The sequence below is a fragment of the Oncorhynchus masou genome, chromosome 28, assembly GCF_036934945.1.
Source record: "Oncorhynchus masou masou isolate Uvic2021 chromosome 28, UVic_Omas_1.1, whole genome shotgun sequence".
In the NCBI taxonomy this organism is placed as follows: Eukaryota; Metazoa; Chordata; class Actinopteri; order Salmoniformes; family Salmonidae; genus Oncorhynchus; species Oncorhynchus masou.
The window spans coordinates 48,408,201-48,480,289 of NC_088239.1; the positions used below are offsets into that span (position 1 = coordinate 48,408,201).

General features: G+C 40.7%; 2 protein-coding genes across 4 annotated transcripts in view; one reads left to right on the top strand and one right to left on the bottom strand.

The window, feature by feature from the left end:
• Positions 1-20,475: 20,475 nt before the first annotated feature.
• On the top strand, positions 20,476-31,938 carry LOC135518601 (5-hydroxytryptamine receptor 4-like). The gene is made up of 5 exons (XM_064943756.1): positions 20,476-20,504; positions 20,791-20,937; positions 22,063-22,263; positions 29,741-29,894; positions 31,348-31,938. Exons 1-5 carry the CDS (start codon positions 20,476-20,478, stop codon positions 31,936-31,938), a joined length of 1,122 nt encoding a protein of 373 aa, XP_064799828.1.
• A 35,893-nt stretch (positions 31,939-67,831) lies between these two features.
• LOC135517762 (protein regulator of cytokinesis 1-like) overlaps positions 67,832-72,089 on the bottom strand; it is a 12,692-nt gene continuing 8,434 nt past the window's right edge. The window contains exons 11-14 of one of the 3 annotated variants that reach the window (XM_064942349.1): positions 71,574-71,675; positions 71,129-71,218; positions 70,671-70,775; positions 67,832-68,620 (exon numbers count right to left, since the gene is read on the bottom strand). In XM_064942349.1, coding sequence (XP_064798421.1) covers positions 68,555-68,620; positions 70,671-70,775; positions 71,129-71,218; positions 71,574-71,675 — 363 coding nt within the window. In that variant the 3' untranslated portion in view covers positions 67,832-68,554. Of the gene's footprint in view, positions 68,621-70,670; positions 70,776-71,128; positions 71,222-71,573; positions 71,676-72,089 lie in introns of all 3 variants that reach the window. The other 2 variants (XM_064942348.1, XM_064942350.1) reach the window with 2 other exon arrangements.

Consider the following 72,089-nt stretch of genomic DNA (forward strand, 5'->3'; position numbering starts at 1 on the left):
CATTTGTGTTTTGTGAAAAATCCATGTATTGTCGAATAAAATGGTCACAGCCAATACCGGTATATGGTTCCTTACAAAATATCTCTGTTGATAAAAGTTTATTTAATGAAACATATTTGTTTAAAATAAGAAATGCCAAAAGTGTCCATAGTTGCAAAATCACTCTAATGCTGTTTGAACATGACTTTGTTTTATTTGAAGGTGCAGACCTACGCACATTCTGAGCCAAGTAATGTCAGTGCATTGAGGGAAAGAGTTAATCAAAGTCTCCAGCATTTGACACAATAATGTGGCTCACAGGGGGAAAGTTGTGGTCTCCTAGTGTCTCCTTATTGGAACCACATGGGGACGGTCTAGTCAACCTTTTCTCTCATTCGAGAGAAACTGGCGTTAAAAGCGGGTTTCCCATCTACCGCCAAGCTGTAGAAATGAAATGTAGTTCATTTGCAAACTGTGACCCACTCATCTGTTCTCCTGCACATCGGCTCGCGCACCATGGCATGTAACTTTCCCGCTCCTATGGCACTCAGTGGTCATTGCCTGGTGTGTTTAATTATTCCGTGACACCTATGGAATATGAGAGTCCATAGCAACCCAGGGAGCTGTTCAAACCCGAAAACCGAGCGCCCGACCCCTAAAAGGTGAGGAAAACTTTGACATCAAATTTGGAAAACCTCAGAAGCATTGGGGGTTTATGTAGCTATTTAGACACTGAAAATGAATTGGTTACATTGAAAATAATATAACCTAATTGAAGAGTTTGTAGTAGTACAGCCTGAGGATATTCTGCTTGGGCAAATGTCGTTGTACATAACACAATTACGCACGAGACTTTCAGCAAATGTACTCTTATACCCGACTATGATTGAAGTAGGCATTATTATGGTTGTTAACGTACACAAACCCCATACGAACCCTGAATTGTATAGGCTGTTTATTCTATTTATTAACTAATTAATGCATGTTATAATCGAGATAATTATCTCGCCATTATTATTATGTGTCCGTGATTAGGCATAGGCTACCTTTAGTTTGTTATTTGTGACCTGGGTAGCTAATTTGATAGTGAACAGAGCAGTAACATATTTCACTTGCTCTTTTTGTGCATAGCATTGTCAATTAAAGTGCACTCTTTTTCTTAACCCAGTTTTCTTACAAAATGGCATAGAACAGTTTAGCCTACTGTCCATAACTTAACATTGCATTTCATTGCTTGATGGCAATTAAAGGGCAAATCCAAGTGTTTTATTGTTTAGGGGGTAGATCAGCTTTAATATTGAATATAGATTGTGGCTTTTATCAATGTAATTGTCTGCATCATTTCCAATCCCCCATATTTTTTTATGTATGTATGTATGTATGTATGTATGTATGTATGTATGTATGTATGTATGTATGTATGTGTGTATGTTTAAATATATTTAAATGTTTTATTTTCCCCTAACCCTACCACCCCTCTCCTAATTGGACTAAACTAATGTACATACTATATACATTTTACGGACACAGTATATTTTACAATAGTTATCTTTTGTTTGTTTTTAGTCCCATCCAGCTACCCTCAACCCCTCCCATCTATCTCTAAATTTACCATCCAGTTTTGATTTCTATTTGCCATATATTTTTCAACTGTACTATTTCACAAAACTTCTGAACCTACTGTATATGCCATGATCATATGCCATTAACATGCCATGATCATCAGATATTAAAATGAGGCTCAAGGTCCCTGTTCATGCCTCTCAGGACTGTTCATGTCTCCACTTGCTCATAGACTGCAAGCTCATTTCATCAACGCGTTAAATTTAATTTTTTCTTCAATCCCTTGTTACTTTATCACCCTTTAGTAAACAGTAGCCTACCACTTACTGGGTTGGTATATATATAACACCTTGTTGGGTTTTATACTGTTACACCTTGTGGATTTCATTAGAGCAGAGATCAGGCTAGCTGGTCCGCAGCTAAACCAACACCCCGGATCTAAATGGAGGTTAAAAGAGACTAGAAAGTACTGAACCGTTAATGGCAAACATTCACATCCATTTCACAGCACAGAGTAAACACACTTTCTCTCTCTCTTCCTTTTGCTTTCTCTCTCTCTCACACACACGCTGCGCACGTGCACGCGCGCGCACACACACACACACGCACACACACGCTGCGCGCGCGCACACACACACTGCTCGCGTGCACACACACACACACACACACACACACACACACACACACACACACACACACACACACACACACACACACACACACACACACACACACACACACACATTAGTTGCTACCAGGTCTGCAGTGTTTAGGAGAGCTCCAGTGATGATGTAACGTTAACCCCAAGGAGTAATGCTTATGCTGTGACCAATCGTGTTTCATTTCATTCATATCCAAAGCATCATGTATAGCCCTGCTAAAATACTCTCAAGAGGATGTTTGCATGTATAGGTATAGTAGGATTAGAAACTTTGCACTGTCTTTTAAGGCACCAGCAGACATGATTGGGAAGATAGTATCTAGGCTTTGTCTCTACTAGTCTTTGACTCCACTAGTGCTTCAGTGTACCATGCCCATAAGATTCTGCTACTACTTTCCCTTAGTTTCTTTCTGTTTCAGGTTGTTCCCACTTCCAAGCTCCACTTCGGTTCCATTTTAAAAGTATCCACATCCTGATAAGTAGGATGTTGTCTATTAGAGGCTATTAGCAGAAGTGTGATCCAACAACATATCATACTCTCAATAGCTTCAGTTACAGTGCCGAGCCCAAGCATCTAGTTATCGTTGATCTTGACAGTGCTGCCATGTGGTGCCATGAGAGAATGGAGATTTAGTCCGTTTCCACCGAATAGAGGGAAAACCACATCCACAGCTGCCTGATGGTAGCGAATAGCTGTTTTATTCCATGGTGCCTGGTGTGTCTGTATTCATTCTCCGTTAACCCCCCCCCCCCCCCCCCACCCCATCACAGGCGTCACAACGACTCCTGAGTGGCCCTGCATAGTCACTTACTCCTTCACAAATCATTACAGTCATCTAAGGAGCTCAATTCATAAAACATGTTTCTTTGCACGGAATGAGAGTTTGGGTTTGCATCCTGTCCCTGTCGTTGGTTTGAATAGCGTGTGAAATTGTCTCCCTAAGCACATGGAAAAAGTCTTCTTTATGGTGTTATTTATGGAGAAAATGAGAGGCTTTGAAATACTTGTTGTGAATTAGAATAGATGATACGATTGGATTACGGTGGAGAAGCCCAATTTGTCAGCCATTAGAGTAAATGTCAGAGAACACATAGAACATACGGTACATAGAACACACTGTCCAAACTACTGGTACAGATGTAAGATCTTAATTTGATCACCCTGCAATAAAGGAAATGTTTTAATTGTAGTGTATTAGAGATTTTTTTAAAGCTTCTGAAGTTTGTAATTTCCACTTAAAAATGTCAGACTTGGTTTCCCCTTATGAAAAATGTGTCAACCCCTACAAAAAGGTCCATAAATTATAGTCAAGTTTGTGGTCATACGTACAACCTTAAAAACATAGGTGCTGGGATAAATTAGAGTACTAGCATAGACAAAGAAGGCCCGCACACTGTTAAAGCTCTCAATTCACCGCTTTATTGACAACGTTTCAATCGAAACGTTGTCAATAAAGTGGTGAATTGGGAGCTTTAACATGAATTATAATCCACATAATAATTTACATATCCTGTTGCTGCACGATTATTTTCATGCTGTACCAAACTGGCTCAAATGAAGATCCTACATATGCACAGTTACTGTCAACCTACTGTTACAGTTACTTACTCTTACTGTATTAAACTACTATGGCTGAGATTATAGCATGGCTAGATTATATATTCCGTACTCTAAAATTCACTAAACTAAACAAATTGTGGCAAGTGGTCAGTGGAGGTGTATAGAATATTCACCTGTTTGCCTGTCCAACAGCCACACAGTAAAGACAGCCAGTGTGGGAAGGTGTCAGATCGTTGTCGTAACTTTTTTCTTATTCCTCCACTAATGTTATGTATTGTAATGTATTGTAATTCAATGAATCTGTTTTGGTCTTTCTCAATAACTTCGGACTGTGATGGTGGCAGGGGTTTAAACATATCAGGATCTCTGATTTACTTATTTTTATTCTCTCACTTTGTAACAAATGAATGTGGGACAGAAGTTTGACAAGGAGCCCATGTATATTGGTTCTTAAACAAACTTTACAAGTATGCTATTTCTCAAATTCCCTTCAATTTCCCTTCCCGCAAGTCTGTTTGGGTTAAACTCGGCTCCTTGCCTGAATGTGTTGGGACAGAAGTATGCCTGAACACACTGGAAAGTGAAATGCCCAGATTTTACATCATGGGACTATGGATGAAAATGAATGAAGGCGACAAGTGTTATTTTCCTAGATTTTAGTAGTAAAAAATAGGATTTTATTTATCCAGTTCTAGTTTAACTATATGACTATTTTAGGATGTAAAGACATGCAGTTCTAAGATTTTCAATAAAATGTCTATCAGTGTATTCAAATCCATAGGTTGTGGATATGATAGCAGGACCATCACTCATTGAGCAATGAGAGCACTACAGGGGTATCATATTTTAACATGGAGACGTCCAAGCGGCCAGTGGCCAGATTTGACACTCCTCCTCCTCACATGTAAATCCACAGCATGCCAGACCTCTTAAAGCATGATGTGTGAAATTGTTTTGGAATATTTACTTGTAAATTATTTATATGGAGGCGCTGGTAAATGGTTTGGGATTCATTCAAGGCTTTTACAGTAAGTTTAATTTGCGTTCATGGCATGATCATCTGTAACGCTTGTCGTCTGGGGAAGGAGAGGAGGACCAAGGTGCAGCATGGTAAGTGTTCATATTTTAAATATTTTAATGAACACTGAAAACAAAACAATAAACAACCAACAAACAGTCCTGTAAGGTGCAACACAACACAAAACAGAAAATAACCAGCCACAAAACACAATGGAAAACAGGCTATGTAAATATGGTTCTCAATCAGGGACAACGATTGACAGCTGCCTCTGATTGAGAACCATACCAGGCCAAACACAGAAATAGAAAATCATAGACAAATTAACATAGACAACCCACCCAACTCACGCCCTGACCATACTAAAACAACAGACAAAACAAAGGAACTAAGGTCAGAACGTGACATCATCTGCAAGATCAATTCAATTCAGACTTTTTAGGAAATATTAAAGCTATCTTGAGTCTTGTAATTGATAATGACAATGCTCATCTTCCTTTGTCTTGGGAATTTGAAACACATGGTAGAAATTTGTATGCTTTTTCTTTTCAATTGGATTAGTAATTTCTATTAGAATATCCAGGGGACAGTTTTACAGATTCAGGGGAGAGAAAATGAGCACCATCTGTCCCCAGATTCTTGTCACTTTGGCTCCTTCAATGGAGTCTAGAGGTCGACCGATTATGATTTTTCAACGCCGATACTGATACCGAATATTGGAGAGCCAAAAAAAAGCAGATACCGATTAATCGGCCGATATTTATATAAACACTGCTCAAAAAATAAAGGGAACACTAAAATAACACATCCTAGATCTGAATGAATGAAATATTTTTTTACATACTTTTTTCTTTACATAGTTGAATGTGCTGACAAAATCAAACAAATTATCAATGGAAATCAAATTTATCAACCCATGGAGGTCTGGATTTGGAGTCACACTCAAAATTAAAGTGGAAAACCACACTACAGGCTGATCCAACTTTGATGTAATGTCCTTAAAACAAGTCAAAATGAGGCTCAGTAGTATGTGTGGACTCCACGTGCCTGTATGACCTCCCTACAATGCCTGGGCATGCTCCTGATGAGGTGGCGGATGGTCTCCTGAGGGATCTCCTCCCAGACCTGGACTAAAGCATCCGCCAACTCCTGGACAGTCTGTGGTGCAATGTGGCGTTGGTGGATGGAGCGAGACATGATGTCCCAGATGTGCTCCATTGGATTCAGATCTGGGGAACGGGCGGGCCAGTCCATAGCATCAATGCCTTCCTCTTGCAGGAACTGCTGACACACTCCAGCCACATGAGGTCTAGCATTGTCTTGGGTGGAACCCAGGGCCAACCGCACCAGCATATGGTCTCACAAGGGGTCTGAGGATCTCATCTCGGTACCTAATGGCAGTCAGGCTACCTCTGGCGAGCACATGGAGGGCTGTGCGGCCCCCCAAAGAAATGCCACCCCACACCTTGACTGACCCACCTTCAAACCTGTCATGCTGGAGGATGTTGGCGGCAGCAGTACGTTCTCCACGGCGTCTCCAGACTGTCACATATGCTCAGTGTGAACCTGCTTTCATCTGTGAAGGGCACAGGGCGCCAGTGGCGAATTTGCCAATCTTGGTGTTCTCTGGCAAATGCCAAACGTCCTGCATGGTATTGGGCTGTAAGCACAACCCCCACCTGTGGACGTTGGGCCCTCATACCACCCTCATGGAGTCTGTTTCTGACCGTTTGAGCAGACACATGCACATTTGTGGCCTGCTGGAGGTCATTTTGCAGGGCTCTGGCAGTGCTCCTCCTGCTTCTCCTTGCACAAAGGCGGAGGTAGCGGTCCTGCTGCTGGGTTGTTGCCCTCCTACGGCCTCCTCCACATCTCCTGATGTACTGGCCTGTCTCCTGGTAGCGCCTCCATGCTCTGGACACTACACTGACAGACACAGCAAACCTTCTTGCCACAGCTCGCATTGAAGTGCCATCCTGGATGAACTGCACTACCTGAGCCACTTGTGTGTTGTAGACTCCGTCTCATGCTACCACTAGAGTGAAAGCACCGCCAGCATTCAAAAGTGACCAAAACATCAGCCAGGAAGCATAGGAACTAAGAAGTGGTCTGTAGTCACCACCTGCAGAACCACTCCTTTATTGGGGGTGTCTTGCTAATTGCCTATAATTTCCACCTGTTGTCTATTCCATTTGCACAGCATGTGAAATGTATTGTCAATTAGTGTTTCTTCATAAGTGGACAGTTTGATTTCACAGAAGTGTGATTGACTTGGAGTTACATTGTGTTGTTTCAGTGTTCCCTTTATTTTTTTGAGCATGTATATATTTGTAATAATGACAATTACAACAATACTGAATGAACAATGAACACTTATTTTAACTTAAAATAATACATAAATACAATTTATTTAGTCTCAAATAAATAATGAAACATGCTCAATTTGGTTTAAATAATTCAAAAACATAGTGTTGGAGAAGAAAGTAAAAGTGCAATATGTGCCATTTAAAAAAAAATGTTAAGTTCCTTGCTCAGAACATACGAAAGCTGGTTGTTCAATATTCCCAGTTAAGAAATTTTAGGTTGTAGTTATTATAGGAATTATGACGTGTCGACTATTTCTCTCTATACCATTTGTATTTCATTTACCTTTAACTATTGGATGTTATAATAGGCACTTTAGCATTGCCAGCCTAATCTCAGGAGTTGATAGGCTTGAAGAAGTCATAAACAGCGCTGTGAATCAAGCAAGAGCTGCTGGCAAACGCAATAAAGTTTGAATGAATGCTTACGAGCCTGCTGCTGCCTACCACCGCTCAGTCAGACTGCTCTATCAAATATTAAATCATAGACTTAATTATAATTTTATAAACACAGAAATACGAGCCTTTGGTCATTAATATGGTCCCTCATTAATATGGAAACTATAATTTCGAAAACAAAACATTTATTCTTTCAGTGAAATACGGAACCGTTACATATTTTATCGAACGGGTGGCAACCCTAAGCCTAAATATTGCTGTTACATTGCACAACCTTCAATGTTATGTCATAATTATGTAAAAATCTGGCAAATTAGTTCGCAACAAGCCAGGCGGCCCAAACTGTTGCATATACCCTGACTCTGCCTGCAATAAACACACGAGAAGTGACAAAATTTCCCTAGTTAATATTGCCTGTTAACATGAATTTCTTTGAACTAAATATGCAGGTTTCAATTTTTTTTAAGAAAGGCATTGATGTTTATGGTTAGGTACATTCGTGCAACGATTGTGCTTTTTTCCCCAATGCGCTTCTGTTAAAACATCACCTGTTTGGCGAAGTAGGCTGTGATTCGATGATAAATTAACAGGCACCGCATTGATTATATGCAACGCAGGACAAGCTAGTTAACCTAGTAATATCATCAACCATGTGTAGTTAACTAGTGATTTTGTGAATATTGATTGTTTTTTATAAGGTAAGTTTAATGCTAGCTAGCAACTTACCTTGGCTCCTTGCTGCACTCGCGTAACAGGTGGTCAGCGTGCCACGCAGTTTCCCCGAAGGAATGCAATGTAAATCGGCCATATTCGGCACCCAAAAATGGCAATTACCGATGGTTATGAAAACTTGAAATCGGCCCTAATTAATCAGCCATGCAGATTACTCTGTCAACCTCTAATGGAGTCGGGTACACAAAGTTTCCAGGGAACTGTAATCACATGGTCGTTATCAATTTACTAGTAATCCTTTTGGTTTGTGGTCATGAAAAGATAACTGCAACCCCTGTGCACTATTTCACAGGATTGCAGTGCATTCTTCTTGACATTCCTATGTCTAAACTATTGCAAATCAAAAATCATCAAAACAAATTTGATTTGTCACATACACATGGTTAGCAGATGTTAATGCGAGTGTAGCGAAATGCTTGTGCTTCTAGTTCCGACAATGTAGTAATAACCAATGAGTAATCTAACCTAACAATTCCACAACTACTACCATATACACACAAGTGTAAATGGATAAAGAATATGTACATAAAGATATATGAATGAGTGATGGTACAGAACGGCATAGTCAAGCTGCAGTAGATGGTATCGAGTACAGTATATACATATGAGATGAGTAATGTAGGGTATATAAACAAAGTGGCATAGTTTAAAGTGGCTAGTGATACATGTATTACATAAAGATGCAGTAGATGATATAGAGTACAGTATATACATATACATATGAGATGGGTAATGTAGGGTATGTAAACATTATATTAAGTGGCATTGTTTAAAGTGACTAGTGATACATTTTCAATTTCCATCAATTTCCATTATTAAAGTGGCTGGAGTTGAGTCGGTATGTTGGCAGCAGCCACTCAATGTTAGTGGTGGCTGTTTAACAGTCTGATGGCCTTGAGATAGAAGCTGTTTTTCAGTCTCTCGTTCCCTGCTTTGATGCACCTGTACTGACCTCGCCTTCTGGATGATAGCGGGGTGATCAGGCAGTGGCTCGGGTGGTGTAGGTGTCATTGGAGGGCAGGTAGTTTGCCTCTGGTGATGTGTTGTGCAGACCTCACTACCCTCTGCAGGGCCTTACGGTTGTGGGCGTAGCAGTTGCCGTACCAGGCGGTGATACAGCCTGACGGGATGCTCTCGATTGTGCATCTGTAGAAGTTTGTGAGTGCTTCTGGTGACAAGCCGAATTTCTTCAGCCTCCTGGGGTTGAAGAGGCGCTGCTGCGCCTTCTTCACAACGCTGTCTGTGTGGGTGGACCAATTCAGTTTGTCCGTGATGTGTATGCCGAGGAACTTAAAACTTACTACCCTCTCCACTACTGTCCCGTCGATGTGGATAGGGGGTGCTCCCTCTGCTGTTTCCTGAAGTCCACAATCATCTCCTTTGTTTTGTTGACGTTGAGTATGGGGTTATTTTCCTGATACCACACTCCGAGGGCCCTCACCTCCTCCCTGTATGCCATCTCGTTGTTGTTGGTAATCAAGCCTACCACTGTGGTGTCGTCCGCAAACTTGCTGATTGAGTTGGAGGCGTGCATGGCCATGCAGTCGTGGGTGAACACAGAGTACAGTAGAGGGCTCAGAACGCACCCTTGTGGGGCCCCAGTGTTGAGGATCAGCGAAGTGGAGATGTTGTTTCCTATTCTCACCACCTGGGGGCGGCCTGTCAGGAAGTCCAGTACCCAGTTGCACAGGGCGGGGTCTCGAGCTTGATGACGATTTTGGAGGGTACTATGGTGTTAAATGCTGAACTGTAGTCGATGAACAGCATTCTCACATAGGTATTCCTCTTGTCCAGATGGGTTAGGGCAGTGTGCAGTGTGGTTGCGATTGCGTCGTCTGTGGACCTATTGGGGCGGTAAGTAAATTGGAGTGGGTCTAGGGTGTCAGGTAGGGTGGAGGTGATATGGTCCTAGTCTCTCAAAGCACTTCATGATGACGGAAGTGAGTGCTACGGGGCGGTAGTCGTTTAGCTCAGTTACCTTAGCTTTCTTGGGAACAGGAATAATGGTGGCCCTCTTGAAGCATGTGGAACAGCAGACTGGGATAAGGATTGATTGAATATGTCCGTAAACACACCAGCCAGCTGGTCTGCGCATGCTCTGAGGATGCGGCTGTGGATGCCGTCTGGGCCTGTAGCCTTGCGAGGGTTAACACGTTTAAATGTTTTACTCACGTCAGCTGCAGTGAAGGAGAGTCCGCAGGTTTTGGTAGCGGGCCATGTCAGTGGCACTGCATTGTCCTCAAAGCGAGCAAAAAAGTTATTTAGTCTGTCTGGGAGCAAGACATCCTGGTCCACGACAGGGCTAGTTTTCTTTTTGTAATCCGTGATTGACTGTAGACCCTGCCACATACCTCTTGTGTCTGAGCCGTTGAATTGCGACTCTACTTTGTCTCTATACTGACGCTTAGTTTGTTTGATTGCCTTGCGGGGGAAATAGCTACACTGTTTGTATTCGGTCATGTTTCCGGTCACCTTGCCCTGTTTAAAAGCAGTGGTTCGTGCTTTCAGTTTCGCGCGAATGCTCCCATCAATCCATGGTTTCTGGTTTGGGAATGTTTTAATCGTTGCTGTGGGTATAACATCGTCAATGCACTTTCTAATGAACTCGCTCATCGAATCAGCGTATTCGTCAATGTTGTTGTTGGACACAATGCGGAACATATTCCAATCCACGTAAACGAAGCAGTCTTGAAGCGTGGAATCAGATTGGTCGGACCAGCGTTGAACAGACCTGAGCACGGGAGCTTCTTGTTTTAGTCTCTGTCTGTAGGCTGGAAGCAACAAAATGGAGTCGTGGTCAGATTTTCTCGAAAGGAGGGCGGGGGAGGGCCTTATATGCATCGCGGAAGTTAGAATAACAATGATCCATGGTTTTACCAGCCCTGGTTGCGCAATCGATATGCTGATAGAATTTAAGGAGTCTTGTTTTCAGATTAGCCTTGTTAAAATCCCCAGCTCCAATGAATGCAGCCTCAGGATATGTGGTTTCCAGTTTACATAGAGTCAAATAAAGTTCGTTCAGGGCCATCGATGTGTCTGCTTGGGGGGGAATATATGCCGCTGTGATTATAATCAAAGAGAATTCCCTTGGTAGATAATGTGGTCGACATTTGATTGTGAGGAATTCTAAGTCAGGTGAACAGAAGGACTTGAGTTCCTGTATGTTGTTATGATTACACCACATCTCATTAATCATAAGGCATACCCCCCCGCCCCTATTCTTACCAGAAAGATGCTTGTTTCTGTCAGCGCGATGCGTGTGTAACGGATGTGAAACGGCTAGCTTAGTTAGCAGTGCGCGCTAAATAGCGTTTCAACCGATGATGTCACTTGCTCTGTGACCTTGAATTAGATGTTCCCCTTGTTCTGCAAGGCAGCGGATTTTGTGGAACGATGGGTAACGATGCTTCGTGGGTTACTGTTGTTGTGTGCAGAGGGTCCCTGGTTCGCGCCTGGGTATGGGCGAGGGGACGGTCTGAAGTTATACTGTTACATTGATGCTGTTGACCCGGATCACTGGTTGCTGTGGAAAAAGGAGGAGGTCAAAAGGGGGGTGAGTGTAACGGATGTGAAACGGCCAGCCTAGTTAGCGTGCGCGCTAAATAGCATTTCAATCGGTGACGTCACTTGCTCTGAGACCTTGAAGTAGTTGTTCCCCTTGCTCTGCAAGGGCCGTGGCTTTTGTGGAGCGATGGGTAACGATGCTTCGTGGGTTACTGTTGTTGTTGTGTGCAGAGGGTCCCTGGTTTGCACCCGGGTATGGGCGAGGGGACGGTCTAAAGTTATACTGTTACACGTGAAGAAACCAGCTGGCTGCACCGACTCCGATAAAGTCTCTCGAGTGAGCCATGTTTCCGTGAAGCAAAGAACGTTACAGTCTCTGATGTCTCTCTGGAATGCTACCCTTGCTCGGATTTCAACCTTGTTGTCAAGAGACTGGACAATGGCGAGTAGTATGCTAGGGAGTGGTGCGCGATGTGCCTGACCAGAAGACCGCTTCGTTTGCCCCTTTTACGAGGTCGTTGTTTTGGGTCGCCGGCTGGGATCCGATCCATTGTCCTGGGAGGCAGAACACAGGATCCGCTTCGGGAAAGTCATATTCCTGGTCGTAATGATGGTGAGTTTATGTTGCTCTTATATTCAGTAGTTCCTCCCGACTGTATGTAATGAAACCTAAGATTACCTAGAGTACCAATGTAAGAAATAACACGTAAAAAAAACAAAATACTGCATAGTTTCCTAGGAACGCGAAGCGAGGCGGCCATCTCTGTCGGCGCCGGAAGACACTTGCAGTGCATTGCTGAGGACTCTTGACTCTCCAGCAAGCTATTCATGGGAAATTAACTATTCTTCTCTGAGGCATTTGAACACAAAATAGAAGCCATACATGAAAGATATTCCCAGAGAGTGTTTTGAGGACCCCAGGTAAGTATTGTGAAATAGGCTGTGATGGCATCCCCATGTATGTTTGTGTTCCTGGAATGCATCTCCTCTTTGTAAGAGGTGTCCTGTATGTTCTAGTGTAGGGCCAAGGATAAATGGATCTCAAACTGTGATTTGTGAAGACAGTGTCAAACAATTACACATTTCTTTACCATTTGTCTTGCTTTTTACACAAAACCAAACCAGAGTTGTATTTCATGGAATACAATAGAATGACAGTCATTCCACTTTGATTACATGCTTATAAATGTAACTTGTGAGCATATAATTGCTCTGGAATAGTCCGTCATTCCATCAGAAGCTGTTCATGGAGTACTGAAGCCTGGCAGATTATGGAGAAATATTGTACAATATGGGAGGCGTGCTTTTCTTTTGAAGAGCAGTGCTTAGGGTGTGATCTATATTAGAATGAGGAGTCTTCTAGAATGGTGAACACCGTAGTCTTCTCCTGTGTTTACCCACTTGGATCTCGGCATACTCCCACATCACTCTCACTGTCCCCATGTATTTACCCAGCAGGGGCTCCAGGCAAAGAAGTCGTGTGTGAGTTGGACCCACTGCCCCCCCCCTTCCCCTCCTAGGAGGCTGAGATGTAATTTGGCCACAGAGGACTCCCTGTTAATAATAATGTGCCAAAACTCGCCTCCCTTCCTCGTGTTGTGTAGGGGAACCTTCCTGTTTAACTAAACTCCCAGTCTGAAAGATGACACATTTATGTTCGGAAATGTAGACACCTCTAGAGTAATAGTTTGTCAAAGAAGATGGTGGCGTTGTCTAAAAGCTTTCTCTGCTCCCTTTTATGTGATTAAATACAGATAGAGCAGATATTTTGTTATTCCATTGGCTGCGTGGGTTGTGTTTGTTCTGTAAGGTGTGTGTGGGTGCACAGTATGCACGTGTGCTTATGTGTCTCTGTTTGTTGTCGAGCCACTGAGCTTTGTGCGGCAGGGGTGATTTGTGTGCAGACACTGCCCTCTGTTTGCTTTTTCACAATTGCTTCGTCAATGTCTGAGGGATTCAGACCATACTTGTTGATCTCCATCCGGAAATCCCTTCTCTGCCTGTAGTTGTAATCTACTGTAGCTGTCTTATATCAAGGCCAAATGTGGACCATAGAGGGATATTCTCAAATATGTTGACACAGAATCATCATACTGTAACGTGAGGGTAACCTCACACACACTAGATATAGTGGGTTATGACATGAACTTTATAACTGTTGCCAATATGACAACACCATTTTCCTAGACTTTGATGGACTTTCCTGGACTTCTGAGTTAAAAATATTCACAACTGATATAGAATTCCTCTATAAAGTCATTGTTCAATGATGAGTACCAGACAGTGGGTAAATAGTGGCTTTGTAACATTGTACAGTATTACAGCTGTAACATCGTACAGTATTACAGCTGTAACATCGTACAGTAGTACAGCTGTAACATCGTAACATCGTACAGTATTACAGCTGTAACATCGTACAGTATTACAGCTGTAACATCGTACAGTATTACAGCTGTAACATCGTACAGTATTACATCTGTAACATCGTACTGTATTACAGCTGTAACATCGTACTGTATTACAGCTGTAACATCGCACTGTATTACATCTGTAACATCGTACAGTATTACAGCTGTAACATCAAAACTGTATTACATCTGTAACATCGTACTGTATTACAGCTGTAATATCGTACAGTAGTACATCTGTAACATTGTACTGTATTACAGCTGTAACATCATACAGTATTACAGCTGTAACATCGTAACATCGTACAGCAGTAACATCATACTGTATTACAGCTGTAACATCATACAGTATTACAGCTGTAACATCATACAGTATTACAGCTGTAACATCGTACAGTATTACAGCTGTAACATCGTACTGTAGTACAGCTGTAACATCATACTGTATTACAGCTGTAACGTCGTACAGTATTACAGCTGTAACATCATACTGTATTACAGCTGTAACATCATACAGTATTACATCTGTAACATCATACAGTATTACAGCTGTAACATCATACAGTATTACATCTGTAACATCATACTGTATTACAGCTGTAACATCATACAGTGTTACAGCTGTATCATCATACAGTATTACAGCTGTATCATCATACAGTATTACAGCTGTAACCAGGCCCTGGACTTTTTGACTCAGACCGGCCCACCAAAACCCCCCCAGCGATACACCACCACCCACACAACCGACGCCACACTTTATGTAAACAAGATTAATGAACAATATTTAAAACAATACGTTTAGTAAAATAGATGTAAAAAAGAACAAGGGGAACATGTTGCTCTTAGGAGGAGGCTGGAAGGAGCAGATACTGGCACAATGGCACTGGCAGCAATCTGACCAGTGAAATAAATATTACAAGAATAAATTTGTTGGTGAAAAGACTGGTGTCATAGAATAAAATTTAAATAAACATATTTCCTACCTCCTTAAATTAAACAATTTCTGCAGCAGCTCACTTCTCTCAGCAATGTCATCTATAACCAGGTCACTGTCCAGGGCCATTAAAATATCTCGCTCAGTAACCATGAGCATAAAAGCCTCCAGGTGCTGTTGAGCTAGAGTGCTGAGCCTACTGTTGATGAATTTCAGAGTAGAGAAGCTCCGCTCGCAAGCTACCTGAGTTACTGACCGCGTAAGTCGGAACTTGTAAGCAAGGCCCATGATGTGGTATACGTCAGTCAATAGGTTGTACTGACTATAAGAATACAGTAGCAACACGCTGGACAGTCCTTGCAAGATGAACAGCTCTTGTTCACCATCTCCACCTCGTCTTAATTTCCTTCAGGTCCATGACCCTCCATAGTCCTGGTTGTGTATTCAAATCCCAATTGTTTTAACCTAGTCCACTGTTCTGCCAGACTCATGAGCTCACTCTTTAAATTGGCCACCGTTGCTCTGCTGTCAGATTTGATCAAACATTTGCTTAGTTCTTGAAGGGCTGTCTGTGGAAGGCCACTGGCATTGGATGTTAGCTGACTAAAGTGTTTAGGGTCCAGAAGAGCCATGTCGGCATACAAAGTGTCATTACTCAGAAATCGCTGATGGATGCTATCTATGACTGTATCCAGAATTTGATTATGGACACCAATCCTGTATGCACTCTCTACCCCAGTAAAGGTCTCATCTTGTGCAATCTCTCCAGGCATGGTTTTCTTCTTTCAAGCCCTTTTCGTTGGCAGAGTGGTCTCTAACTCCAGCTCTGTTTCCCCATCCCGTTCCTGCAACTTCCTGTTGGCCCACTGAACAAATGTGTCTGCGGCTGCCTTGACTTTTTCAACATCTCTTGCCATTCCTTTCAACTGCTCCTCTGTAGACACAACCATACGATGCGCAGACAGAATGTCCATTCCACTTGTTTGAAGATATTTTGAGAATGGTGAGGTGGCCTGAAATATTCTGAGGAATATCTGAGCTTTATGTATTGTTTCATACTTCAGCAACCCCTCAATGTATCCTTGTGCCTTGACCTGTGCAGTAGTGTTGATGTTTTTCTGATCTTGTATGGTTTACAGAGTGAGAAGGACATCAACATACAGACCCTCATCTGGATTTCCAAAAGCTCCAAAGACCTTCTTTAAGGCACTGTCTTTAGCCCACCAGCGTGTCTCTCCAATTGGAGCACGATGTCTGTGTCTTGTGTCCTTGTTCTCCTTCTCCCAAATGTTCACCCTCTGGTAGGATTCACGGAAGAACACAGCTGTGTTGTTAACGAGAGAAAAAAGTGACCCACTTGCCAAGACACTCTCTGTTGTGTCTGCCAAAACAAGGTTCAAAATGTGTGCATAGAGCACCACACATGCAGTTGATTGGTTGACTTTGCAGAGAGCAGGGCAGGGAAGCCTGTATACTGGCCTTGCGTACTGGAGGCTCCATCAGTGGAATTGCCAATGCACTTGTTGATGTCAAGCTTCATGTTTTCCAGTATTTCACTCAGTGCCTGGACAAAGTATTGTCCAGTGGATGCCTCACATTTCATAAGTCACAAACCTCTCATGGATGACGTTCGTCACATATCTGACTATGACAGAGCATTGATCTTGTGTTGTAATGTCCTGCATAGTGTCAATCTGGACTGAAAACATACCAGCTTCCTGGATTTCACTTGCTATGGTGGCCTGCATTGTGGGTTGGATGGTGGTAATGACATTATCGATGGTAGTCTTTGATAATAGAGTGATTAGAGAGCCTCTGCCCCCTCTTGACCCAGACTCAAGCAGTTTTTTGCTTTTCTCTATGCAGGCAGTGAGATGCTCTTTCACACACAGGTCGTACTTTCCCAGCAGAATGATCATCTCTAAAAAGTTGCCATGGTCAATGCTGCTGTCATCTAGCGTATAAGCTGCTTCAGACTGCGTTCCACTGTAGCTTAGACCCCTCTTGCCTATGACTATAATAACATCTATAATGCTCTCTAGCACTTGCCTTCTTCTGTTCACTTGCTCTCTATGAGCAGACGTCTGACTGCTGATGAACAGTCTCTCAATGTTACCTTTGGAGGACCTTAGAAAGTAGGCCTCAGGATGACCTCTATGCATAACGCTCTTCTCATGCTCTCCCACTCCCTGATGGATATGCTTCCAGTCTGCCATTCCATTCGTGAAAGGGCTGTTCTCGGTGGGCTGTGCAAATGCCATACAAATGAAACAGAATAAAGCATGGTTTTCTACACTGTATGACAGCCACTTCCTGTTGGTCTCATCTTTATAAAAGAAAACCCTTCTGCACCACAGACTTTTCACACTTTTGTTGGGGGTGGAAGCTAAAAAACATATCTAGGTCCCCTGACTTCGGCCTCTTAAAATAATCACAAATTTGGGTGGCAGTGGAATCCTGGCTTTGGCTCAATCTACATCTGTCCACCGCAGATACATTATCCTTGACCTGGATGAGTAATTAGTATAAATTAGTATATTAGTATAATATTATAACATAATAGTATATATTAATATATGAATTATCTAATGTTCATATATTCATATAATTTCATATAATAGTATAGTATACCACTAGTATAATATTAATTCCAATTGGACAATGCAGCAGTTTATGAACTACACATCCAACATTTATAATTTTGTAGGTTTTGTTCCGTCATTAAATCCTTGTGCAAGAAAAATGGTCTAGATTGGTGGTTAGTTTCTAATTTGATAATGCCAAGTACTAACTTGTCAATAATCATAACCATTCATGCATAACAATGAGTTCAACATTTCAAAAGTTTCCTGTAGCACGTCAACCTTTTTTTAATGTCCCGCCCCATCCAGGCTGTGATTGGTCGGTTCACGAAAAGTGACATTGACGAGTGCTTGTTTCAACAAAAGGCAACTGATATAGCTAAATAGCCAGCTAGCTAAACCCAAACATTGCTTATTTTATCCCTATTGTCTTACCACTTTACCTGCAAAACATTGACGAACAGTTGAACTGGTATCGCTGGGCTCAATGGGCTGCTCTCTCTGCTCTCTCTCCCCTCTGCTGCCAGTGCCTTCAGGCCCACGAGGCTGAGATGATTGACTGGTAACGGCACCAAATGAATAATTTGTTATTTTAAAACATTTGGCTGCATCAACCTCAAGGGACTTCAACCTCTTCTCTCTCTGCTTTTCAGCACCAGCTTTACATTTTTCTCTTTTTGGTTGTCCATCTTGCTCCGCTTCACTATTTATCCAAATGTCACCACTTAACAGAGATAGGAAAGGGGCAGGGCTCAGGTAAAGTTAGAATAGACTGGACCAAAAGTAATTAGCTGGGTGAGAGAGGCTGACAGAGAGAGGCTGACAGTAATACCCAACAGCAGTGGCAGTGGGCCGGCAGCCCGCTCACCTAGGCCAGTCAGACACACAGCACTTGGTTATTTTTATTTAAACGGACTGGGGTTATTTATATTTTGCGTTGCAACGACCCCAATTGTCAAGCGGCCCAGACGGGCAGTCTGTCATTGGCTGCAACATCGTACTGTATTACAGCTGTAACGTCATACAGTATTACAGCTGTAACATCGTACTGTATTACAGCTGTAACATCATACAGTATTACAGCTGTAACATCGTACTGTATTACAGCTGTAACATCATACAGTATTACAGCTGTAACATCATACAGTATTACAGCTGCAACACCGTACTGTATTACAGCTGTAACATCATACAGTATTACAGCTGTAACATCGTACTGTATTACAGCTGTAACATCGTACTGTATTACAGCTGTAACATCGTACTGTATTACAGCTGTAACATCGTACTGTATTACAGCTGTAACATCGCACTGTATTACAGCTGTAACATTGTACTGTATTACAGCTGTAACATCGTACTGTATTACATCTGTAACATCGTACTGTATTACAGCTGTAACATCGTACTGTATTACAGCTGTAACATCGTACTGTATTACAGCTGTAACATCGTACTGTATTACAGCTGTAACATCGTACTGTATTACAGCTGTAACATCGTACTGTATTACATCTGTAACATCGTACTGTATTACATCTGTAACATCGTACTGTATTACAGCTGTAACATCGCACTGTATTACAGCTGTAACATTGTACTGTATTACAGCTGTAACATCGTACTGTATTACATCTGTAACATCGTACTGTATTACAGCTGTAACATCGTACAGTATTAACCCACTGTTCCTAGGCCGTCATTGAAAATAAGAATTTGTTCTTAACTGACTTGCCTAGTAAAATAAAGGTAAAATAAAATAAATAAAAATTACAGCTGTAACATTACAGTATTACAGCTGTAACATCATACTGTATTACAGCTGTAACATCATACTGTATTACAGCTGTAACATCATACAGTATTACAGCTGTAGCATCATACAGTATTACAGCTGTAACATCATACAGTATTACAGCTGTAACATCATACTGTATTACAGCTGTAACATCGTACAGTATTACAGCTGTAACATCATACAGTATTACAGCTGTAACATCGTACTGTATTACAGCTGTAACATCGTACTGTATTACAGCTGTAACATCGTACTGTATTACAGCTGTAACATCGTACTGTATTACAGCTGTAACATCGCACTGTATTACAGCTGTAACATTGTACTGTATTACAGCTGTAACATCGTACTGTATTACATCTGTAACATCGTACAGTATTACAGCTGTAACATCGTACTGTATTACAGCTGTAACATCGTACTGTATTACATCTGTAACATCGTACTGTATTACAGCTGTAACATCGTACAGTATTAACCCACTGTTCCTAGGCCGTCATTGAAAATAAGAATTTGTTCTTAACTGACTTGCCTAGTAAAATAAAGGTAAAATAAAATAAAATAAATAAAAATTACAGCTGTAACATTACAGTATTACAGCTGTAACATCATACTGTATTACAGCTGTAACATCATACTGTATTACAGCTGTAACATCATACAGTATTACAGCTGTAGCATCATACAGTATTACAGCTGTAACATCATACAGTATTACAGCTGTAACATCATACTGTATTACAGCTGTAACATCGTACAGTATTACAGCTGTAACATCATACAGTATTACAGCTGTAACATCATACAGTATTACAGCTGTAACATCGTACAGCCTTAAAGCTGTAGATGTGAACAATTCACAGTGTTAGTATTAGAGCTGTGATGAACATCCTAGTTGTGTTTGTCCTCAGGGCCACAGCGACTGGTGTGGAGGACTCTCCTTTAGCACCCTCTATGCAGATGAACAGCGATGGCCACAGAATCCCACCCACCTGAACAGTACGAACACACAGTGGAACACGAGTAATTCATTTAAATTTAAATCACTTTTATTTCCTGAGAGGGAACATAATTCATTGTTGGGATATGATGGTCTATATGAAACATAAACTAAATACCATTTAGAGGCGACACAGCCCACACATCAAATGCTCTCTGTTATTGAAAATATATATATTTTTAATGTTATGAAAGGTCTTCATTCATACATGTCTTATGATTATCAGTCATATTCCAATGATGTTATGATGATGACCTTAATAACAGCAATTGTTTGATTGTGTAGTTCAGTCGATGACGTGGTAAACATGGAGCATGTACTGAACTCACTGGAGAGGGTCATTCTCACCATCTTCCTCTCCATCATAATCATCATGACTGTTCTGGGAAACCTGCTGGTGATGGTGGCGCTCTGCAAGGACAGACATCTTCGGTAAGTCCACTTCCTGTTACATGTAGGTCTCGTCCTGTCAAATCGAAGGCTTTTTCTAATTTGGGCAAATGTCCATGCTCCACCCTCTTTCCTCTCTCCTCCGTGACCCGGAATCCGATAAGTGGTCGAGTGGCGAACGAAAAAGTGTCCTCCCTTCCTCGATAGCCACCTTTCATTGAGGAAAGTCATGTGTCCTTTTGAAATCTGCCACACCACCTTTGAATCAGCTTTTGTTTTGTCGAAGGAGAAAACCATGCACATGTTCTAAAACAATGTTCTACTTATTGTTTTATTTAGAAAATGTCTTGCACAACTAACTGAATTTGTTTTCATCACTTCACACATTTATTTTGGGATCCATCCCTGTAAACGTAGTTTTCCTGATGATGTGCGAGCGGAGAAGGAGAGTCTCATTTCATACAAGCACTCCTCGCCGCCTCTCCTCGATTCCCTTTGACCCTTTTCAAAAGGAGGTGAGAGTACAGAGGAGAGAGGACTCAGGAGCAAATCCAATTGAGAAATTGCCTAAGTGCTCAAAGGAGGAAATGTGACCCCTTTAAAGCACAACAAAAAAATGTGTGCTGTTGGAAGTACTCAAGGGCTGGAGTTGAGAACCACTGCTTTAGAGTGTGCTTTTTAGCACAGAGATGGATAGTATAATTGTGTTTACATCCTGTGTCCCAACATCTCTAGAGAACATTATCTTGTTGCTGTGTGTCAACAAGTCTGTATATTTGCTTCTAGGGGATTCTCATATGGGCCTTTTGTTAAGTGCACTGTTTTCTATAAAATTACATATGATGTCATGTACAAAAAAAATATTGGACAGAATTTAATTGAAGTAGGAGATGTGTGATTGACAGACTGATGAATATGCCACCTTCTGGCTATTGGGTGACAACAAAGCAGCTGTTCTCACATTAGACACTGGCATTGTTTCTGTCATGTTCTATGTTTATGCGGTATGGTTTTAAAGAGTTATGAGAAAAAAAAGGTTGTTCTGTCTAGTGCAGATCAGTCGATAATTTTAAAAGCTAGATAAAGAAAATATAAATATCTTTGCATTCAACTCATGCGCCTTTCTGGAAATGAATGAAAATGCTTTTGTTCCCCTTCTGCCTCAAGGAAAAAGAAGACCAACTACTTCATAGTGTCGTTGGCGTTTGCAGACCTCCTGGTTGCTGTGGTTGTCATGCCATTTGCAGCCATTGAGCTGACCACAGGTCAGTGGAGGTATGGGGAGATCTTCTGTCTGGTCAGGACCTCGTTGGATGTGTTTCTGACCACTGCATCTATCCTACACCTGTGCTGCATAGCACTAGACAGGTGAGCAATGAACATAGTGAAAAACATCCCTTCACTTTGGTAATTATTGCAAAACTATTGCAAACTGTTGCCACGCCCCCCCAGCCCAGTCACCTTGATGCATCCATTCAGCCTAATAGCCGTACACCTTTGTTAGCACCCAGCTGTGTGTTAGCATTAGCACATGTCTTGGAGGGCCCTTCTCTAGCACCTCTCTGTCCTTCTCTGTCCTTAAGCATATGACAGCCTGTCATTGCTGATACATGAGCAGATATGTTGTCCTGTCCTGCACCTGCCCCATACAGGCAAAAGTCACTGGAGTAAGTCACCTGCTAGCTCACCCCCTTGCTCCAAACAAATCTAATGTATGCTTCTCTACAGGACCAGGGCCGGATTACCGGACAGGTATGCAGGGCACGGGCCCCCGACCTCCAGTGGGCCTTCAACAAATTATTTATTATTTTTAATTTGGGGGAGTTTGTGGGCCCCCTGTAGGTCAGTGTGACAGGGTCTAGGTCTACTGGTGACTGACCAATAAGAACACGATTGGCACACAATAATATGATTATTGTGACTAGTCAGAATAATATAATAGTTTGATTTAAACGTTTACATGTTATGTGGAAGAAGAACCATTTCCTAATAATCTTGTTTACATGACACATCTGAAGTCAGTCTACCTGATGAAATGTTGATAAATGCACAAGATCGACAATCAAAATAAACGTTTTACCACAGCAACCATGTTATTTTGGGGAAACCTATTTGATTCAGAGTTTGGACATACACTCAGTGTATGTCCACCCCGTTCAAAAAATGCTTTGCTCGTGCAGACAGTAAGTCACGTGGCCATGGCTTGCTATATAAAGCAGGCAGACAGGCATTGAAGCAATCAGTTGCTGTTCAATTGAACGTTAGAATGGGCAAAACGAGTGACCGAGGTGACTTTGAGCGCGGCATGATCGTCGGTGCCAGACGCGTCCGTCTCAGTACCTCAGTATCTAGGAACGCAGAACTCGTCAGTCCTTCTCACGGATGGGCTATTGCAGCAGACAATCACGACCCCAACGGGATCCACGCTTATCAGTTAAAAACAAGAAAAAGCGGCTCCAGCGATCACTGAAATTAACACAATTTGTAGAACCCATGCCCTGAAGAATTTAGGCCATAAGACTGCTGAACAAGACTGCTAATTAGCTAGTCAACTGACTACACACAGTCACTTTCACACTCCTGTTGTGAAAGTTAAAAAAAATCCTGTTGCCGAGTCACTTTACCCCTACTACTGTACATAGTTACCTTAATTATTTCGTACCCCTGCACATCACCTCGGTACTGGTACTCTTGACATATGATGACCCAGTGAGTGGGTTCATTTTCCCGCCAAATCCAGAAGAATAAACTTATCCGGCAAGCTCGTGAATGAGGACTGTTGCAGCTGTAGCAAGTCTACCAGTGCAGCCAGGCACTGAGTGGAATTACTTTTTGACGGACCAATGGGCAAGGCGTTGTGGCTGACTGAAAGCTGTGAGTAAAAAGCTAATGTTACTGATCATTCAGGTTACAGTTTTTCTCGATTGCTAAGACACTTTTAATGAAACTGGAGTCCACTTGATCTCCAAGTCATTTCTTATTGCTTTCGCACACAATGCAAATGCTAAGCACATTATTGAAGAACAGTAAACACAACTCTCTACAAAAGGTGCAAGTTGAGTAAATCATGAAAAACAAAAAACAAAATGTAACATTTGGTGACAGCTGATACAAATTATTCCCATGAATGCAAACCTCTTCTGCACGTGTGCAAAACTTATATGCACAATTTTTCAATCAGAAATCAGTCCTTATTCATGCATAAAAGAGGTCAAATCTGAGTTGCTGTTTGCAAGAATGGACCAAGTAAGAGGCCAAGGAAAAGGACAAAGGAGAGGTACTGTAGAGGGACCCATAGAAGAAGATAGTTTAGCTCTCAGTTCAAATGGAAAAGGGTAAATAAAGCCTTTTGTTTCTGGATATTCATGCTCTTGAATTACATTTGAGGAAAAAATAATACAGCCCATGCTATGATAATATCATTTACTTGCCTTTTATGGTGCATACTATAATTATAGTATCAACAAATGGCACAGCCATATAAAAGACGGCTAACCAGGTTAGGGTATATTGATAGTTGGAGTTAGTGCAGCGCCTTCAGAAAGTATTCACACCCCTTGGCTTTTCTCACGTTTTGTTGTGTTAAAGCCTGTATTTAAAATGGATCGATACAAAATTCACTGGCCTACATACAATACCCCATAATGTCAAGGTGGAATTATGTTTTTTTTTTCATGTAAAACAAATTAAAAGCTGAAATGTCCTGAGTCGATAAGTATTCAACCCCTTTGGCAAGCCTAAATAGGTTCAGGAGTATAACAGAGTTTAACATGATTTTTGAATGACTACCTAATCTCTGTACCACACACATACAATTATCTTTAAAGTCCCTCAGTCGAGCAGTGAATTTCAAACACAGATTCAACCACAAAGACCAGGGATGTTTTCCAATGCCTCGCAAAGAAGGGCACCAATTAGTAGATGGGTAAAAATAAAAAAGCACACATTGAATATCCCCTTGAGCATGGTGAAGTTACATATATTAATTACACTTTGGATGGTGTGTCAATAAAACCCAGTCACTAAAAAGATACAGGCTTCCTTACTAACTCAGGTGCCGGAGAGGAAGAAAACTGACTATAAAACAGTTACAGAGTTTAATGGCTGTGATAGGAGAACAAAGAGGATGGATCAACAACATTGTAGGTACTCCACAATACTAGCCTAATTGACAGAGTGAAAATAAGGAAGCCTGAACACAATACAGATATTCCACAACATGCATCCTGTTTTAAACAAGGCACTAAAGTAATACTACAACAAATATGGCAAAGCAATCCACTTCTTGTCCTGAATACAAAGTTTCATCTTTGGGGCAAATCTAATACAACCATTTCTGAGTACCACTCTCTATATTTTCAAGAATAGTGGTGACTGCATCATGTTATGCTTGTAATCATTAAGGACTTGGGAGTTTTTCAGGAAGAAAAAGAAACAGAATGGAGCTAAGCACAGGTGAATCCTAGAGGAAAACCTAGTTCAGTCTGCTTTCCACCAGACACTGAGAGATAAATTCACCTTTCAGCAGGACAATAACCTAAAATACAAGGATAAATATACACTGGGGTTTTTTACCAATAAGAAATTGAATGTTCCTGAGTGGCCTAGTTACCGTTTTCACTTAAATATGCTTGAAAATCTATGGCAAGACCTGAAAATGGTTGTCTAGCAATGATCAACAATTTGACAGAGCTTGAAGAATTTTGAAAAGAGTAATGGGCAAATGTTGCACAATCCAGGTGTGGAAAGCTCTTAGAGACGTACCCAGAAAGACTCACAGCTGTAATCGCTGCCAACGGTGATTCTAAAGCCCAAATCAAACGAAAAGCATTTAGTTTGTTTACGGCGTGAATGAGCGCGTACACACTGGAATTAGAATGCACAGTAGTGAATGGGAGAAAACAGACGTGGCGCGGGCTTCAATGTCGTCAACGGTATCATGCACTTCAAATTAGAAAGCAAGTAAATTCTTCTTACGTGTATGCGAAGCAATGCTGGTAAAGTGAATTGTTATGTGAATTTGTGAATTGTTATGTCTGGACTTTTAAAAAGTGTCTATTTTGTGTTTATAAGTTTAGCTGCCAGTGCCAATAGTACATATTTAAAAACAATCATGTTTTGCCTACCTTTGTTGATTTTGAGCACAGGCATATGGCCTATGCAGGCTACGGCTGGGAAACTCACAGAACTCTGTTCGAGAGAATACTGTTCTGTAGAAAGAATGAGACTAGCTAAATTCTTTATCAACTGCTAGGGTGTATTAGCTACAACTCTCCTCATGTTTGTCAGCCGACCTAACAGGAGGCAGGTACAGGGCTCGGTGAGGCAAGGTGAGTCAAAAGGAACACACAACAATAATTCACAAAGCGAACATAACATATTACAACAGTCTATTATGGATTCTCATGACCATTAAGTTGGCATACACAAGGCAGTGCAATGTGAATTGACTCTCTACTCTCGCACGTAAATTTTGACGTCGTTGACGACGTCTGTCTGTGGTTTCGGCTTAACATGTTTTCATTCAGGGGGTTGAACACTTATATACTCAAGATATATTAGTGTTTTGTTTTTCATGAATTTCAAAAAATGTTTTAGAATATTTATTTTACTTTTACAGAGTATTGTGTGTAGATCGTTGACAAAAAAATGACAATTAAATCCATTTTAATCCCACTTTGTAGCACCACAAAATGTGAAAGTCAAGGGGTGTGAATACCTTCTGAAGGCCTTGTATTTAATGGGCTATTGTGTGACATATTTGTATGTTTTGATAGAAGTAGTTGATTTTGTGTAATGTATTTAATGTTTTGATGGTCTTAATGGAAAATTCCACCCCAAAATTATCTTTTGGTATTTGTTTCATTAGTCGATTGTTGACATAGTCCCAAAATGTTTTGCTTGTCAGCACTCAAGTATTCAAGATATGTAACTATCAAAATACAGAAATCATCCCCTGTATAATGCCATTTTGCATCATATGATGCTGCGTTTTGCGTCATATGATGCAAGCTATTTTCATGTGCTGTGTGTGAAAGCAGAAATGTAAGGTTTTTGTTGAAGATAGCTATATCAGTGCCTGAATAAAACCTTTCTTCTGTAGGCCTACTGTGTGCGGCATTGTTTCCTCTCAGGTATCTAGCTAATTTATCTTAGCTAGCTATCTAGCCAAACTTTAGATTTTACTTAGCTAGGAGTATTCCCTCTCTCTGAGTTAATGTAGCCCTGTCCTGTAGTCAAATTACCAAATCACCAAATGGCCTTATGGGTGCAATATTATTAATATTTTTCATAATTTCATAATTAATAAACATTGGGTTTTCCTAACTGCCAAAAAATCTGGTGTTTCTATGTCAAATGGTTCTATTAGATTTCAGTCTTATATGATGTAGATCAAGTATAGTATTGAGATGCAAACTTAAAATTAAATACATTTCAATTCTATATCTGACATGTTGCAGGTCTCTTCTTTTTTTAAGCCCATACCCATGTGTGTAAGGTGTATACTTTTGTTCAAAGTAGATTTGTACCAAGAAACATTCTGTGTGTGCCCATTGCAGTAAAATTAACATGGTTGGTAGCTACAGTAGTTGGCAAGCTTATAATTCATGCTTTTATGGTGGTTGTTACTGTATGGTTTTTAGCCTAATTATTTCCACGAGTTAGCGAGCTAGCTAGCTAGTCTCAGTCTGGATGCAGGCACAGTTACTTTAACGATAGGTGGATATAGCTAGCTAGCTACATATTGAAATGAAAGGAGTGTCTCAATTGTTCAGCCAAGTTTAAACTATCCAATTAGACTCTCCACTTAAACGTTGTCATGTCTTTGTCCCCCAGATACTAAAGGAGGCATGGCCCTGAGAGTACTTATCCCACCACCAGTGTACAGAGTGCAGGCAGCTACATATGGAAATTCAAGTAGTATCTCAAATGTTTATCTACGTTTGTCCATTTTGACTGCCCCCTAAAATCTTGTTACGTCTGTATTCCCCAGATACAGATACTAAAGACGTGTGTGACAAGTTGGAAAGAAGACTGCCTGCCCAAGCATTGATGATTCCCCAAAGTCATACTGTAAGTATACATGTGGAATATTGAATTATATTTAATATGTAACACTGTAAACCATGCACAAAGGAGCTGGACTCAACTCAATGCAGATTAACGTCCTGCACACAGCAATTGTTTTGCACCCCAGTATCTCTACCTGCACATTCATCTTCTGCCGATCTACCATTCCAGTGTTTATTTGCTATTTTGTAATTGCTTCGCCACCATGGCCTATTTATTTCCTCAACTTACTTAATTTGCACTCACTGTATATAGACGTTTTGTTTTCTTTTGTTCTACTGTATTATTGACTGTATGTTTTGTTTATTCCATGGGTAACTCTGTGTTGTTGTATGTGTCGAATTGCTACGCTTTATCTTGGCCAGGTCGCAGTTGCAAATGAGAACTTGTTCTCAACTAGCCTACCTGGTTAAATAAAGGTGAAATAAAAAAAAATATTAGACTGTATAGGAGAAGAGCATATTCTGAGAAATAGGAAAGGCCACAATTTGTGTGTGTGTGCGTGTGTGTATGTGCATGTGTGCACGGGCTTGTGCAAAAGTGTCGTGATCATTTTTCAACATTTATAATATTCTCTAATCCCCAGGTTGTTACAAATATGGCTGAATAACTCTGCCAGGCGAGCAAAAGAACAAGAGACCCGAACCCTTCATTGTGACTCTCGGGGACAAATCACCTCTATTACCTGGCATTCACCATCATGAATGGGCAGGCTCTGGAGCAGAAGACATTATGTTTCCTTGTTGTTGTTGTTTGACATAAAATCATGTTGAAAATGTATACCTGGTAGGAGCTGTGGGGTGGTGACTTTTCTTCAGCCCCATTCCTCAGCTTTAATTGGTAGGGCTGCTGAGATATTCAAATGATGGATTGTGCTTCTAAAATGTTGGTTGATTTGTGTGTTCCTTATTTATTTTTTAAAATCTTTTGCATGACTTCATTTTGTAGTTGAAATTAAGTTGAAATGAAGTTGAAAAATAAACATTTGTGTAGTAACGTTGTAACTTTGATTGTTAACAGTATTTGTACTTTAAGAAAATTTGCAGATTCTGTAATAGAGAGAAGGTAGAAAAGAGAACCCAGCAAGAAACTAAGAAATGAACACTGCTGGGTAAATAAACATACAAATAATGATAACCCAGCCATAAAGTAATAAATAACCCTCGGCTGGGTTAAAAATACATGAATAACAATAACCCAGCAAGAGTAAAAACCAACCCACTGCTGGGTCAAAATAACCTAGTGCCAGGTATCCATCAATCAAATGTATTTATAAAGCCCTTTTTACATCAGCAGATGTCACACAGTGCTGTACAGAAACCCAGCCTAAAACCCCAAATGGCAAGCAATGTAGATGTAGGAGCACGGTAGGTACTATATTGACCCAGTGTAGGGTTACAGAAATGACCCACATTATTTTTGTGTAACATTTTATCATAAAACTGCAATCGATCATTAGAAGGATATTTATTTTTTTAAAGTGGTGATGATGATGATGAGTCACTGCTTGTCTTTCTTATCCACCTATATAGGGCTAATGCATTTAATAGAGGGTGTCCGTTTAGTTTATTATTTGGTATTGCAAGTAATGAGATTATCTTAAGGAATGAGTCATCATTGGCAATATTTTGGTGTGTACATAGCAGGTAGATATTTGTGGCCTGTAGATATAAATGTTATTCAGAAAACCACTATCAATAGATTACAGGTTTTGTCCTCTGTTGAATCTATGATGTTGATGTTATAATGTTGTTATATTATTTTGATACTGTAGGTACTATGCGATCTGCTGCCAGCCGCTGGTGTACAGGACTAAGATGACTCCCGTCAGAGTGGCCCTAATGCTGGGGGGATGCTGGGTCATCGCCTCCTTCATCTCCTTCCTTCCCATCATGCAAAGCTGGCATGCCATCGGCATCGAGGACATTGTAAGTCTGTAAGCAGCTTGTGGCCTGCCTGTCTATCCGATGGATCTACTACAGACAGAGTCTTGCTCTGTCGTCTAAATTGTTTGATCCAAATCAATTTACATGCTAGATGTTTTGAGCTACCATGAATTGCTTTGTTGATCCTTGAAAATGTGGACAGATGTTAAGTGACGGACACATGGTTAAAACGTCAAGCATTACATTTTTTTTATTTGAATAACATTTCAATCTCGTAGAATGGTGTTGTAGTAGTCATAAAACAATTGCACTATTCACAGCCCTTTTCAGCAACAAGCACAACAGATCAAACTGGAGACCTACAGTATGTTTGAATAGTTAAAAAAAAATGTTTTGACATAGTGCCGATTTTGAGCTGCTGAGATCATGAACTGTTCATGCATCAAGCTCTTTGGGGAGAGCAAACACACAAGCCCTCTTTTAGTTCTAAAAATAGTACAATGACTCATTGTTTCACCTTTGACATCTGAAAAAACGTATCTCTGTCAAATGATGACACTGATTATTGTTCACAAAATTCAAATTATCCATATACACTGACTGTACAAAACATTACTTCCTAATATTGAGTTGCACACCATTGTCCCCTCAAAACAGCCCCAATTTGTCGGGGCATGGACTATAAGGTGTCAAAAGCGTCCCACAGTGAAGTTGGCCCATGTTGACGCCAATGCTTCACACAGTTATGTCAAGTTGTCTGGATGTCCTTTGGGTTGTGGACCATTCTTGATACACACGGAAACTGTTGAGCGTGAAAATACCCAGCATTGTTGCAGTTCTTGTCACACTCAAACCGGTGTGCCTGGCACCTACTACCATACCCTGTTCAAAGGCACTTAAATATTTTGTCTTGCCCATTCACCCTCTGAATGGCACTCATAAACAATCCATGTCTCAGTTGTCGCAAGGTTTAAACACCCTTCTTCAACCCGTCTCCTCCCCTTCATCTACACTGATTGAAGTGGATTTAACAGATGACATCAATAAGGGATCATAGCTTTCACTTGGATTCACCTGGTCAGTCTATGTCATGGAAAGAGCAGGTATTCCTAATGCTTTGTTCTCTCAGTGTAAGTGCCATCCAAGTGCACTCAACCATCCTAGGCTAAAGCTACCACTACCATTTACATAGACATAAACACCCAAGAAAATTCCAAGCACACTGAGATCTAAACACTGGAGTCAGTGCTGAGCACAATTCACAGCTACCAGTTTATGAACACAAATAAGACGATATGTCAACGTCTACCCGTTCATAGTTTGTTTTAAGAGAGTCAGTACATGGACATTAGGCAATCGTTACACTCTCGGGTTGAAGGGGATACAAGCGTGTCACTATTCCATATGTGGATACAACAGAACGCACATGCCTCTTCCTGTATGTGGATCTGCTTGTTCATTGCGTGTTCTCTCTCTGCATGCTGTCTGTCTCCAGATTGAGGAGAGGAAGTTCAGCAGCAGCAGCAACAGCAACAACAAGACCAACTGTGTATTCGTGGTGAATCGTCCGCATGCTCTCATCTGCTCCGCCGTGGCCTTCTACGTTCCCCTGGGCCTCATGGTGCTGGCCTACCAGCGCATCTACATCACCGCCATGGGCCACGCGCGGCAGATCGGCACGCTGCAGCGGGCAGGCTCCGCCCACTACTCGGCGCCCCCCCATCACTACCTCAGCTCCGAGCAGCAGGGCTCCAGTCGCATGCGCATAGAGACCAAAGCTGCCAAGACCCTGGCTGTCATCATGGGCTGCTTCTGTCTCTGCTGGGCCCCGTTCTTCATTACCAACGTGGTGGACCCCTTCATCCACTACAGTGTGCCCTGGCAGATGTGGACCGCCTGGCTCTGGCTTGGCTATATTAACTCTGGCCTTAACCCCTTTCTCTACGCCTTCCTGAACAGGGCCTTCAGACGGGCCTTCCTCATGGTACTGTGTTGTGGTGGTGAGAGATACGTACACCAGGGGAGCTATGGCCCCACCAGACGCTACTCTGGATCTGTCAATGGGACCTCCGTCGCACTCAGGTAAGGAACTGATACGGGACCACCCACACGTGTCCTACCTTTTATCATTTAGCCTTGAATTAAGATCATTCTCTCTCAGGTACAGACACATAATGTTCTCTCAGGTAGGTGGGTTAAGCTGAGTCTCTGGTGCCCTATCTTACTTCTAATACTTTTTGATTCATGTGAGATGAGATATTGCCCAAGACGTTTGTGTCACATCCTGATCTGTTTCACCTGTCTTTGTGCTTGTCCCGTCGAGTCCTACCAGCATTTTCCTGTGTTTCCTGTGCTCTCGTTTTTGTTACTGCAATGCCTTATGAAGGCAGGCAAAAGAAGTCAAGGCAGGCAAAGGGTCGTAAATCCAAATCAGAGTCATGCAGGTACAGCACGACGGGCAGGATAAGGGTCAGGACAGGCAGAGGTCAGAACTGGGAAGACTAAGACAAACAAAAACTATAGCACAGGAAACACGGAAAACAGGTAGGATTTGACATCTAAGGCACACTGCATCTTAGTGCTAGAGGCGTCACTACAGACCCTGGTTCGATTCCAGGCTGTATCACAATCGGCCGTGATTGGGATTCCCATAGGGCGGCGCACAATTGGCCCAGCGTCTTCCGGTTAGGGTTTGGCCGGGGTAGGCCGTAAATAAGGATGTGTTCTTAACTGACTTGCCTAGTTAAATAAATATGAAATGAAAACATTACAAAAATTATGGGACAAACATAAAGACAGGTGAAACAAATCAGGGTGTGACAGTTTGAAGTCTGAAGAGAACCTGGTTATTGTCCAATCAGGGTCATCAAAGAATTAATATTTAAATTGTTGAACAACATAGTGAGAGTTTAACTCAGACTCAGAAGCTTGAGTTTGTTTAACTGTTGAATGTCTGTGTGTTATTAAAACATTTCTCATGTTTAATTAGACAACCAGGAAGCCAGAATAGGTTATCGTCAAGTGAAGACAAGTAAAGGATGGGGCATCATTAGGGAGATTTAGATTTGCTCTTATACCCTGTTTTTTTCCATACCGAATTTGGTTGGGCACGTTGAGCAGTGCTGTACTCTTCTACCAGACTCAGAGGCCCATGTGTGAGGAAGGCACTTAGGCCACTCAGCCCGTGCCTATATGACCTCATCAACACTACTGGATACACAGAGGGGGGGAAACAAAATAGATGTGACTATATCCTGGATTGTCAATTGGCCCAGAAGTAGTATGTATGTGCTTTTTAAACCACATTGGCATTTTGAAATGGGATAGTGTTTGTTTATTCATGTTTTTATGGTTATGTTTTCCTTTTGAAATCGGATGAGGTGCCGGATGTTGTGATCTTTATGTGTCATCATTTATCTTTCTCAAAGGCTGTTTAGAGAAAGAGAGAGAGAGAAGTAGCTGGTTTTACATACTTCTCTCCAGGGTGACTTAGCCTTTTTTTATTGTTCAGTGTTTTGTTTGTGAGTTTTTCACATAATGATTGACTTTGTTTCCATACAAAATGTTACAAGTCTACCGTCCATGTGTTTCTATTTTATTACGTTTTGGAAAATAACATTTCATTCTTAACTGGTAACTCTGCGGCCATATTCACAGTTGTAGTGGTTACTCCTTGGATTCATTTTTGTGTAATATAGTAGGCAGAAAAACAAACGGTATTAGAGACACCCTAATGTCTCTCTGTTAGAAAATGTCTGAGACACAAAGCAGATGTCTATTTTTTCCGCTCAGAATCAAATTACTGCAACTAGAATAGAAGCTGTTGGAAAATCATTACGGATTTTGCGTAAGATACTTTTTCTTCTAGCATTAAAGTGGTCAGTAGTCAGTCACATAGTGAAAATGTCAACCAATTGATTGGTCGAAAAAACAGACTACTTTCAGTCTACCAAGATTTTATTTAGTTGGGGACAGCCTTACTTCCCCTAACCTTTTAACCTAACTCCTAAACCCTAACCCTAACCCCTAGCCTAGGCAACGTTAGCCACCTAGCTACCTAGCTAGAATTCGTAACTTATCATACGTTTTGCAAATTTGTAACATATTGTATGTTTTGCAAATTCATAACATATTGTAAGTTTAGCAAATTTGTAACATATAACATGAATTGTAATTCGTTACATATCATACGAAATGGGTGATGGACATCCACAAATGAATACATACCATACAAAACATAACATATCATACTAAATGGAGTGTCTCGGATTTACGTACAGAATAATACGAAATGCTCAGAGAACATGTTGATGGAAAAGCTTGTTGTGTTGTGGCCATAGAAATAATCCATAGAAGGGTTTTGGAACCTCTAACCCTGGCAAGTTGACTGTTAAACTCCTGGGTACACTATGAATAGCTGATAGTTTTGTCTTAAATGGAAACTTACATCTATGGATAAATATGTCTATGGTTGGTTGTGGGTGTCAGTTTGCCTTTTGAAAATGTCCAAAACATTCTTGTGAAAAACGTATAGTTTGGGAAGCAAATGCTGTCATTATTACACATGTAATATGGTAGTTATTTTAATGTTACTATTTTTTACAAACAAAACAATATTTGATTCATAAAATATTTAAGCAGTCATCTTCCTCAAATGAAGGGGATGATGACAGAATATTTGCGAGAGGTAGGGTTTTTTGGAGATTTTTATAAGGATTCCAAAAAACAGAGGCAGTTGGAGAACTTATTCATGGAAGTAAATACATTTTGAAAAAAATAAAAAAAATAATATACATGTATATATTATTATTAGCTAGCATACAGATAGACCACTGTATATGATGAGATGCTAGCTAGCTAACTTTACTGTATAGCTAAGTAAATCAAATATCATCAGCTAGCTAACGTCTTATTAGCTATCTATCTTGATGTTTATCCTTGCAAATTAAAACACAAGCTCCAAATGCATTTGTAGATAACAGTCATGGAAGAGGGTGAAAGGACTTTTGCTCCAGCTGTCAGAAAAGGGTGGAAGTAGACTGGATAGGGCAGGTCATTTTTTGGGAGGACTCTCTGAAAAGATTTTCTGTCTGTTGCCAGTTTGTCTTGTTTGTTCAAGCCTACCAGCGTTTTGTTTCAGCTCCTGTTTTTCCCTAGTCTCCTTTTCTCGTCCTTCTGGTTTTTGACCTTTGCCTGTCCTGACCCTGTACCCACCTGCCTGACCACTGCCTTTCTCTGACCCTGAGCCTGCCTGCCTGCAGTCCTATACATTTGCTCCACCTCTGGATTACCGACCTCTGCCTGACCTGAGTCTGCCTGACGTCTTGTACCTTGGCCTCATTTGCCTGCCCATGTGGTTCAAATAAATATTGTTATTTCACATAGTCTGCACTTGGGCCCTACCTTGATTCCTGATATCGTTAAAATGCTATTTTTTTCGTTGTCCGTAGCTTATGCCTGCCCATACCATAACCCCACCACCACCATGTGGCACTCTGTTCACAATGTTGACATTAGCAAACTGCTCACCCACACGGCGTCATGCACGTGAGGCCGGTAGGATGTACTGCCAAATTCTCTAAAACGACGCTGGAGGCAGCTTATGCTAGAGAAATTAACATTAAATTATCAGGCAACAGCTCTGGTGGACACTCCGTAGTCAGCATGCCAATATCACATGACCTCAAAACTAGAGACACCTATGGCATTGTGCTGTGTGACAAAAACAGTGACCTTTTATTGTCCCCAGCACAAGGTGCACCTGTGCAATGATATGGCTGTTTAATCAGCTTCTTGAATTTCCACACCTGTCAGGTGGATGGATTATCTTGGCAAAGGAGAAATTGTAACTTTTTTAAATTTATTTTTTTTATGTTTATTTTACTAGGCAAGTCAGTTAAGAACAAATTCTTATTTTCAATGACGGCCTAGGAACAGTGGGTTAACTGCCCATTCAGGGGCAGAACGACAGATTTGTACCTTGTAAGCTTTTTGTGCATATGGAACATTTTGGGGATCTTTTATTTCAGTTTATGAAACATGGGACCAACACTTTACATGTTGTGTTTATATTTTGTTCAGTGATTGCCTAGTCACTTTTACCCCTATAATCACATGTACATACTGTATTACCATAATTATCTCAACTACCTTATACCCCTGCACATTGACTCGTTACTGGTACTCCTTGTATATTGCCTCATTATTGTTTTTATTGTGCTACTATTTCCTTTTTTATTTAGCAAATGTTTGTCTTACTTTTTAACTCTGCATTGTTGGGAATGGGCTCGTAAGTAAGCATTTCACTGTAAAGTTTACACCTTTGTATTTGGCGCATGAAAGCAATATCATTTGATTTGATTGTGCTCGGGGAGGCGGAGGCCTGGGGAGGAGAAATTAAGAAGTTCCTAATTTGTATTCCGTAGACCTCGCTAACTCCTCAAACCTGATTCATAGTATAGAGCACTGGTCGTCTTTCCATGAGGTTTCAGGATGTTGAATAACACTTTATTAGTTATGTTATAATGCCTACATAGGATGGTCAAAATCCATTCTGTGTTGAATTGTGCCTCCATTGTTTTCAGTATTTGTTATGGATTTCCTTTTGCTTAGTAGCTTTAGCTGCTCTAGTTTGTATTTGTTTATTCTGAAGCTGCTTTCAGCAGCAGAACAAAGTGTCGATAGAGAGTGTGTGTTTAGTCATCTGCAGGAAAAAGGCATAAGGACATTACACGTCAAAAACCAAGCCTTGTGTAGCAAGGTCATAATATACACAGAGAATTAAGTTCTTGTGGCTGAAAAGCAGGTTTAGCCTTGGTTCACACACAGACTACCATCCACTTTGATGCACTTCGCTGAGCACTCTGGCTTTATTCACATAGCAAATAGGGAAGGATTCAAAATGAATATATAGTGGAAACACTGTTAAAACTTTCACTATGTTGTTCAACAATTTACAAGCCCTATACTGTAGCTACCTGGGCTTTTACAACCTGAAATAACTACACTTCACATCATCGCATAATAAAGCAATATCACCATCTTCAAGACTGCCTCAAGCTAACCGCTAACACAATGTTCTAGCATCTTGAAAGCATTCCACCATCTTGCCAGAAGTAGCCTTCTCTTGTCATCACTGTTGCATCCAAGATGTGGCAGGGTAGCCTAGTGGTTAGAGTGTTGGGGTTGCAAGTTCATATCCCCGAGCTGACAAGGTACAAATCTGTCATTCTGTCCCTGAACAAGGCAGTTAACTCACTAGGGTTCCTAGGCCGTCATTGAAAATAAGAATTTGTTCTTAACTGACTTGCCTACTTAAATAAATAAAGGTTCATAAAAAGATAAAAGCATGGATGGATTATGTTTTATCTAAAATGTCTATATCTAAATACGCTTTCCTGTGTATAAGCTCTCTTGGTGGCAAGGTGACGAATCAATACAACCAAATGGAACCTAGATTCCCCGGGCAGTGGAAGCTGCTGAGGGGAGGATGGCTCATAATAATGGCGAGAACAAAGCGAATGGCATGGCACCAAACCATGTGTTTGATGTATTTGATACCGTTCCACCGATTCCCCTCCAGCCATTACCACGAGCCTGTCCTCCCCAATTAAGATGCAACCAACCTCCTGTGGTATGAGAGAAATACATTTGTAAAGTAATCAAAGGGGCTTACAAGAAAATTACTATTTCAGGCAGAAAGGAGTTTCAGCACTTTAGTCCATTGTTCAGGATGAGTGAATCACCTGTACTTACCCTGAACAATGGATTAAAGTGAGCAAATAAAAAATTGATCTCTGCCTTTCTTGTTGAGTACTCCTTTCTGCCTGCAATTAGTCCTTTTGGAAATGTTTCTTGGTAAGCCCCTTTGATGGATTTTTGTCATTGTTGTCAAGCACCCCTACTTTCTTTTGTTTGCTGTTGCTCATTTGTAAAGTAAATACATTCACTCTCAGTGTGTTGGTTCACCACAGAGACATAAGTGCCTCCTACCCCAGCTAGCATATACCGTTCTGAGAACCATATGTTTCTTAGAGCTTCGTGAGAGTATGGTTGTCCTATGGTTATGTTGCCTGCAACCTTTCCAAAATGTTATTAGAATGGTGTAGGATAGTTGCTTGGCTTTGGAACATCCTCAATACATTTAAGGAACATGACAAAACAACGTTATTACTTTAACGGAATGTTCCTAAAAGTTCAAACATGGTTACATGTAATTACATTTTTTGGTATTGTTCTAGGAATGTTCTCCAACTGGTTTGGCATTGGGAATGTTCTCAAAGTTCAACGAACGTTAAGAAACAACATTCTTCTGTGGGAATATTAGTACTTCAGCATAACGCTTCCTACAGGTTTCCTTATGGTTCTATTTTAAATGATGTTCTCAGAACGTTCAGAGAATGTTAAAGTGAAACTGACAGCATTAACTACTTTGCAGATATGAAACAAACAGACAATCATAATATCAGTGAAAAATATCAAATTCCTACTTTATGCTACAAAACCAACCTTATAAGAGGTTTGAAATAGGTTCTACTTTTCAAAACATTCCATGATGTACAGTAAGGCATTATTGGCAGAATAGATGGTTGCAGTTCAATACATGATTAATATAATTCACCAATACATTTATTCGCTTTTTTCCCAAAAATGTATAGCTGTAAATCACAGCTGGCGGGATGCACTGTTTCAGGGCAATGATCACAAGTCGGTCATAACGTAGTCATAGCGTGGCTAATAGGCTAGCGTACATGCTAAACATAAGGCACGTGGGCCGAACAGGACACATAAGAGAGTCAACAACTGAGTCATCTATTTTATCAAATTATAGCCTGATGTTCTGGCATCGGGGAAATCAACTTGAATCGCGCGTCTTTTGTTTGTCCCATTAACAGCGCAAAGCGGAGGAAAAGTGTACAGACACAGTCCTAGCTAGGCTACTAAAAACAAAGCCTGCAACAAAACAAGATGCAGATGAGCACTACGTAGGCCTATTACAGGGTGAGGAGTGAGTTTCACACATCCCCATGTGCTACATTCACCCCTCAAACTTACTTAACAGTGACCCCAGCACTGAATTGAGTGCAACTGTAGATCAGAGTCACTAGGAACCATTGTAAAGGACGTCACCCTGTTTGCTTAGGTTGTACTACCTCCTCCCGATTCGGCCCATACCTGGCGTGAACTCGGGACCTCTGCCTTAAAAACACACGTGACTGCCCTCCTCAAGGGTAGCCGATCGCACCACCTCAAAAGCTAGCTAATGAGGCAAAGCAAGCGGGATACTAAAAGCTGAGGAGCAAGTTTCACACATTGTAACGGCGTTCTTCGTTTGTTGAAAGAGAGTCGGACCGAAATGCAGCGTGGTGGTTACTCATGTCTTTAATGTAGAAGATAGCGATACGTGAAATAACTTAAATAAATACAAAACAACAAACAGAACGTGAAAACTAATTACAGCCTATCTGGTAAACACTACACAGAGACAGGAACAATCACCCACGAAATACAAAGTGAAACCCAGGCTACCTAAATACGGTTCCCAATCAGAGACAACGAGAATCACCTGACTCTGATTGAGAACCGCCTCAGGCAGCCAAGCCTATGCAACACCCCTACTCAGCCGCAATCCCAATAACTAAAAAAAACAATACGAAATACAACAACATAAACCCATGTCACACCCTGGCCTGACCAACTAATTAACGAAAACACAAAATACTAAGACCAAGGCATGACACACATCCCTATGTGCTACACTAGATTCTCAGAAACATATATCTTCGTTCCCAGAACCAATGGGAAACCAAGAATGTACGCTACCATTACTTCCAAGAAACCAAATGTGCTAGCTGGGACTGCTCTCAATATGGCCACCAACACTACTTCCTGTAGCAACTCTACATCCCTGTCAACAGCTCTGCACCATTGGGACACGTTTCTGTATGTGACATTCCTGGATTACAATTTTAGGGTGAAAGTTACTGCAGATGCAGTATCTGTTAATCTAATGAACAATACGTTATTCTACCTCAGAGCTTGAGCAAAAACTGTGGACAGTCTCCGCCGCCACGGCAATAAATATACAGTGCCTTCAGAAAGTATTCATACCCCTTGACCTATTCCACAGCCTAAATTCAAAATTGATTACATATATTTTGTCTCACCAATCTACACACAATAACTCCTAATGACAAAGTGAATATGTTGTTTTAGAAATGTTTTAAAATGTATTGAAAATTAAATGCAGAAATATTAAAATTACATAAGTATTCACACCCCTGAGTCAATACATGTTAGAATCCCCTTTGGCAGCGATAACAGCTGTACGTTTTTCAACTGAGTCTCTAAACGCTTTTCACACCTGGATTGATTGTACAATATTTGCTATATTTTTCTTTTTAAAATTATTCAAAATTTGTCATGTTGGTTGTTGATCATTGCTAGACAGCCATTTTCAAGTCTTGCAATAGATTTTCAAACCGATTTAATTCAAAACTGTAACTAGGCCACTCAGGAACATTCAACGTCATCTTGGTAAGCAACTCTAATGTATATTTGGCCTTGTGTTTTAGGTTATTGTCCTGCTGAAAGGTGAATTTGTCTCCCAACATCTGTTGGAAAACAGACTGAACCAGGTTTTCGTCTAGGATTTTGCCTGTGCTTAGCTCTATTCCATTTACTTATATCCAAAACAATTCCCTAGTCCTTGGCAATGACAAGTATAACCATAACATGATGCAGCCACCACCATGCTCGAAAATATGAATAGTGGTACTCAGTGATGTGTTGGATTTGCCCCAAACATAAAAACATAACACTTTGTATTCAAGTCAAAAAGTTAAATTTCTTTGACCCGTTTTACTTTAGTGCCTTATTGCAAACATGAGGCATGTTTTGGAATATTTGTATTCTGCACAGGCTTCCTTCTTTTAACTCTGTAATTTAGGTTAGTATTGTGGAGTAACTACAATGTTGTTGATCCATCCTCAGTTTTCTCCAATCACAGCCAAACTGTAACTGTTTTATACTCACCATTGGCTTCATTGTGAAATCCCTGACAGGTTTCCTTCCTCTCTGGCAATTTAGGAAGGATGCCTGTATCTTTGTAGTGACTGGGTGTATTGATACACCATCCAAAGTGTAATTAATAACTTCACCATGGTCAAAGGGATATTCAATGTCTGCTTTTTTTTCTTCTTTTAACCGTCTACAAATAGGTGCCCTACTTTGCGAGGCATTGGAAAACCTCCCTGGTCTTTGTGGTTGAATCTGTGTTTGAAATTCACTGCTCGACTGAGGGACCTTACAGATAAATGTATGTGTGGGCTACAGATAGTACATAGGTAAGCATTCAAAAATCATGTTAAACACTATTATTTCACACAGAGTGAGTCCATGTAACTTATTATGTGATTTGTTTAGCACATTTTTACTCCTGAACTTATTTAGGCTTGTCATAAACAAAGGGTTAAAAACTCATTGACTCAGGACATTTCAACTTTTTGTTTTTAATTCACTTGTAAACATTTAGAAATTCTTCATTCCACTTTGAAATTATGGGGCATTGCGTGTAGGCCTGTGACCAAAATCTAGTTGTAATCCATTCTAAATTCAGGCTGTAACAACAACAAAATGTGAACAAAGTTGTGGTGTGAATACTATTTGAAGGCACTGTAAATGCAGGGATGGGTAAGTTACTTTCTAAATGTAATCCGGTACCGTTACTAGATACCTGTCCAAAATTGTAATCGGTAGCTTTTGGATTACCCAAACTCAGTAACGTAATCTAATTACATTCAGTTACTTTTAGATTACGTTCCCCTTAATAGGCAATAGAAGAAGACAAAAATGTATGTTACCAATTGAACTTTGTTAAAATGTTCAAATGTACATACAGTTGCTGGCCATATATATATATATATATATATATATATATATATATATATATGACGGGGAGGAAGGAAACCAGTTATATAAATATAATTTATAAGTCCAAAAATGTATATAGCGACAGATTGCCCCTTAAAGTCTATCAAAAATGTGAGAGTTTGAGGAGGTGTCCATTTTTTTATCAGCACTGCCCTTTACTGCATTATCACCACCGCATCTCAATGTTAGAGCCGACACCCTGGTTCGATTCCAGGCTGTATCACAACCGGCCGTGATTGAGAGTCCCATAGGGCTGAGCTTAATTGGGTTTTGCTGGTGTAGGCCGTCATTGTGAATAAGAATTTGTTCTTAACTGACTTGCCTAGTTAAATAAAGGTAAAATAAATAAATAAATAAATGAATTAGACTGAGCAATAAAATCCCCACTTTTATTCCATAGGCTGGGATCTGAACTATGCAGCTGTTTACAAGAGCACATTTTTCACTTGCTGCCCACTGGTATCAAAACCAATGATTGATAGGCAGCTTAAACGTCTTGAGTTCAACCATTATTGGGTTCAAATACACATTTAGATTTGTGAACAGCCATCCACAACAACCACAATCCTTAAGACACAAATAGCTAAATGAGAGAGCAGCAGTGTGATTCACATCAATGCGCTATCAATAGTAAGTGATATCCGTATCGCCGTACACTACACCACTGCTTTCATCCTGACCTCCAAGCATTTATTTCAGTTGGATAATCTTTGGATGCTGACAGCAGTTGCACCATTGGAAGAGATAGCTTGGACTGTAGCCTACAAAAAGCCCATTCCTGCTCTTTTCCCGCAATCCACCAAATACATTTGGTGTGTCATCGTAGTGGTCTCTGACTTGTGGTCAGACTCGTTCAGGTGGAATAAACTTAAACTTGCGCCTTTTTTCAATGCTGATTTGAATGTCAATGAGAAAACAGAAAAATGTCAATGATTTTTTTCCCCACACTTCCTTTCTGAATTTAAATTGAATCCTCGGAAGTAATCATCTAGTTTTTTGAAAGTATCTATAATCTGATTACAATATTTTTGCTGGTAACGTAACGATTTACAGATACCGTATTTTTGTAATCCGTTACTCCCCAACCATTTGTATATTTGGTATTTTTGGTATTTTATTAGGATCCCCATTAGCTGTCCCAAAAGCAACAGCTACTCTTCCTGGGGTCCACACAAAACATGAAACATGACTTAATACAGAATATCAATAGAAAAGAACAACTCAAGGACAGAACTACATACATTAAAAAAAAGGCACACGTAGCCTACATATCAATGCATACACACAAACTATTAACTACTGGGTGTTGCTTTATCTGTTTTTTTTAAACCAGGTTTGTTTATCTGAGCAATATGAGATGGAACAGAGTTCCATGCAACAATGGCTCTATATAATATTGTACCCTTTCTTGAATTTGTTCCGGATTTGGGGACTGTGTAAAGACCCCTGGTGGCATGTCTTGTGGGATAAGTGTGTGTGTCAGAGCTGTGTGTAAGTTGACTATGCAAACAATGAGAATTTCAACACATTCATGTTTCTTATAAAAATAAGAAGAATCCAGTCAGTCTCTCCTCAACTCTTAGCCAAGAGAGTCTGGCATGCATAGTATTTATAACAGCCCTCTGATTACAATTAAGAGCAAAATGTGCCGCTCTGTTCTGGGCCAGCTGCAGCTTAACTACCTCTTTCCTTGCAGCACTGGACCACATGACTGGACAATAATCAAGATTAGATACAACTACAGCTTGCAGAACTTGCTTTTTGGAGTGTGGTGTCTAAAAAGCAGACCATCTCTTTATTACGGACAGAACTCTGCCCTTCTTTACAACCATTGAATCTGTATGTTTTGACCATGACAGTTTACAATCTAAGGTAACGCCAAGTAATTTAGTCTCCTCAACTTGTTCAACAGCCACACCATTCATTACCTGATTCAGCTGAGGTCTAGAATTTAGGGAATGATTTGTACCAAATACAATGCTCTTAGTTTTGTAGATGTTCAGGACCAGTTTATTAATGGCCACCAATTCCATAACAAACTGCAACTCTTTGTTAAGAGTTTCAGTGACTTCATTAGCTGTGTTGCTGATGCGTATATGTTTGAATCATCAGCATACATGGACACACATGCTTTGTTTAATTGCCAGTGTCAGGTCATTGGTAAAAATAGAAAAGAGTGGAGGGCCTAGAGAGCTGCCCTGCGGTACACCACACTTTACATGTTTGACATTAGAGAAGCTTTCATTAAAGAAAACCCTTTGAGTTCTATTAGATAGATAGCTCTGAATCCACACTAAAAAGCCATAACACATCATGTATGTTTTTTCAACAACAGCTTATGGTCAACAACAGGTCATCGTCAATAGTATCAAAGGCCGCTTTACCACTCGGGTAGCGAAATTACTTTGGCTTCCCTCCAGGCCTGAGGACAAAGACTTTCCTCTAGGCTCAGATTAAAGATATGACAGATAGGAGTGGCTATAGAGTCAGCTACCATCCACAGTAGCTTTCCATCTAAGTTGTCAATGCCATGAGGTTTGTCATTATTGATCGATAACAATTATTTATCCACCTCTCCCACACTAACTTTACAGAATTCAAACCTACAATGCATTTATTTCATTATTAGTTTTTTATGCATGAATATATATATATATATCACTGTTCGTTGTTGGCATTTCCTGCCTAAGTTTGCCCACTTTGCCAATTAAGTAATCATTAAAATAATTGGCAACATCAAATGGTTTTGTGATGAATTAGCCATCTGATTTGATGAAAGATGGAGTTGAATTTGTCCTCCTGCCCATAAATTAATGTAAAGTACTCCACAAAGTTTTTTTTCATCATTCTTTATATCATTGATTTTGGCTTCATGATAAAGTGTATTCTTGTTGTTGTTGAGATTAGTCACATAATTTCTCAATTTGCAGTAATTCAGCCAGTCAGATGTGTAGTCAGACTCCTTTTGCCCCATCTTTTTCAAACATACAGTTTTTCAATTCCTCATCAATTCATGGAGCCTTGACAGTTATAACAGTTTCTTTTTAGGTGCATGTTTATCAATAATAAGTGCAGCATCTGGATGCTCCTCATTAATCTCATCAGACCAACAAATATTTTGAACATCATCCACATAAGAGTCACAGCAAAATCTTTTGTATGATCACTTATACACTATTATAGGCCCAGCTGTTGGAACTTTGGCTTTCCTGGATATAGCCATTATATTGTGATCACTGCATCCAATGGGTACGGATACAGCTTTAGAACAAAGTTCTACAGCATTAGTAAAAATGTGATCTATACATGTGGATGATCTTGTTCCACTATGTTTGTAAACACCCTGGTAGGTTGATTAATAACCTGAACCAGATTACAGGCACCGGTTACAGTAAGAAGCCTTCTCTTGAAAGGACAGCTTGATGAAAACCAGTCAATATTCAGGTCCCCAAGAAAGTAGACCTCTCTGTTTACATCACATACTCTATCAAGGATTTCACACATATTGTTTAGAAACTGACTGTTAGCACTTGGTGGCTGATAGCAACACCCCTAAAGAAAAGGCTTTAGATGTGCCAAGCGAACCTGCAAACACAACACTTCAATAACACTTGACATAAGATCTTCTCTAAGAATTACAGGGATATGGCTCTGAATATATACCACAACACCTCCCCCAAGTATTTCTGTCTCTTCTATGGATGTTATATCCGTGTATTGCTACTGCTGTATCATCAAAATGAGTCTCAGAAATGGCTGAAATATGAATGTTATCTGATGTTATCAAGTTGTTGATTTCATTAACCTTATTTCTAAGGCTACATATATTAATATGTTCAGCTTATCAGAGATAGACATAATACTGAAAAGAGCATACAAAGCAAGATACAAAAATATGCATTCAGCAGTACATTAATCAACTGGTGTGTGTGTGTGTGTGTGCGTGCGTGCGTGCTGCAGGGTTCAAACTACGAACCCATAGACTTGGCTCTCTCATCCCCTCCAGGCTTCTGGGAGGGAAGGTGGACAATGAGCCTGTCATAGCGGATGTAAGCAATGTCCCCACGCGCTCTGGCAGCTTTCATGGCTGGGATCAGTTCTTTCCTCTTCTGGCACACAGCTTCAGGATAGTTGAGGAAGATATACATTCCTCTCAAGTTCTTGGCTCTTTCAGGAACAGCTACATGGTCCTTGAACCTCAGGAATTTTACCACTATTGGCCTGGGCCTGTCACCTGGGCCGAGGGTGGGTTTTCCAATCCTGTGTGTGCACTCCAATCTTCCTGTGTCCATCTTCAGTTTTTCAGAGATCATTTCCCTCACTTTGTCCTCAGACTCCGTCCAAGTCTCATGTGGAGATTCTGCAATTCCGTCAACAACCATGTTGTTCCATCTGATTTATCCATCATTTTTATCATGGATTCACATAACTGATGTCCTCTCTCAATGACTTACAGATTGCTGTCATTTTGCTGTTCTCCTGTTTCAACTCATTGAGCTGACCCTGGGAGAACTGCAAACTGTTCTTCAGGTCCTGGATCTCTCTGGTCAGGTTGTCCATTCTTTTATTAGTTGAATCTACCACTATTTGGACAAAACACTTTAAGCTATTTCCTTGTTGTTGTAACAACTGCTTGTAGAACTTTTTTTGTTTGTTAAAAGATCCTTCACGTTTGATAGAGAGACACCACTGTCCTCAACGGTACACCTGCCGGCTTTGGTCTTTGTCATGGTAGCTAGCAACGTAGGTTACTCTGTTACTCCTCACAGTTTGAGACAGGGCAAGTCACAGGGAAGATTGAGAACAACAAACATCAAGGATCTAGACAGCCACAAACCCGGGACAATCCGCAGTCCCAGACATAATGGCTAACCGCGTCGCTGGCTGTGTTCAAGCCCTCAAGAAAACCCTGCTAGCTTGATATGCAGCTAGCTAGCAGCTAGGTTAGCTGCAAGCCCAAATAGCTCCTCAGACCCGTCCTTGGTTGGCAGGATCACTGGACAGAAGCTACCAGTCTCAGCAACGGATGCCAACTGTGTCGCGGGATCCAAATTAAAAAGTTAGCTAGCTACTAAGAACTTTTTTCATTGATTTTGTTGTAAGGTTTGAGTCACTCTGATAGCATAAGAATGGCATAAGCCATGGGAAATTAGCTTTAAAATGTGTAGAATTGCAGGAAATTAGCTCTAAAACTGTTTTCTTTTCTCTCAGCCCATGATAAAATGTGTAGTATTGCAGAAAACCAACTTTAAAACTGTACATATTTTTCTCCGGCCCATGAAAATATTTAAGGAAATTAGCTTTAAAACAGCAACATTTTGTCTCTGCAGCCAAGACTGTGCAATTGGCCACACCCACTATCACTACAGTACCACTACCAATCCTTGGGGAAACACTGGGTTTAATGTTCCTCACCTCAAACAGACCTGGACTCTTTTTGATTCTCTCACTGACACAGCCGTACTGTAGCCTAAATCGGGTCATGATGCTTCTTTTGTCATAATTAGCTTTTCCCATGAACATTGCAGTCATGAACTGATACAAAGATGATGATCACCGTCCTTTGTGCTGTGCGTCTTCATTGTGGTAAAGGGTAGGCCTAACAGAATAGAAGATATGTTCAATGTAATCACTACACCATTTGGCACACTACTATTAACCTTCCTTCCAGGTAGACAGACAGAAGGGTTGAGGCATTTCAAGAAGCTCACTAAAGAAGCAGGCTAAGTGCTACATAGATTTGACCTTTGGTACATTACAGGTGTTTAGCTGTGTGCACTGTGTGTGTTTGTGCATGTGTGTATGTATATCTGCAGATGTTGGCTGTATGGATCTGGAACCCAGTCGTTGTAGCACCCTAAAATGTCAATTAACAGCCTCCGTGGTTTAGAGAGAGTGATATTTTAAAAAGACACGTGCCTATACTATGTTATGTGTGACAAAGAATTCAACAAGTCGATACATTGCAATTTATATGCGTGGGGAAAGCCTGCAAATGTCTACAATGTTTAATGAAATCTACATGTTGATAGCGCTGTGAAGGTCTGGTTCGGTGGACACCCTTTGGGCTTCTGTTGTCTAGTGTAGAAGGTGTTCCGTAGAGACTGGTGTGTTGCAGTCTATTGTATATTGTACCCTCATGCTGCCAATGTTAATCACCAACAGCTGTACTTTGCTGACCTGAACGCCTAAATACAATTCTTTGTATGGAAGTGAAATTAGGTTGCATGAAGAGGGTAAGTTAACTTCTGGAATCACATTGCCATGTTCTATTATTCCTACTCTGACTTGACTACATGACTGTACATGGGGAACTCTGTCTCCACTTGTTTCTATGTATGAGGAGAATCAGGAGATGAAAGGTATTATTTATGTTCTGGCTTGATCAGGGATATTGGGTGTTAGAACCTGTGAGTGTGAGATCAAAAGTAAATATACAATCCCCCCCATAGTATTACGGCCCTTGCAGTCAACTGCACTGTTATTAGTGAGATCAATATTTTTGATATACCACTAGAATTCATCAAATCCTATTCTTTCTAAAATCACAGAGCATTTTGTTATGCTGATTACAATAGTGGATTGAGTGAGGCTGTCTTGAACAATTTGTCTCCCAATTATCAGCCTTCCTATCAGTGTTTATCACCATGGTGACTTACCAGGAAAATACCCATTTGTGTGCCGATATCACCTGCTACAGTGATCCATCTCCATATTTGGTCAAACTTGGGTAAAGGTTTGTCTATGAAGCACCAAATCAACTCGTCTCAGGTTGATGGCCAGCCCTGTCAGTCTGTTGACTACAGCTGTCAGGCAGTCACATTGATTAGTCCTAGGAAACATCCATTGTTTTTCAGGTTTGCCTCTTGTGTCTGCCCAATACAGCATACTGAAATATCTAGCTAATTCTGGAAATGTAGTTGGTTTCATCTCCAGAAGAGCAGCTTTGTGGTAGACTTGTATTTTGACAATCTCAGTAATCATTATTGTAACACGTGTCACCTGGAAAAGGTTCCAGTCTCTTCTCCAGCTTGCAGGACTAATTTGATTACAATACATGTCTGCTCAGTGACATGGTCCCATGTATTTTCAGAAAGATACTCTCAACCAAAGAAGTTGTTTTCCATTATGTTTGTTTGTATAGTAACAGCAAAACAACTGGTACATCATCTCATGTGTATCGTCTGATGTCAGTGTTCAAATCTAACCACGGTGGTGATACTGCCAGATCTGTCCAAAATGATCATGTTGATTAGTCTTTCCCGTCCCAGTTTAAGACAGGCGTTTGGCAGGATCTGCGTTTGGAGGATTTTACAATCAAATTGCCAGTATAAATATGCACTGTTCCATTAACACTGAGTAATACTGACGAACAGTACGGAGTAGCAATGTGAGTGGATTATTGAAGTATGTGAACACTTGATTTGGTCAGTCCGCGGTAATGTCTGGAGAGTCGGTGATCTTCAGTACAGACCTTTTGATTGTTCAGATACTGTATTACCTCTTGGTTTTGATTAAGTTGGAATTAAGTTTATTGAATGTTTATTTCCGTTTAATTAGCCTTGATATGAGCATTCCATATCAGTGTGTTTGCTTTGACAGTTGTTGATAGAGCGTTGATAATTGATTTGAAGTCGAGCTGTCCTCCGCATTGTGCAGCAACACAATTAACTCTGGACAAACATTCCATATAACAAAGATCAAATGCATTCCATAAATGATACACCTTCACATCAACACTCATAATTAATTCTTAATGAAATTGTAAACAAAGTTTGCAAAGTGTCCTACTTTGTACTCAGATAATAACAGCTGCGACTAGGAACTTGTTTTACAAGCAACATTTATTCATGATGTAAAATGACTGGTTTTCTTTTCACGGCCTGAGTGGGCCCCTGTACCATTTGACAAATCAAAATCAAAATGTATTGGTTGTGTACAACTTTTAGCAGATGTTATAGCCGGTGCAGCTAAATGCTTATGTTACTAGCTCCGAACAATTGAGTTAAATGTCAAACAAGTACACAAATAATGCAAAAAATGATCTAGAAGTGTCAAAAATGAATCCAATTAACAATCCAACAGCAGTGTAACAGTAATCCAAATGTGATCTATATGTATATACAACAGATGAATTTACACCAGTTATACTAAGAATGATATGTATAGTAGTAGATACAGTGCCTTGCGAAAGTATTCGGCCCCCTTGAACTTTGCGACCTTTTGCCACATTTCAGGCTTCAAACATAAAGATATGAAACTGTATTTTTTTGTGAAGAATCAACAACAAGTGGGACACAATAATGAAATGGAACGACATTTATTGGATATTTCAAACTTTTTTAACAAATCAAAAACTGAAAAATTGGGCGTGCAAAATTATTCAGCCCCCTTAAGTTGATACTTTGTAGCGCCACCTTTTGCTGCGATTACAGCTGTAAGATTTGCAGTGGTCTGATACTCCTTCCATTTCAATATTATCGCTTGCACAGTGCTCCTTGAGATGTTTAAAGCTTGGGGAATCTTTTTGTATCCAAATCCGGCTTTAAACTTCTTCACAACAGTATCTCGGACCTGCCTGGTGTGTTCCTTGTTCTTCATGATGCTCTCTGCGCTTTTAACGGACGTCTGAGACTATCACAGTGCAGGTGCATTTATACGGAGACTTGATTACACACAGGTGGATTGTATTTATCATCATTAGTCATTTAGGTCAACATTGGATCATTCAAAGATCCTCACTGAACTTCTGGCGAGAGTTTGCTGCACTGAAAGTAAAGGGGCTGAATAATTTTGCACGCCCAATTTTTCAGGTTTTGATTTGTTAAAAAAGTTTGAAATATCCAATAAATGTTGTTCCACTTCATGATTGTGTCCCACTTGTTGTTGATTCTTCACAAAAAATACAGTTTTATATATTTATGTTTGAAGCCTGAAATGTGGCAAAAGGTCGCAAAGTTCAAGGGAGCCGAATACTTTCGCAAGGCACTGTATATTAGAGTATATTAGAGTAAGCTATGAATCCAGTATATAAATAAATATGCATTGTGAATAAACAATGTACCTAAAATGCATTGTACAGTAGTAGAAATATTAGAATGAGCTACAGTACCAGTCAAACGTTTGGACACACCTACGCATTAAAGGGATTTTCTAAATTTTTACTATTTTCTAGAATAATAGTGAAGAGATCAAAACTATGAAATAGTTAAACAAATCAAAATATATTTTATATTTGAGATTCTTCAAAGTAGCCACCCTTTTCCTTGATGACAGCTTTGCACATGACAGCTTTGCACATTCTCTCAACCAGCTTCATGAGGTAGTCGCCTGGAATGCATTTCAATTAACAGGTGTGCCATGTTGAAAGTTAATTTGTGGAAGATAGCCCTATTTTGTAAAAGACCAAGTCCATATTATGGCAAGAACAGCTGAAATAACAAAAATAAATGACAGTCCATTATTACTATAAGACATGAAGGTCAGTCAATACGGAACATTTCAAGAAAAAAACATCAAGCTCTATGATGAAACTGGCTCTCATGAGGACCGCCAAAGGAAAGGAAGACCCAGAGTTACCTCTGCTGCAGAGGATAAGTTCATTAGACTTTCCAGCCTCAGAAATTGCAGACCAAATAAATGCTTCACTAAATTCAAGTAACAGACACATCTCAACATCAAATGTTCAGAGGAGACTGCTGCTGTCACACCCTGATCTGTTTCACCTGTCCTTGTGCTTGTCTCCACCCCCTCCAGGTGTCGCTTGTTTTCCCCGGTGTATTTATCCCTGTGTTTCCTGTCTCTCTGTGCCAGTTCGTCTTGTTTGTCAAGTCGACCAGCAATTTTGTTTCTCAGCTCCTGCTTTCCCAGTCTCTTTTCTCTGCCTCCTAGTTTTGACCCTTGCCCGTCCTGACTCTGAGCCTACCTGCTTGACCACTCTGCCTGCCCCTGACCTCGAGCCTGCCTATCACCTGGTACTGTTTGGACTCGGACCTAGTTTCAGAACCCCTACCTGTCCTGACCTCAACCCTGCCCATCTCCTGGTACTGTTTGGACTCTGACCTGGTTTATGAACTCTCGCCTGTACACCGACCTGCCTTTTGCCTACCCCTTTTGTCATAATACATTTCAGAGCTCAATCATCTGCCTCCTGTGTCTGCATTTGGGTCTCGCCTTGTGCCCTTACAACTGCGTGAATCAGGCCTTCATGGTCAAATTGCTGCAAAGAAACCACTGCTAAAGGACACCAATAAGAAGAAGAGACTTGCTTGGGCCAAGAAACACGAGCAATGGACATTAGACGGGTGGAAATCTGTCCTTTGGTCTGATGAGTCCAAATTTTAGATTATTGGTTCCAACCTCTGTGTCTTTGTGACACGCAGAGTAGGTGAACGGATGATCTCCGCATGTGTGGTTCCCACCATGAAGCATGGATGAGGAGATGTGATGGTGTGGGGGTGATTTGCTGGTGACACTGTCAGTGATTTATTTAGAATTCAAGGCACACAAAGGGTGGCTACTTTGAAGAATCTAAAATATAACATATATTTTGATTTGTTTACACTTATTTGGTTACTACATGATTCCATATGTGTTACTTCATAGTGTTCATAGTAAAAATAAAGAAAAACCTTTGAATGAGAAGGTGTGTCAAAACTTTTGACTGGTAATGTATGTTGAGAATACAGTATTTAAATACACAGTACAAACCCCCCATGGCAAAATGGATGAAATTGCAGGAAATTACCTTCCAGACCAGAGTACAAAATATATATATACAGTGCCTTCAGAAAATATTCACATCCCTTTACTTTTCCCACATATTGTTGTGTAACAGATTGAATTTAAAATGTATTACATTTAGATGTTGTGTCACTAATCTACACACAATGACCTATAATGTCAAAGTGGAATTTTTCAATGCCTCACAAAGAAGGGCACCTATTTGTAGATGCTTGAATATCCCTTTAAGCATGATGCAGTTATTAATTAGGCTTTGGATGGTGAATCAATACTCCCAGTCACTACAAAGATACAGACATCCTTCCTAACTCAGTTGCCAGAGGGGAAGTAAACCACTCAGGGATTTCACCATGACGCCAATGGTGACTTGAAAACATTTACAGAGTGTAATAGCTGTGATAGGAGAACACTGAGGATGGATCAACAACATTGTAGTTACTCCACAATACTAAATGAATTGACAGAGTGAAGATCCTGAATTCAAAGTGTTATGTTTGGGGCAAATCCAATACAACACATTACTTAGTACCACTCTACATATTTTCCAGCATAGTGGTGGCTGGGTAAAAAATAAATAGAATGGAGCTACTGTAAGCACAGGCAAAATCATAGAGGAAAACCCAGTTCAGTAGCTTTCCACCAGACACTGGGTGATGAATGTACCTTTTCGCAGGACAATAACTTAAAACACAAGGCCAAATCTACATTGGAGTTGCTTACCAAGAAGACAGTGAATGTTCCTGAGTGGCCGAATTACAGTTTTGACTTAAATCTGCTTGAAAATCTATGTCAAGACATCAAAATGGTTGTCTCACAATGATCAACAACCAATTTGACAGAGCCTGAAGCAAATATTGTACAATCCAGATGTGCAAAGCTCTTAGAGACTTACTGTGAAAGACTCACAACTGTAATCACTGTCACAGGTGATTCTAACATGTAACAACTCAGGGGTGTAAATACATATGTAAATTGGATATTTTACATTTTTGTCATTCACCAATTTGTAAGTCGCTCTGGATAAGAGCGTCTGCTAAATGACTTAAATGTAATGTTAAATGTAATTTAGCAGATGCACTCATGCAGAGCGCCTTACAAGAGCAATTACGGTTAAATGCCTTGCTCAAAGGTACATCGACAGATTTATGTAATAGATTCAATAATAGATCCAGATTAGGTTTAGTGAGTGATTTGTCCCAAAAATTGTGCTTTTCATTTTTCAAATATTTAGCATCAACCAATTGCTTGTTACCCATTCTAAAACTGATTGGAGCGATATGTCAAGGGCGTCAGCTATTTATTTTACTGTTGCCACCGACATCTATACTGTTGAGTTGTTGAGCATACATGAACACACAGGCTTTATTCAAGGTCAGTGGAAGGTCATTAGTAAACACAGACAACAATAATGGTCCAAGCTGGCTGCTCTGTGGTACACCACACTCAACCAAATTTGCATTAGAGAGGCTTCCATTAAAGAAAACCCTATTGGATAGATAACTGTCCATCCATGATAAGGCAGAAAATGTTAATCCATAACACCTACTTATTTTCAGCAATATGTTATGATCAATGATATGAAAGGTTGCACTGAAGTTAAAAAAAACAGCTCTCAAAATCTTATCAAATTCTTTCAGCCAATCATCAGTCATTTGTGTCAGTGCTGCACATGTTGAGTGCCCTTCCTTATAAGCATGCTGGAAGTATGTTGTTAATTTGTTTTCTGTATATAATTGTCAATACATTTTCAAAAATGCAAAGTGTAGTGTTCATGTGTAATTTATCTGCATGTTTTGAAACTTGAACAGTAATTTTTTATTAACATTTTTCACATATAACATATTTTGTGTTACTTCATTTTACCAGACCTGGTTGATGCTTGATGCTTCCTAGATCCCTTCAGTGAGCGAAGCTGTGGTGATTTGTCTACCTGCTGAGATACAGTGCCTTCAGAAAGTATTCATACCACTTGACTTTTTCCACATTTAGTTGTGTTACAGCTTGAATTCAAAATGTATTAAATATATATATTTTTTTACATTTTTGCAAATGATTGAACATGAAGTACATAAATATCTCATTTACATAAGTATTCACACCCCTGAGTGAATCGTTTGTAGTAGCACCTTTGGCAGCGAGTACAGCTGTGAGCATTCCACACCTAGATTGTGCAACATTTGCCCATTTATTATTTTCAAAATTCTTCAAGCTCTGTAAAATTGATTGTTGATCATTGCTAGACAACCATTTTCAGGTTTTGCCATAGATTTTCAAGCAGATTTAACTCGACCACTCAGGAACATTCACTGTCTCCTTGGTAAGTAACTCCAGTGTAGATTTGGCCTTGTGTTTTAGATTATTTGACCTGCTGAAAGGTGAATTCTTCTCCCAGTGTCTGGTGGAAAACAAACTGAACCAGGTTTTTCTCTAGCATTTTGCCTGTGCTTAGGTCCATTCTGTTTCTTTTTTATTCTGAAAAACTCCCCAGTCTTTAATGATTACAAGCATTCCCATAACATGTTGCAGCCACTACTATGCTTGAAAATATGGAGAGTGGTACTCAGTAATGTGTTGTATTGGATTTGCTCCAAAAAGTGAATTGCATTGTCACATTTCCTGCAATATTACTTGAGTGCCTTGTTACAAACAGGATGCATGTTTTGGAATATTTTTATTCTGTACAGGCTTCCTTCTTTTCACTCTGTCAATTAGGTTAGTATTGTAGAGTAACTACAATGTTGTTGATCCATCCTCAGTTTTCTCCTATCACAGCCATTAAACCCTGTAACTGTTTAAAGTCACCATTGGCCTCATGGTGAAATCCCTGAGCGGATTCCTTCCTCTCTGGAAACTGAGTTAGGAAGGACGCCTGTATCTTTGTAGTGACTGGGTGTATTGATTCACCATCCAAAGCGTATTGATTCACCATCCCTCAACTGAGGGACCTTACAGATAATTGTATGTGGGGTACAGAAATGAGGTAGTCATTAAAAAATCATGTTAAACACTATTATTTCACGCAGAGGGAGTTCAAGAAACTTATTATGTGACTTGTTCAGCAACTTTTTACTCCTGAACTTATTTAGGCTTGCCGTAACAAAGGGGTTGAATACTTGTTGACTCAAGATGTTTCATTTTCATATTTTATTAATTTGTACATATTTTGAAATGATGATTCCACTTTTACATTATGGGGGTATTGTGTGTAGGCCAGTGACAAAACATCTCTACTTAATCCATTTTAAATTCAGGCTGTAAATGTGGAAAAAGTCAAGCGGTTCCTCAGACAGACCACCCTCTCTCTCACACAGTCCCTCTCACTCCTGTCCTGCTCTGACCATACTGATGGTCATCTGGTTATGATCAAGGTTTTGAGTTTAGAACCACATTTCTGGAAAATGTAACAGTGTGTCTCAGCCTCAATCCAATAAACCCAATACAAATTGAAACAAGTAACATCCACATACCAGGGATCAGAGGAGGCTGATGGTAATTTCAGTTGTAGCAGCATCGTATATTGTAGAACTAAATCAAATAAAATCAAGTTTTTATTAGTCACATGTGCCGACTACAACAGGTGTAGACCTTACAGTGAAATGCTTACTTACGAGCCCCTAACCAACAGTGCAGTTTCAAAAATTACGGATAAGAATAAGAGATAAAAATAACAAGTAATTAAAGAGCAGCTGTAAAAAAATAACAACATTCACAGGGGGGTGCCGAGTTAGTTGAGGTAGTATGTACATGTAGGTAGAGTTATTAAAGTGACTATGCATAGATGAGTCAATGTGCGGGGGCACCAGTTAGTTGAGGTAGTATGTACATGTAGGTAGAGTTATTAAAGTGACTATGCATAGATGACCACTGAGAGTGGCAGTGGTGTGGAGAGGGGAGGGGGGGGGCAATGCAAATAGTCTGGGTAGCCATTTGACTAGATGTTCAGGGGTCTTATGGCTTGGGGGTAGAAGCTGTTTAGAAGCCTCTTGGACCTAGACTTGGCGCTCTGGTACCGCTTTCCATGCGGTAGCAGAGAGAACAGTCTATGACTAGGGTGGCTGGAGTCTTTGACAATGTTTAGGGCCTTCCTCTGACACCGCCTGGTATAGAGGTCCTGGATGGCAGCAAGTTTAGCCCCAGGGATCTTACTGGGCTGTTCACACTACCCTCTGTAGTGCCTTGCTGTCGGAGGTTGAGCAGTTGCCATACCAGGCAGTGATGGAACCAGTCAGGATGCTCTCGATGGTGCAGCTGTAGAACTTTTTGAGGATCTGAGGACCCATGCCAAATCTTGTCAGTCTCCTGAGGGGGAATAGGTTTTGTCGTGCCCGCTTCACAACTGTCTTGGTGTGGTTGGATCATGTTAGTTTGTTGGTGATGTGAACACCAAGCAACTTGAAGCTCTCAACCTGCTCCACTGCAGCCCCGTCGATGAGAATGGGGGCGTGCTCGGTCCTCTTTTTCCTGTAGTCCACAATCATCTCCTTTGTCTTGATCACATTGAGGGAGAGGATGTTGTTCTGTCACCACACGGCCAGGTCTCTGACCTCCACCCTATAGGCTGTCTCGCCGTTGTTGGTGATCAGGCCTACCACTGTTGTGTCATCGGCAAATGTAATGATGGTGTTGGAGTCGTGCCTGGCCATGCAGTCATGAGTGAACAGGGAGTACAGGAGGGGGCTGAGCATGGACCCCTGAGGGGCCCCTGTGTTAAGGATCAGCGTGGCGGATGTGTTGTTACCTACCCTTACCACCTGGGGGCGGTCCGTCAGGAAGTCCAGGATCCAGTTGCAGAGGGAGGTGTTTAGTCCTAAGGTCCCTAGCTTAGTGATGAGCTTTGAGGGCACTATGGTGTTGAACGCTGAGCTGTAGTCAATGAATAGCCTTCTCACATAGGTGTTCCTTTTGTCCAGGTGGGAAATGGCAGTGTGGAGTGCAATAGAGATTGCATCATCTGTGGATCTGTTGGGGCGGTATGCAAACTGGAGTGGGTCTAGGGTTTCTGGGATGATGGTGTTGATGTGAGCCATGACCAGCCTTTCAAAGCACTTCATGGCTACAGACGTGAGTGCTACGGGTCGGTAGTCATTTAGGCAGGTTACCTTAGTGTTCTTGGGCACAGGCACTATGGTGGTCTGTTTGAACCATGTTGGTATTACAGACTCGGACAGGCAGAGGTTGAAATGTCAGTGAAGACACTTGCTAGTTGGTCAGCACATGCTCGCAGTGCACGTCCTGGTAATCCGTCTGGCCCTGCGGCCTTGTGAATGTTGACCTGTCTAAAGGTCTTACTCACATCTGCTGCGGAGAGCGTGATCACACAGTCTTCCGGTACAGCTGGTGCTCTCATGCATGTTTCAATGTTATTTGCCTCGAAGCGAGCATAGAAGTAGTTTAGCTCATCTGGTAGGCTCATATCACTGGGCAGCTCTCGGCTGTGCTTCCCTTTGTAGTCTGTAATGGTTTGCAAGCCCTGCCACATCCGACGAGCGTCAGAGCCGGTGTAGTACGACTCAATCTTAGTCCTGTATTGATGCTTTGCCTGATTGATGGTTCGTCAGAGGGCATAGCGAGATTTCTTATAAGCTTCCGGGTTAGAGTCCCGCTCCTTGAAAGTGGCAGCTCTAGCCTTTAGCTCAGTGCGGATGCTGCCTGTAATCCATGGCTTCTGGTTGGGGTATATACGTATGGTCACTGTGGGGACGACGTCATCGATGCACTTATTGATAAAGCCGATGACAGATGTGGTCTACTCCTCAATGCCATTGGAGGAATCCCGGAACATATTCCAGTCTGTGCTATCAAAACAGTCCTGTAGCTTCATCTGACAACTTTTTTTTATTGATCTAGTCACTGGTGCTTCCTGCTTTAATTTTAGCTTGTAAGCAGGAATCAGGAGGATAGAATTATGGTCAGATTTGCCAAATGGAGGCTGAGGGAGAGCTTTGTATGCATCTATGTGTGTGGAGTATAGGTGGTCCAGAGTTCTTTTCCCTCTGGTTGCTCATTTAACAAGCTGATAGAAATTTGTTAAAAAAAAAAAGTCCCTGCATTAATGTTGCCGGCTACTAGGAGCAACGTCTCTGGGTGAGCGTTTTCTTGTTTGCTTATGGTGGAATACAGCTCATTCAATGCTATCTTAGTGCCAACCTCTGACTGATGTGGTATGTAAACAGCTACGAAGAATACAGATGAGAATTCTCTCAGTAGGTAGGGTGGTCTACAGCTTATCATGAGAAACTCTACCTCAGGAGAGCAATAGCTCGAGACTTCCTTAGATATTGTGCACCAGCTGTTATTTACAAAAATACATAATCTGTCGCCCCTTGTCTTACGAGACGCCGCTGTTCTATCCTGCCAGTACATCGTATAACCAGCCAGTTCAGCTGTATGTTGATATTGTCATCATTCAGCCACGACTCCGTGAAGTATAAGATGTTACAGTTTTTAATGTCCTGTTGGTAGTTTAATCTTCCCCGTAACTAATATATTTTATTGTTCAAAGATTGCAAGTTTGCTAGCAGAATTGAGGGAAGTGGGGGTTTATTCGATTGCCTTTGAATTCTCAGAAGGTGGCCCGCTCTCTGGCCTCTCTTTCTCCGTCCCATCTTCACTCAGATCACGGTTGTCGTGGCCTGTTCCCGAGGAAGCCGTATATCCTCAGCCTCTGGCTCATCAGAGTCGTGAAAGAAGAATAAGGATTCTGCTAGTCTGTGGTGAGTAATCGCAGTCCTGATATCTCAAAGTTATTTTCGGTCATAAGAGACGGTAGCAGCAACATTATGCACAAAATGAGTAAAAAAATATTTAAAAACAACGCAGATAAAAAAAAAAAATTAAAAATACAATCGGTTGGGGGCACATAAACATACCTACTGTACCGGTGGCATAATACCCGGAAAAATGGTCTGGTGATTGGAAAGTTGGTATTTTAATTTCCTTTGGGGTACCTGGGCTCCCGAGTGGTGCAGCGGTCTAAAGGGACTGCGTCTCAGTCACTACAGTCACCCTGGTTCAAATCCAGGCTGTATCACAACTGGCTGTGATTGGGAGTCCCATAGGGCGGCACACAATTGGTCCAGGTTTGGCTGGTGTAGGCGGTCATTGTAAATAAGAATTTGTTCTTAACTGACTTGCCTAGTTAAATAAAGGTAAAAAATAAAAACATGTTCTGTTATTTTTTGGTCTGGGAATAAACTGTTGTTAAATGTACTATGGCTCTACATTTGTACAAATATTGCCTGCTGCTATTCCCTGACAAGTTGCACCAGAGATGGGCTTTGGTTGTACTACATTTGAAACTACATTTGAAACTATCTGGGACTTTGGGATTTGATAGAGTTTAAAAAATGCAATTTTATTTGTTTTTAGAGGCAGAACAAATCCTTCGTAGCATGTTTTGGCAGTAATACATTCAGCATACTCAAGCACCCCATGGACTCATGCCAGGTTCTGTTTTCTGACCCCTGTGAAATAAGGTAGAAGTGGTTTGTATCATATACTGTAGCTCAATTTCAACATTCTTTGATGTCATGTCAGAAGAAAAACATATTATTATTATTAAGCCAATCAACATGTGATCTCCATGACTCCTCATGTCTGCCTAGTAGGTGTCTCAGGTCCAGTGTTTGAAACCCAGTGTTTGGGTTTCCACCCAGAGTCGTCCAGGTTTCAGAGTTTAGACTTTAAGACTGATCACATTATATGTTGGCAAGAACAACCATGTGGACCAGAGCCTGAGGAATCAAGATGAAATTAAACAGCAAACTAGTCAATAAAACCTTCCCATGGACATGTTCAAATGGTCGCCCTTCGTTGACGTAGACCTCATGTGTATCAGATTTAAGCTTCAGGTTTAATCCACGTCACAGACATGTTAAAGTTCCCACGGAGGATAGTGGATAATAAACATCTGGGCCCAGATTCACAAAACACTTCTTACTCAAAAACGTAAGAAGCTTCTTAAGAAGAAAAAGGAAGAAGTTCATAACAAAGTTCGTATGTGCAATTCCTCCACAATATCTTAAGATTGAATCATTTTCTTACAAACTTCTCAAATATGTTCTTACGAATCTTCTTAGGATGTTTGTTGCTAGTCAACCGATTTATCTAGCTTTCTAGCTAGCAATGGTAATCATGTTAGCATATTTCCTACAGAGATTACCGTTCTAAAACATGTTCTTGGGTTTAAAGAAATCAACACTGAAACTTTCAGAATAACTTTGTGAGTGAATTAAACATGTTCAATTGCTTTCATGAGCTTATTCTCACTGCCCTTCGTTTACAAAAAGGGTTAAGCTATCTTGGAATTAAGAACAAATTCCAAAACTTTATTTTCAAGAATCATATTTCTTTTTAAATGTTTGCTTAAGGAGAAACTCAAGACATAGCACAAGTACATTTGGAAGAATACCAACTTTGCTTAACTTTCTTCATAAGTCTACAGTTAGGGGGAAAATTGTAGTTAAGAAGACATTTCTTCTTAAGAAGGTTTTATGAATCTGGGCCCTGGACTGTACCTGAAATACTGTTCCCACAATCTTCTCTAATGTCGCTGTAATCACAACAGAGTTCTACAGTATGTGGAGGACATGTGTGAAGTTTGATCATGCTATGATGGATATTATGGATATTTCTCCATCTCCATGATATGGCTGATAGTGAAGGTTGAATCATAGTCAGAGCAACATTCTGTTGCTTAGCAGTGGAATGGGTGGGGTAGTGGCACACTTAACTGATGAAATCAATATGTCTTACAATAAATAAATACACATTATTTTGAAATAATATATGTGAAATAATTTGCATATAGGAAGGGTCCAGGAAATCTGGTCACAATGCAGACACAATGGATGTAATACATTTTTTTGTTTGTTTGCTTTTTGTTGAATTTTACCCCTTTTTCTCCCCAATTTCGTGGTATCCAATTGTCAGTAGCTACTATCTTGTCTCATCGCTACAACTCCCGTACGGGCTCGGGAGAGACGAAGGTTGAAAGTCATGCGTCCTCCGATACACAACCCAACCAAGCCGCACTGCTTCTTAACACAGCGCGCATCCAACCTGGAAGCCAGCCGCACCAATGTGTCGGAGGAAACACAGTGCACCTGGCAACCTTGGCCCGGCCCGCCACAGGAGTCGCTGGTGCACGATGAGACAAGGATATCCCTACCGGCCAAACCCTCCCTAACCCGTACGACGCTAGGCCAATTGTGCGTCGCCCCACGGACCTCCCGGTCGCGGCCGGTTACGACAGAGTCTGGGTGCGAACACAGAGTCTCTGGTGGCACAGCTGGCGCCACCCGGGAGGCCCTCAGACACATTTTAATATTATGTGTAGACACATTTCCAGAAATGTGTCTTTCTGGAAATTTGGATACAATCAGAATGTAGACAAGATCAGGACAAAGGACCCATGTTAGCACCAGGTATAAACAGGCTTAACTTACATTCAAAGACAAGGAAGTCACCGGGAATTTAGCCACACGTATTGCACACTGAGTATACCAAACATTAGGAACACCTTCCTAACATTGAGTTGCACGCCCCCTTTTGCCCTCAGAAGAGCCTCAATTCGTTGGGGCATGGACTCTACGAGGTGTCAAAAGAGTTCCTCATTGGAAATAGCTTACTCATTGGAAAGGGGGATACCTAGTCAGTTGTTCAACTGAATGCCTTAAACTGAAATGTGTCTTCTGCATTTAACCCAACCCTCTGAATCAGAGAGGTGCGGGAGGCTGCCTTAACCGACATCTTCAGTGCCCAGGGAACAGTGGGTTAACTGCCTTGCTCAGAGGCAGGGCGACATACCTTCTCAGCTCGGGTTTTGATCAGTGAAAGCTACCTGCCGCCCCAAGTTCACTACACATTCTCTTTTGAGGACTTGTATACCGTTTAGGTCAAATTGGACATGTATTGCATGGTACTTAGTTATGGTGCTTCTTTTGACATGTTTATGTTGAGTCCATGACCAAGTGTGGGTTTATTTTGGCACATGTTCTTTCAAAACTGTACATGCTGGAGGTTTCCCAGTTATCAAAAATGTGGACACCCCATTTTGTTCTCTTTCTCAAGAGTTTGCACGACAATCAAAGATATCAGTCTGATCTACTTCTTAGTGTGATAGGGTGAAACACCAATGTGTTTCAATTATATGAAATACAATTCAGAGGTTTACGAGGGGGACCATAGAACCCATTTTGGTCAAACGTGAGAATGTCCATTATGGAGAGCGATTTTAGTTTATTAAGCATAAACATCTCAAGCTAAATCATAACTGTCTGTTGGTGAATGGAACCATACAAGTGTGCTGCTCTAGAAATGTATAATTGGCATTCAAATTGTCTCAATATATGCCTTTAAGCAGACACTTTTATCCAAAGCGACCTATATGTGCAGGATCTTAATTTGATCACTCTGTTGCATGATAACATTCCAGCAATGGGAATTGTAAAACATGTAGAGTATTTGGGGTTTAAAAGGGCTTCTGAAGTTTGTAATTTCAGACTTGATTTCCACTTACAATTTTTTTAATCAAACCCCTAAAAAAATGTTAATTTTTTTCCAAATGTCCTATTGCTGCAGGATTATTTTCCTGCTGTAGCAAACAGGCTGAAATTAAGATCCTACATATACAGTGCCTTTTGAAAGTATTCGGCCCCCTTGAACTTTGCGACCTTTTGCCACATTTCAGGCTTCAAACATAAAGATATAAAACTGTATTTTTTTGTGAAGAATCAACAACAAGTGGGACACAATCATGAAGTGGAACAACATTTATTGGATATTTCAAACTTTTTTAACAAATCAAAAACTGAAAGATTGGGCGTGCAAAATTATTCAGCCCCTTTACTTTCAGTGCAGCAAACTCTCTCCAGAAGTTCAGTGAGGATCTCTGAATGATCCAATGTTGACCTAAATGACTAATGATGATAAATACAATCCACCTGTGTGTAATCAAGTCTCCGTATAAATGCACCTGCACTGTGATAGTCCCAAAGGTCCGTTAAAAGCGCAGAGAGCATCATGAAGAACAAGGAACACACCAGGCAGGTCCGAGATACTGTTGTGAAGAAGTTTAAAGCCGGATTTGGATACAAAAAGATTTCCCAAGCTTTAAACATCCCAAGGAGCACTGTGCAAGCGATAATATTGAAATGGAAGGAGTATCAGACCACTGCAAATCTACCAAGACCTGGCCGTCCCTCTAAACTTTCAGCTCATACAAGGAGAAGACTGATCAGAGATGCAGCCAAGAGGCCCATGATCACTCTGGATGAACTGCAGAGATCTACAGCTGAGGTGGGAGACTCTGTCCATTGGACAACAATCAGTTGTATATTGCACAAATCTGGCCTTTATGGAAGAGTGGCAAGAAGAAAGCCATTTCTTAAAGATATCCATAAAAAGTGTTGTTTAAAGTTTGCCACAAGCCACCTGGGAGACACACCAAACATGTGGAAGATGGTGCTCTGGTCAGATGAAACCAAAATGTAACTTTTTGGCAACAATGCAAAGCGTTATGTTTGGCGTAAAAGCAACACAGCTCATCACCCTGAACACACCATACCCACTGTCAAACATGGTGGTGGCAGCATCATGGTTTGGGCCTGCTTTTCTTCAGCAGGGACAGGGAAGATGGTTAAAATTGATGGGAAGATGGATGGAGCCAAATACAGGACCATTCTGGAAGAAAACCTGATGGAGTCTGCAAAAGACCTGAGACTGGGACGGAGATTTGTCTTCCAACAAGACAATGATCCAAAACATAAAGCAAAATCTACAATGGAATGGTTCAAAAATAAACATATCCAGGTGTTAGAATGGCCAAGTCAAAGTCCAGACCTGAATCCAATCGAGAATCTGTGGAAAGAACTGAAAACTGCTGTTCACAAATGCTCTCCATCCAACCTCACTGAGCTCAAGCTGTTTTGCAAGGAGGAATGGGAAAAATGTTCAGTCTCTCGATGTGCAAAACTGATAGAGACATACCCCAAGCGACTTACAGCTGTAATCGCAGCAAAAGGTGGCGCTACAAAGTATTAACTTAAGGGGGCTGAATAATTTTGCACGCCCAATTTGTCAGTTTTTGATTTGTTAAAAAAGTTTGAAATATCCAATAAATGTCGTTCCACTTCATGATTGTGTCCCACTTGTTGTTGATTCTTCACAAAAAAATACAGTTTTATATCTTTATGTTTGAAGCCTGAAATGTGGCAAAAGGTCGCAAAGTTCAAGGGGGCCGAATACTTTCAAAAGGCACTGTATGTATATATATATATATAACATTTTGTGTGTATAGGGTGCCCCGGGAATCAAACCCACCATCCTGGCATGGCAAGAGCCATGCCCTACCAACTAAGCTACAGATGACCACTCATTTTTTAGTCAGTCTCACATAACTGTCTGATTCCATGCATGCAGCTCTCAGGTTTGAGCTGGCTCCAGAAGGCATAACATAAATAATCTAGAAATAACATTGAACATGTCTTGTATGTTTTGTGTGTTCCTGTGTGGCTCAGTTGGTAGAGCATGGCGCTTGCAATGCCAGGGTTTTGTTCAATTACCAAAAAGGAAAAGCATGAAAACGTATGCACTCACTACTGTAAGTATCTCTGAAACATAATTGCAGTGGACGAGTCCAATGACATAGGTACAGAATCATTCTGCTACTGTGTCATTGTGATTGCCACAGTGTGTTATTGTGATTGCCTTCATTCCATTTAAGTGTATATAATAGGCATTTTTATAGACAAAATATACCACCAAAGAGAAGGCACAGTAGCATTATACAGGTATGTTGCTGTGTAAATTTTAAAAATACTCTTGAACTTTGGCAACTAATAAGTACTTTCTTAACCTGAATTAGCCACAAAATCCCTAGTTTGAAAGCCATTTTTTTTTTGGAAGCTGTGTGGCGGCCCCCTAGAAATTAAAGTTTCAGCCCGTCGCGAGAGAGCATGACGAGGTGCAGAATTCTGCACATTCGTGGCATAGTACGCCTTTTGGCTCGTGAGTGCGACTTTCAGAACTACAACAAATGAGTAATTACAGTGGCATTATTACAGCTTTAATGGCAGATCAGCAGTGTAAATATGACAAACAATTACAATATTGTTTATGGACAATTCATAAGCCATTTGTCATTCTTGCTTGTAACATACACCAGTGTAGGAGTGATAACACGTTCCCAAGTTTGATGGATGTTCACGTGACAAACTTGATTGGTGACATTTTCATGTTGTCAAGTTGATCATGACAATGCCTGACATGACAATTACGTCCCATACTGTATAGGCTAAGCCAGGTGGCATCTGACATTGTTTGCCTGTGTATGATAAGTACTTACAGAGCTCTACTTGGACAGTAAAGGGTCTCCTGAGAGAACAGAGTGCATTTGGAGGTGGAGGAACATTGCTGTTTGTTTTGTTCCCCCTCAGGTTTCTCATCGAGGGCTTTGGTGGTCTGATAATGAGGACATCCGACATTTGGCCTCCTGAGACTGGCTTCAGTAGACTCCCTGGAACTCAGGCAGGGCAGCAGTAAAACCTAGCAGCACTAGTCCTACTTATTTTTCACTTCTTATGAGCCTTATTGCTGCCTGAGGGGCTCAGTCATAACTCAGCTAACCCTACATGTGATTAAACCACCTAAGACATGATCTATCCAATATTCCAAATATGACGTGTTTTCTCACTGGCTAAGAGGGGTATTTTTGTTTGGTAATTAAGAATCCATGTCTTGAGGCATGAAATATGTCAATTATTCTTTTGTTAGTATACCTGGTTGCATAACACTATCTGGTATCTGCCCTGCCTGCTAGAAGCCAACTACAGTGCACTTTTCTATACAACAGAACAGTATTATAACTCATGAGAAACAGCAATTGTATACAAATTCCCTACACCTACATTAGTCGTGTTTTGCCCGATTCACCTTTCCACAGGATATCGTTAGAATTTCACTTTGACCCTCATCAGCTTATAAACGGTAACTAACAGTATTTTAATTTCCTCCTTCTAGATTATCCTTCCTTCCCAACCGAAGCCACAGTGAACAGCAGAAAGATTTTATCCAATGAGGTAGGATCTCAAGACTCCATTGGTGGACTATAGCCCAGAGAAATAATGGTGTTAACCTGCTTGTCTCACACAAGTCGAGCAAGTGAAATACAGTAGGTATTAATGGGGACGTATGGTCACGACATTGAGATTCTGAGCTGAAGGACTTGAGAGGACTGCAGTCTGATTATTGAATTAGCAGATCAAGGTTTATGGAATTTGATGCAAAAAAAGCACTGTCCAGTCGAGCCCCCCCCCCCCCCCCAAGTGAAGACTCAGACAATGAAGATATAGGAAGAGATCAAAAGCTAGTGTGCATGTGGAATGACTCAGCATTGTGCCATGATTGTTTGTGATTGATGTTCTAAGAGTCCCTATGAAGTTAAAAGCTATTGTACATGTAACCAGTTGGCCATGCAGTTTTGTGGACTGGGGCCTCTCCCATTCCTGCTAGTGACCTGTGTGTTAAGGACAATTATGTTTAAATATGTCAATCAACTTAGCATTACATTATCTTTTGACAAATATTTCATGTATGTATGTATGTATATATATGTTTTGCATAGTTGGGATGTACCAAATGTAACTATCATGTAATTTGGCAACTAAAAACGTGCTTCTGAATGTCTAAACAAATTTTTTCCCACTGGATCCAGGTATTATTCAAACTCGTTGCAGTCAGTTTAATCTCGCCTTAGATTTGTAATCATGCAGCCTAGACAACGTGACGGGCTTCAATGGAGACAGTTGAATAGCAAACAGCTTTAATTGTGTAATACTGTGTTGCCTTGAAAGCATTTAAACGTTCTTGACCATCATGCCATTGTTTGAGTGAGGCAATTATACAGCCAAAAATCCTCTTCTCCATGTTCATAAAAGACTAACTTGATTATCCATGGCAATTACATGGTTTCTACAATCCCACTCGTCGGTCAACGGTAAAGGAGTGTTTTGGCTCAAGGTCAATGAAACAATCCAGGATTGATGGAGCAGAAGAGGAATATCATTCATTCTCTATAACCATTCAAGTTTACAGGGTCTGAATCAATCTTAGGACTTTGGCTCTAAACCAACATTCCCTATCATGAATAAAGCCAAACTCTCCCATGCCATCATTTCATGTGTAGATAAACGTTCAAACATTGCCATGTAGCTCGGTTGATAGAGCATGGTGCTTGCAATGCCAAGGTTGTGGAGTTCAAATCCAGTGCGGGACCAGTATAAAAAAAATGCATGCACTACTGTAACTAAAAGACAGGTGACATATTTATTAATAGGTATACAAGAAATAGTAAAATTCACATGTTGACAAGGACAAAACACATTGCCAAGACAGTGTGTGTGCAGAAGAAACAAATGAGAAGTAGCATTACAAGAAAGCAATATTTACAAACAGAAATATTTATAAAAATGTTTTTTAAAAAAGAGTAGCATGTAGATCTGCTGGAAGGTCTGTATCAAAACAGGATGCTTCCTCTGGTGTTACCTGGTCATTTATTATAAAGTAAAACATTTAAAATTAATATTAAAGTACTGCATGTCAAACATCTAAGGGGCTCTACCTTTAAAAAAGTATCAAACTCGTGAAATACCTGCCCTGGACAGCAGAATATTAATCACTGGAAAACATGGCTTTATGACAGTTTCATCCACACCTTTACTATTACAATACGTTGCAAATTACACTAAGAGTCCCTTTTGACCTATCCACTTCCATGCAGGTGGTAGTATTACTATACATAAATAAAATTGGTTAGATTTCAAAGTAACAGCAACAGCAATTAGCTCAAATTTGTTGCATCAGGACACGTGTAGCCACGGCAAGTCTTTGATGTAAATAATTTGAGCTAATTGGTGTTGCTGTTACTTTGAAATCTAACCAATTTTATTAAAACACTGGCCGTGTAGCCAGGAGAAGAGTGCCAAGTGGACAGAACACAACCTCTGAGGAGTGAACTGTGCACGCACCTCTTAAAACGCGGGGTCCTTTGCTGTGGAATTGAAAACTGCATCACTTGACTTTTTGGACAACGCACTCTGGAGGGAATGAAAGACATATTTCAGTAACTGATACCATAACCCCCCCCCACAAAAAAAGCACTGTTGGAGTAGAAAGTGAGGAAAAACTTAGGTCAACATTTAACTTACAGTGGAGTCGGAAAACATTTTCCACATTTTGTTACGTTACAGCCTTATTCTAAAATCTATTTAAAAAAAGGGCTTTCTTCCAACGCATCAATCTACACACAATACCCCATAATGACAAACACAGGTTTCAATATTTTTGCAAATCTACAACAAAAATACAGAAATATCACATTTACATAAGTATTCAGACCCTTTACTCAGTACTTTGTTGCAGCAATTACAGCCTCGAGTCTTCTTGGGTATGACGCTACAAGCTTGGCACACCTGTATTTGGTCAGTTTCTCCCATTCTTCTCTGCAGATCCTCTCAAGCTCTGCCAGGTTGGATGGGGAGCGTATCTGCACAGCTTTTATTCAGGTCTCTCCAGAGATGGTTGATTGGGTTCAAGTCCGGGCTCTGGCTGGGCCACTCAAGGACATTCAGAGACTTTACATTTAGCAGACGCTCTGATCCAGAGCGACTTACAAGAGCAATTAAGATTGAGTGCCTTGCTCAAGGGCACGTCGACAAATTTCAGCTCGTCAGCTCGGGGATTCGAAACAGCAACTTCTCGGTTACTGGCCCAGCCTAGACTTCGAGACTTGTCCCAATGCCACTCCTGCGTTGTCTTGGCTGTGTTCTTACGGTCGTTGTCCCGTTGGAAGGTGAACCTTCTCCCCAGTCTGAGGTCTTGAGCACTCTGTAGCAGGTTTTCATCAAGGATCTCTCTGCACTTTGCTCTGTTCATTTTTCCCTCGATCCTGACTAGTCTCCCAGTCACTGCCACTGAAAAACATGCCCACCGCATGATGCTTCCACCATTATGCTTCACCGTAGGGATGGTGCCAGGTTTCCTCCAGACATGAAGCTTGGCATTCAGGCCAAAGAGTTCAATCTTGGTTTCATTAGACCAGAGAATCTTGTTTCTCATTAACAGTCTTTAGGTGGCTTTTGGAAACTTCAAGTGGACTGTGATGTGTCTTCTACTGAGGAGTGGCTTCCATCTGGCCACACTATCATAAAGGCCTGATTGGTGGAGTGCTGCATAGATGGTTGTCCTTCTGGAAGGTTCTCTAGAGGAACTCTGGAGCTCTGTAAGAGTGACCGTCAGTTTCTTTGTCACCTCCCTGATCAAGGCCCTTCTCCCCTGATTTCTCAGTTTTGCCAGGCTGACAGCTCTAGGAGGAGTCTTGGTGGTTCCAAACTTCTTCCATTGAAGAATGATGGTGGCCACTGTGTTCTTGGCGACCTTCAATGCTGCAGAAATGTTTTGGTACCCTTCCCTAGATCTGCACTTCAATCTGGTCTCTGAGCTTTACGGATAATTCCTTTGACCTCATGGCATGGTGTTTGCTCTGACATGCACTGTCAACTGTGGGACCTTATACAGACCGGTGTGTTTTTCCAAATCAATTACATTCACCACAGTTTAAAATAAGGCTGTAACGTATCAAAATGTGGAAAAAAAGTCAAGGGGTCTGAATACTTTCCGAATGCACTGTAAATTCATGTGTCCAGATTATTGAAGTACACAGTGACACAGTCTTAAGGATGGTCTCACAGTGAAGTCCGAATATAGTTTAAAAGGCTGGTTTAACAATATATAAATTGCAGGAAATTTGCGTTAAAACTAATATTTTCTCTCCACCCCATGACAAAATGTGTAGAATTGCAAGAAATGTGATTTTGAGAGCAAAATGTTTCTGAAGACAAGACGGTTGTAGAGTTTAGTTTAAAGGGTTAGTCTTACAGTGAAGTCAGAGTAGTTTAAAATGCGCAACTAACAATATATGATGAGCTATGAGAATGTATGAATTGCTTTTGTTTTGTAAATTGTCATGTTTATTTAATTGGTTGACTATAGAGCCGAGAGAAAAATCCTATTCAAATATTTGCAAAAATAAATAATAATTAACAGCTGGTCTTAAAGTCAGAGTATAATTTAAAAGGCTGGTCTCACAGTGAAGTCAAGGTAGCTGATGTCAACTGGTTGTTTCCTCTCTGTACTGTTGCATTCCAGCAGGGGTGTTCTCTGACTGCTGCTGCTCTCCAGGGGCCTAATTTTCTGCACAGCCAATGAGTGGACACAAACAAACACGGCACATCAGTCAACTTCCTTCTCTGCTTACCTATCGAATCCACCTGAAGTATTATATTTCTACATCTCTTTAATAGAATTATTAACTTGGGAAAGAGATTAGATTCTAAAGACGAGTTTGGATTTTGCAGGCAATACTGTGTCTTTCACAAGCTAAGTAGACTTTGGAAAGTGGTTTACGGCTCGAACAGGGAAAAACTCTATAACAGCAATCACCTAGTGGTACTCTTAATAGTCATCGCGCTATATAAATGGAAGCTGTTCACCAAGCACAAGAACCAACAATGGTCCACAGTTTGGAGTGAGTGCTGGGTGTGTACCTGCATCTGAACCTGGGAGAGAGGAGGCTTGCTGCTGGGCACACTTATGAAGGTGTTGGCTGACCGCACCCTGGTAACCTGGCTAGGAGTCTTCTGAAAGAAGGGCTATGTGGGTCAAGGCCATGTAAGACTAGTGACACATTTCTTACATTTTCCACCTACGTAAGGTACTTAATGAGATTCTTACATTACGCAATTAAATCAAAATAAGTGTTACCACAATAATAAAGTGCTCAGGTTGGTTTCAGAGGCCAGTGAACTCGTCTCATAAGGACCACTGTAAGTGCTAGTTACTGTACCTTCTACAGCTACATATCTGGAGATTATTTTTTGACAAAAAAAAAATCAAAATATTATGTTTGCGCTAGTCAGCCGTCCCTGTACCAAAACTTCATATTTTTCCTTCATAGCTTATTCGGACCCTGGCAATTCCCAGCCCTAGTACCTTTCTGATCTTGTTGGGGGTAGGGCCGTTTATCCCTCCATGGGCCCTCTTAGTGGGAGTTTTGAATGGAGTCGTCATCTCCCCCTTCTTTGATGTCTGCAACTTAAACACAGAGACAAACAAAGCCTCAGTCACAGACCAGTCAGTAACAAACGAGCAGTGCCCCAGAATGGTCAAATCCACATTTCTCAGCATTGCCATTTACACATGTTGACCACGCTACTCTGTACAAGTATTTTAATCTACGTTCAGCACAGTAAGTTTTAGAATCGGCCTTTTGCACATGGGAACAGAGAGATATGGCTTTACAATAGTTTGTGATGAAAAACAGTCACCTTGTAAGAGATTTACACAGGTATCAAAACGTTATGCCAGAGTAAGCCTAGACGAAACACAGCCCCTCATTTAAGTGTTTCTAAAATCCCTATGGGAAAAATGCATGGTGGGAAAACAATTGGAACCAATTCCCTGTTTGACTGCTAGGGTTTATGGGGATTATGACTCATACTGTGGTAA

Bases quoted from the DNA above. Each gene is read 5' to 3' on its own strand.
- LOC135518601 (XM_064943756.1), top strand. From the start codon at position 20,476: ATGGCCACAGAATCCCACCCACCTGAACA. The intron at 20,938-22,062 runs GTAAGTCCACTT...TTCTGCCTCAAG, and splicing joins TGCAAGGACAGACATCTTCG to GAAAAAGAAGACCAACTACT. The intron at 29,895-31,347 runs GTAAGTCTGTAA...GTCTGTCTCCAG, and splicing joins CCATCGGCATCGAGGACATT to ATTGAGGAGAGGAAGTTCAG.